Source organism: Oncorhynchus mykiss, chromosome 25 (assembly GCF_013265735.2).
Source record: "Oncorhynchus mykiss isolate Arlee chromosome 25, USDA_OmykA_1.1, whole genome shotgun sequence".
NCBI classification, from domain to species: domain Eukaryota; kingdom Metazoa; phylum Chordata; class Actinopteri; order Salmoniformes; family Salmonidae; genus Oncorhynchus; species Oncorhynchus mykiss.
In genome coordinates this window covers 42,657,370-42,729,458 of record NC_048589.1, presented here as the reverse complement: position 1 = coordinate 42,729,458, position 72,089 = coordinate 42,657,370, and the positions used below count along the sequence as shown (strand labels likewise).

General features: G+C 43.4%; 3 protein-coding genes and 1 long non-coding RNA gene across 6 annotated transcripts; 1 reads left to right on the top strand and 3 right to left on the bottom strand.

Annotated features, from left to right (window-relative positions):
* Positions 1-1,003: 1,003 nt before the first annotated feature.
* LOC110505989 lies at positions 1,004-6,759 on the bottom strand. Of its 2 annotated transcripts, XR_005039541.1 has the most exons (4): positions 6,745-6,759; positions 6,348-6,589; positions 3,755-3,815; positions 1,004-2,311 (listed from the first exon to the last, which is right to left on the bottom strand). It is a non-coding gene; the product is annotated as an uncharacterized LOC110505989 (long non-coding RNA). The 2 variants fall into 2 exon arrangements; XR_002470920.2 differs by lacking the exon at positions 6,745-6,759 and having other exon boundaries at positions 6,348-6,701.
* Positions 6,760-13,725: 6,966 nt separating this feature from the next.
* On the bottom strand, positions 13,726-21,795 carry LOC110505988 (calcineurin B homologous protein 1). Its single transcript, XM_021585458.2, has 7 exons — positions 21,482-21,795; positions 20,689-20,761; positions 18,829-18,909; positions 17,695-17,822; positions 17,387-17,448; positions 15,390-15,512; positions 13,726-14,219 (listed from the first exon to the last, which is right to left on the bottom strand). The coding sequence occupies exons 1-7, from the start codon at positions 21,546-21,548 to the stop codon at positions 14,166-14,168; spliced, it is 588 nt and encodes a 195-aa protein (XP_021441133.1). The 5' UTR covers positions 21,549-21,795; the 3' UTR covers positions 13,726-14,165.
* A 5,708-nt stretch (positions 21,796-27,503) lies between these two features.
* LOC110505985 (legumain) lies at positions 27,504-44,427 on the bottom strand. 2 transcript variants are annotated; one of them, XM_036962427.1, is made up of 14 exons: positions 44,272-44,427; positions 43,773-43,924; positions 40,203-40,300; positions 38,334-38,415; positions 37,966-38,048; positions 37,621-37,696; positions 37,075-37,137; positions 36,827-36,893; positions 34,120-34,238; positions 33,798-33,887; positions 32,363-32,566; positions 31,910-32,080; positions 30,823-30,890; positions 27,504-30,224 (listed from the first exon to the last, which is right to left on the bottom strand). In XM_036962427.1, exons 2-14 carry the CDS (start codon positions 43,911-43,913, stop codon positions 30,185-30,187), a joined length of 1,302 nt encoding a protein of 433 aa, XP_036818322.1. In that variant the 5' UTR covers positions 43,914-43,924; positions 44,272-44,427; the 3' UTR covers positions 27,504-30,184. The 2 variants fall into 2 exon arrangements, with proteins under 2 accessions (XP_036818322.1, XP_036818321.1); XM_036962426.1 differs by having other exon boundaries at positions 44,266-44,393.
* An 18,272-nt stretch (positions 44,428-62,699) lies between these two features.
* LOC110505983 (tetratricopeptide repeat protein 9A) lies at positions 62,700-68,560 on the top strand. Its single transcript, XM_021585456.2, has 3 exons — positions 62,700-63,727; positions 67,438-67,620; positions 68,018-68,560. The coding sequence occupies exons 1-3, from the start codon at positions 63,250-63,252 to the stop codon at positions 68,098-68,100; spliced, it is 744 nt and encodes a 247-aa protein (XP_021441131.2). The 5' UTR covers positions 62,700-63,249; the 3' UTR covers positions 68,101-68,560.
* The last annotated feature ends 3,529 nt before the right edge of the window (positions 68,561-72,089 follow it).

Here is a 72,089-nt window from a genome sequence, read left to right as displayed (position 1 = left end):
ATAATTGTTATTGCTTCTAAAAAAAATGTCTAATCAAATACATTTTATGGCTTGCTTTTTTTATTTTATTTTTTTACTAAATATATTCTGACCAAAAACAGTTTGCATTCCAAACTGAGGTATCATTCTACGGGTATATTACAGTATACTGATATTACCCATTTATTTTATTGGCCACTGACTAACACGCCTGATTCTTTAAGTGTTCATTCTATAGAAAACAGTTTAGAATAGATGTTTATACATTTTCAATTCAAATCTCCCACTTAGTAGCCGAACTTGTCCCGTCTGTTTTTTTTAGAAATCGATTTCTCTACAATTCTCTTTTAGTAAGCAAGCATCACTAGCTACTTTTCATGCGTGGCTGGTTATAATATCGGGCACCACAATCCCTCTTTTATATAAAGCTAATGCATATGAAGAGTACAATATTTATTTAATGGAAGACGTTGGTGATTTTGTTGTTTTCAAAACAACTTGTCACTTGTTCATACAATATTAGATAAAAACAAGACAGGTTATGAGATAGCATATTGCACAGATCCCGGAAGGAAGGTGGATCACACGTGTTACAACCAAAACAGGTCAGAAATGTTTTTTTAAAGGATATCTGGGGCACAGCACAAAGTGACTGGCCCTAACTAACTACATCTACCCTCATTTGGTTCATACCATTCCATACCATTCATACAACCTGTTGATAAGGTTATCGAAATCATTCTGGGAAAATGGGGGGCGGCGGCGAAGTATGAATTGTGTCCTGCGAATTTTGGTACAGTAGGTTTTATGACGCGTAGTCTAAAGGAAGGCATGTAATTCATTAACCTCCCTCTGTAGGACCCGGGACTAGTGTTATGTTGGCCTCTACAGCGTTTTCATCGTGTCGAAAAGCACCAACTGTCATGGTGCCAAACATGTCAATGAGGTAGAGAGATATTTCCAGCTTTTTCAGCCAATCACGTGGCTGCTAATCTAATCTCACAGAGCCAGATGAGTGTCTCAGAATATTGCATAATACTTGAAAGATCAAACTTTACTGCGTGGCTGTAATGTCTGGCCTGCGAGATTACAGGGGTCTACACCAGATCCTTGCTACAATGTCTACTGAAAGTTGAACTACATCTGTAAAAGGTTGGGGATAAGGGCATTCAGGAAAAACAACAAACCACTGATCCCAGTACATCTAGATCTATACCTAGATAAATTGATTATAAAAATAAAAAAAAGGTGAATTGCCTCAGTTCAGACAACAGAAGAGTAGAGGTCAAATTGGGCGGTAAGACTACACAATTCCTGTTTGACCCCCAAGTTATGAAAGAAATGGGTTCCAACTACAAGGAGTGGTGGAGAGTAAGAATGCTGATCTAGGACCTGTCTATACAATCTGATTCAATCTGATCTAGGATCTGTCTATACATTGATTCATTATGATCAAACTGAAAAGTCAAACTGATGCTAGATCAGCCCTCCTACTTTGAGACACTTTGTAGATACGGGCCCTGATCTACAGTTATCATCATTATTGGCTATAAGGAGAGGAGACGGACAGCTAGGTGAGGAGAGAGGAGACGGACAGCTAGGTGAGGAGAGAGGAGACGGACAGCTAGGTGAGGAGAGAGGAGACGGACAGCTAGGTGAGGAGAGAGGAGACGGACAGCTAGGTGAGGAGAGAGGAGACGGACAGCTAGGTGAGGAGAGAGGAGACGGACAGCTAGGTGAGGAGAGAGGAGACGGACAGCTAGGTGAGGAGAGAGGAGACGGACAGCTAGGTGAGGAGAGAGGAGACGGACAGCTAGGTGAGGAGAGAGGAGACGGACCCGGCCTGGGGCTGTATGTGTGGTAGCCAGTCTCTCCTGTAACCCACACATCCCCGGAGCGGTCCTTTCTTTAGTGAAGAGTGGCAGAGGTTGATATCTTGATCCATTGATGATGACAGACTTTGATCCATCTCCGGTTTCAACAGCTGTGGAGCTTGACAGTTGGGTGATGGTGGCCTAAATCCAGACTTGTCTCACACGGACAGTTCCCCGACACCTGGCAGTCTGGCATGGGAGACCTGTTGTCCGCAGGACAGTTCCCCGACACCTGGCAGTCTGGCATGGGAGACCTGTTGTCCGCAGGACAGTGCCCCCACACCTGGCAGTCTGGCATGGGAGGCCTGTGGTCCACAGGACAGTTCCCCCACACCTGGCAGTCTGGCATGGGAGGCCTGTGGTCCACAGGACAGTTCCCCCACGTCTGGCATGGGAGGCCTGTGGTCCACAGGACAGTTCCCCCACACCTGGCAGTCTGGCACTCATTTAGTTTGCATCTGTTTTGGGAATTGAGAAATGTGAAAATAGTGCAATGAAAAAGCACAAAGCTAGCTACATATTATGACGGCTAGCTACATATCATTATGATGGCTAGCTACATATCATTATGATGGCTAGCCACATACCATTATGATGGCTAGCCACATACCATTATGATGGCTAGCCACATACCATTATGATGGCTAGCCACATACCATTATGATGGCTAGCCACATACCATTATGATGGCTAGCCACATACCATTATGATGGCTAGCCACATACCATTATGATGGCTAGCCACATACCATTATGATGGCTAGCCACATACCATTATGATGGCTAGCCACATACCATTATGATGGCTGGCCACATACCATTATGATGGCTGGCCACATACCATTATGATGGCTGGCCACATACCATTATGATGGCTGGCCACATACCATTATGATGGCTGGCCACATACCATTATGATGGCTGGCCACATACCATTATGATGGCTGGCCACATACCATTATGATGGCTGGCCACATACCATTATGATGGCTGGCCACATACCATTATGATGGCTGGCCACATACCATTATGATGGCTGGCCACATACCATTATGATGGCTGGCCACATACCATTATGATGGCTGGCCACATACCATTATGATGGCTGGCCACATACCATTATGATGGCTGGCCACATACCATTATGATGGCTGGCCACATACCATTATGATGGCTGGCCACATACCATTATGATGGCTGGCCACATACCATTATGATGGCTGGCCACATACCATTATGATGGCTGGCCACATACCATTGTGATGGCTGGCCACATACCATTGTGATGGCTGGCCACATACCATTATGATGGCTAGCCACATACCATTATGATGGCTAGCCACATATCATGATGATGGCTGATGGCTAGCTACATATCATGATGATGGCTGATGGCTAGCTACATATCATGATGATGGCTGATGGCTAGCTACATATCATTATGATGACTAGCTACATATCATTATGATGACTAGCTACATATCATTATGATGGCTAGCTACATATCATTATGATGGCTAGCTACATATCATTATGATGGCTAGCTACATATCATTATGATGGCTAGCTACATATCATTATGATGGCTAGCTACATATCATTATGATGGCTAACTACATATCATTATGATGGCTAACTACATAGCATTATGACTAGCTACATATCATGATGGCTAACTACATATCATTATGACTAGCTACATATCATTATGACTAGCTACATATCATTATGATGGCTAACTACATATCATTATGATGGCTAACTACATATCATTATGATGGCTAACTACATATCATTATGATGGCTAACAACATATCATTATGACTAGCTACATATCATTATGATGGCTAACTACATATCATTATGACTAGCTACATATCATTATGGTTTAAAAGGACTGACCTTGATGTAAATGATGTACACGTTCAGATGTTGCACTGTCAGAGAAGATCTTGTCTAGAAGCTGGAGAGAAAGACTGGATGAACAAACAATACCCAATTTAAAAAAATATAGCTAGGAAATTAGCTAGCTATATAATTGCATAAACAACCTTTCACAAATGTCATCCAAATGATCTATTATGAAACATAAATATAGAAACCCGTGACATGCCCATAGTAAAGCAGGGATACAACGGAAACCAATAGTTATTGCTACAGATGTTGAGTTGCTAGCTAGTAGCGAACTAAACTCCACGGTGAAGGTAGTTTGATGGACTTCACCAACGGAGTGGCACCGAGACGAGTCTTGTGAGGAATTTAGCTCTGACTAAATCGTTTCGCCCAAGGTCAATAATTATGAAAAACGCCCACCGTGTACCTTGGTTTGTCCTCTGTAGTTGCATGCATTTGTTTGCAGATATCCATACCTTTTCAATACATGTTAATCAAATACAACCACTGACTGTTTGCTCAATGCAGTTGCTCTAAAATGTGAGAGGTCAAAGATGGCGGCCGTCAGGCACTTACCACAAATTCCTCATTCTGTACATGACTCTCCTTTACTGGTTTTTTTGTACGGTCATTAGCAGAGCATACGTGATCCCAATTCTAGCTTCAAGGACGCTGGCAATTTGAAAAACAAAAAGTATACTGAACAAAAATATAAAAACGCAACATGTAAAGTGTTTCATGAACTGAAATAAAAGATCACAGAAATTGTACATAGACACAGATTTGTTTACATCCCTGTTAGTGAGCATTTATCCTTTGCCTGACAGGTGTGGCATATCAAGAAGCCGGTTAAAAAGCATGATCAGTTACACAGGTGCACCATGTGCTGGGGACAATAAAAGGCCTGTTTAAACTTGAGACATGATCATTTTGAGATAGCGTGCAATTGTCATGCTGACTACAGGAATGTCCACCAGAGCTGTTGCCAGAGAATTTAATGTTCATTTCTCAACCATAAGCCGCTCCACAAACGTTGTTTTAGACAATTTGGCAGTACGTCCAACCGGCCTCACAACCGCAGACCACGTGTAACCACGCCAGCCCAGGACCTCCACATCCAGCTTCTTCACCTGCGGGATCGTCTGAGACCAGCCACCCGGACAGCTGATGAAACTGTGGGTTTGCACAACCGAAGAATGTCTACAGAAACAGTCTGTGTGATCATTGACCTGACTGCAGTTCGGCGTCATAACCGACTTCAGTGGGCAAATCTTCACCTTCGACGGCCATTGGAATGCTGGAGAAGTGTGGGCTTCACGGATGAATCCCGTTTCAACTGTACCAGACAGATGGCAGACCGTGTATGGAGTCATGTGGGCCAGCAGTTTGCTGATGTCAATGTTGTGAACAGAGTGCCCCATAGTGGTGGTGGGGTTATGGTATGGGCAGGCCTAAGTCACGGAAAACAAACACAATTCCATTTTATCAATGTCAATTTGAATGCACAGAGATACCGTGAAGAGATCCTGAGGCCCATTATCGTGCCATTCATCCACCGCCATCACCTCATGTTTCAGCATGATAATGCAAGGCCCCATGTCACAAGGATCTGTAGGCAATCCCTGGAAGCTGAAAATGTCCCAGTTCTTCCAGGGCCTGCATACTCACCAGACATGTCACCCATTGAGCATGTTTGGGATGCTCTGGATTGACATGTATAACAGTGTGTTCCAGTTCCCACCAATATCCAGCAACTTCACACAGCCATTGAAGAGGAGTGGGACAACATTCCACAGGCCACAATCAACAGCCTGATCAACTCTATGCGAAGGAGATGTGTTGTGCTGCATGAGGCAAATGGTGTTCACACCAGATACTGACTGGTTTTCTCATCCACGCCCCTACCTTTTTTTAAGGCATCTGTGATTAACAGATGCATATCTGTATTCCCAGTCATGTGAAATCCATAGATTAGGGCCTAATAAATCAATTTCAATTGACTGATTTCCAAATATATGAACTGAAACTCAGTAAAAAAATATTTTAAATTGTTGTGTTTGGATTGTTTGGTAAGTGTAAATCGTGCTGATTTATTTGCACTTTGAAAAATGTAAACGTACCATAGTTACATTGTATAGACGCGTCTATTCAGCTTCCAGGAATTGAGTCAGTGGAGAGCCCTAAAACAATGACGTCATATGAATTCTGCCATCTTTATGCACGTAGGTCAGTCGGTGGTTATGATAAGGTATTTCATTACCGTTTATTGGGCGGTGGATTTCAGCCAACAAAAGGCACGCAACTACAGAGGACAAACAGGTACAAGTTCATACGGTAATTTACATTTTAAAAAAAAATAAAATAAAGTATTGACCTTGGACGAATCGATGTAGTCGGCGCTGAATTGCACAAAGCCGTCTGGTGAAGTTAATCAGAAACAGTCCTTCATTTCAATTGAATAGAGTTTAGTTCGCTGCTAGATATGCCGCGTCTATACAGTTCACAGTTAAACAAAGGGCTGAGTGCCCATCTCGCAAACACCGATCATCCAACCACCTATAGCTACGTTTAAAATACTACATTAGTCATTAAAAGTACTCACTGAAAGACATCCAAGCCGCCACAAATCATCAGTAAACGCTAATGTCCCGGGTGTTGTCCGTCGGTCGTTGTACGAGTCCCGTGGATTTTTTTGCAAGCACAACGGTCTCCACCGTTCGACGCCATTTTTTAAAAAACTCTCCCATCGTCAGAGATAATTTTGAGGAGATGGGAAACTCCACTGAACTGCGCGGTGCATTCTGGGACAGAGGAGCTGTCTCCTTCAAGGACTATTCTTCAAAGCTCAAAAACATAACATTAACAGAAATTTAGTCAACAAGAAGTACATCACAAAATATTTTCCAAGATGTGAGATAATTAGTCTTGCTGTTTGTAATATTGTATAGCTCTGGAATGGTGACATTACGAGGAAAATAGGCACGTTTTTCGACTAATACCTTGACTTTGAGAAGGGATTTGCGTGACGAGTAGTTTAACAACCGCGGGGCAGCGGGATAACGTGAACGCGATTGGTCGACAGTCTGCCCGTTATATTTCAATCATTCATTGCCCAATGGACTTCCTATAAATTCAATTCAAAGGCTTTTATTGGCGTGGAAAACATGTCTACGTTGCACAACGCAAGTGAAATAGATCGTTAACAATCTCCTCCAATGCTCTAATATCTCTGGCATAGCTTTCTACGAAGATGCCGGGAAAAAACTGACACTCAAATCCTAAACCCCGCCCCTCAGTTTTCCTCCCATTACAAATCATGTAAAAAGGAGAAATACACGGAATAAAAATCTAAATGCAACAATTTAAGTTACAGTTCATATAAGTACATTTGTCAATTTGAAATTAATTAATTAAGCCCAAATCTGTGGATTTCACATGACTGGGAATACAGATATGCATCTATTGGTCACAGATACCTTAAAACAAAAAGGTAGTGGCGTGGATCAGAAGTGACCACCGTTTTCCTCATACAGCGCGACACATCTCCTTCTCTTAGAGTTGATCAGGCTGTTGATTGTGGCCTGTGGAATGTTGTCCCACTCCTCTTCAATGGCTGTGTGAAGTTGCTGGATATTGGCAGGAACTGGAACACACTGTTATACACGTCAATCCAGAGCATCCCAAACATGCTCAATGGGTGACATGTCTGGTGAGTATGCAGGCCAGGGAAGAACTGGGCCATTTTCATCTTCCAGGAATTGTGTACAGATCCTTGCGACATGGGGCCGTGCATTATCATGCTGAAACATGAGGTGATGGCGGTGGATGAATGGCACGATAATGGGCCTCAGGATCTCATCACTGTATCTCTGTGCATTCAAATTGCCATCGATAAAATGCAATTGTGTTCGTTGTCCGTGACTTATTCCTGCCCCATACCGTAACCCCACCGCCACCATGGGGCACTCTGTTCACAACATCATCAGCAAACCGCTCGCCCACACAAGCTGTCAGCCATCTGCCCGGTACAGTTGAAACTGGGATTCATCCGTGAAGAACACACTTCTTCAGCATGCCAGTGGCCATTGAAGGTGAGCATATGCCCACTGTCGTCAGTTACGACACTGAACTGCGTTGAGGTGAGGACGACGAGGACACAGATGAGCTTCTCTGAGTTTATGCAGAGCCACAGTTCCACCACCTGTTCGGTTGGCTGGTCTCAGACGAGCCCGCAAGTGAAGAAGCCCGGATGTGGAGGTTCTGGGCTGGCGTGGTTACACGTGGTCTGCGGTTGTGAGGTCAAATTCCCTAAAATGGTAGAGAAATAAACATTCAATTTCCTGCAGTCAGCAAGCTAATTGCGTGCACCTGTGCACTGATCATGCTGTTTAATCAGCTTTTTGCTATGCAACACCTGTCAGGTGGATGGATTATCTTGGTAAAGGAGAAATACTAACAGGGATGTCAACAGATTCGTACACAAAATGAGAGAAAAAAGCTTTTTTTGTGCTTAACGAACATTTCTGGGATCATTTATTTTTTTAGTTCATGAAACATGGGATGTTTTTGTGACGTTAATGCCGTCTTTTTGTAGACATTAACTCCGCCGTGGTTTGCTGGACAAAGCCCATGAGGAAAATGAATGGCGTGTTTTTTTGTATAAACACCGACAATAATATCTGTGGTAAACACAGATCAGAACGCGTCAGATGTCTTAAGCCTATGAGAATATTTATCAGCTAACGTCACTTTGTGAATTTTGAAGAACGTAATAAAACAAAGCACATTTAAAGGCTTCATAATTCATAAATGTCATGTTAACTGACTGCTGCCATCTCAGAACAAAACGTACAAGATCGCCTAAGCCCGTGTTAACCTCTGACCTTATTTCCGGGCATTAATTCTAAAAACCTATTATTTTACCTCTAGGGATGGCTGAACAAACCTGAGGTAACTTAATTCTGGGTTTTAGGACTACAAGCTGGCAATCTATATAGCTAGTCTTGGACATCCCAGACCTTGCTCGGAGCAACGTAAACTAAAAAGACGAACAGCGTACATGGATAAATATTATTAGGCCGTCTAAGTGTATGTGACCATTAAAATACAATTGGATTTGTAACAAAGACAAAAAAATGTAACTTTGAACAAGCATGGCACCTGTTTTATTTCAATCAAATAATTTTTTACAAGTCTAACATTTCACAAGATAACTTATTTTATAAATATATCGTACATTTGAGTTATGCTTGATTGGTCACGTTGATTAATATAACTAATTGATGATAAATAATCTCTACGTCCAGCATCCAAGGATCTGGTGAACCTAAAAAGTGCTACACAGGAATTTAGTATTTTCAGAAAATGTTCATAATATAGCTGGCGCTAATAGGAGCGTTTCACCAGTGTTACTTATCACAGCCAATCACAACAATGGTGGATATTGGCCTATTGATTTCTCCCGCCGGAGCGGCATCCGTTGTTCTGTTCAGACTCCGGCTGTCATCTAATAGAAATCCTTCTCTTTTCCTGGTTGCTAATATTCTATACTGTTCGCTCAACTTTAGTTTTGTGCAAAAACAAGCACTGAATAGCGTAGGGAATCATTATACCGTCTAGAAATCGCTGAGAAATATCTCTTAAATAACAAAACAATATAGTTTTTTGAAGCTGGTGTACCAAAACTTTTTTATTTTTTTTTAAAAGGCTCAACACTGTCATTCCACTATTACGCCAGGTATATTATAAACATGCTCAAACTTGACCAAACATCCCGTGTACACAATCACAAATGAACGCTGGTACTGTCATACATTTGGCATTTCTGGTTCAAATACATAAATTAGAATGCTTTTTCACTTCCCCCATCAAAAAGTACCCGTCTAACCTGATGATAAATCAACAATAAAAACATGGAACAGTTTGGATCTTAAATATATTACAATGTCACTCTTGGTTGATTCACAATGACTGAAATCTTCTTTTGATCATGGAGGTTTGTGTTACACTAGACTAGAGTCATTAGACCGGCTAGGATCAGTACTGTCTGAGGCAGGTCATTAGACCGGCTAGGATCAGGACTGTCTGAGGCAGGTCATGAGACCCAGCTAGGATCAGGACTGTCTGAGGCAGGTCATGAGACCCAGCTAGGATCAGGACTGTCTGAGGCAGGTCATGAGACCCAGCTAGGATCAGGACTGTCTGAGGCAGGTCATGAGACCAGCTAGGGTCAGGACTGTCTGAGGCAGGTCATGAGACCCAGCTAGGATCAGGACTGTCTGAGGCAGGTCATGAGACCCAGCTAGGATCAGGACTGTCTGAGGCAGGTCATGAGACCCAGCTAGGATCAGGACTGTCTGAGGCAGGTCATGAGACCCAGCTAGGATCAGGACTGTCTGAGGCAGGTCATTAGACCAGCTAGGGTCAGGACTGTCTGAGGCAGGTCATGAGACCCAGCTAGGATTAGGACTGTCTGAGGCAGGTCATGAGACCCAGCTAGGATTAGGACTGTGAGGCAGGTCATTAGACCAGCTAGGATCAGGACTGTCTGAGGCAGGTCATGAGACCAGCTAGGATCAGGACTGTCTGAGGCAGGTCATGAGACCCAGCTAGGATCAGGACTGTCTGAGGCAGGTCATTAGACCAGCTAGGGTCAGGACTGTCTGAGGCAGGTCATGAGACCCAGCTAGGATCAGGACTGTCTGAGGCAGGTCATGAGACCCAGCTAGGATTAGGACTGTGAGGCAGGTCATTAGACCAGCTAGGATCAGGACTGTCTGAGGCAGGTCATGAGACCAGCTAGGATCAGGACTGTCTGAGGCAGGTCATTAGACCAGCTAGGGTCAGGACTGTCTGAGGCAGGTCATTAGACCAGCTAGGATCAGGACTGTCTGAGGCAGGTCATGAGACCAGCTAGGATCAGGACTGTCTGAGGCAGGTCATTAGACCAGCTAGGATCAGGACTGTGAGGCAGGTCATTAGACCAGCTAGGATCAGGACTGTCTGAGGCAGGTCATGAGACCAGCTAGGATCAGGACTGTCTGAGGCAGGTCATTAGACCAGCTAGGATCAGGACTGTCTGAGGCAGGTCATTAGACCAGCTAGGGTCAGGACTGTCTGAGGCAGGTCATTAGACCAGCTAGGGTCAGGACTGTCTGAGGCAGGTCATTAGACCAGCTAGGATCAGGACTGTCTGAGGCAGGTCATGAGACCAGCTAGGATCAGGACTGTCTGAGGCAGGTCATTAGACCAGCTAGGATCAGGACTGTGAGGCAGGTCATTAGACCAGCTAGGATCAGGACTGTCTGAGGCAGGTCATGAGACCAGCTAGGATCAGGACTGTCTGAGGCAGGTCATGAGACCAGCTAGGATCAGGACTGTCTGAGGCAGGTCATTAGACCAGCTAGGATCAGGACTGTCTGAGGCAGGTCATTAGACCAGCTAGGATCAGGACTGTCTGAGGCAGGTCATTAGACCAGCTAGGATCAGGACTGTCTGAGGCAGGTCATGAGACCAGCTAGGATCAGGACTGTCTGAGGCAGGTCATGAGACCAGCTAGGATCAGGACTGTCTGAGGCAGGTCATTAGGATCAGGACTGTCTGAGGCAGGTCATTAGACCAGCTAGGGTCAGGACTGTCTGAGGCAGGTCATTAGACCCAGCTAGGGTCAGGACTGTCTGAGGCAGGTCATTAGGATCAGGACTGTCTGAGGCAGGTCATTAGACCCAGCTAGGATCAGTACTGTCTGAGGCAGGTCATTAGACCCAGCTAGGGTCAGTACTGTCTGAGGCAGGTCATTAGACCCAGCTAGGGTCAGGACTGTCTGAGGCAGGTCATTAGGATCAGGACTGTCTGAGGCAGGTCATTAGACCAGCTAGGATCAGTACTCTCACAAGGGCTGCCTCTCAAATGGCACTCGATTCTCTGTAGCGCAATACTTTTGACCAGGGCCAATACATAAGGCTTTTTTTTTCATTATAAAGGGCCTACACAGGGCACTAGTTTTAATCAAGGGCCATAGAGCTCTGGTTCAAAGTAAGTGCACTATATAGGACACAGTGCGTCAGTCGGGACTCATACGAGAAATGGGCATTAACGGTTGACTGGCTGTAGCTAGGCAGGTGGACCCGTAAGACAAACAAAATCACATGATAACTTAGTTCCCATTTGACCCTGATGATATTGAAGGATGGGAGACCAACACCATGGCACTAAAGTGGGTAAATATATATATATATATATATATTTTTAAATGATGAATTCTCAAAAAAAAAAAATGGTTGTTGCAAAATGGCCTCTTTAACAAACACTGAGGAAGCTTAGACCGAGTCCCAAATGGCCAAGATTCACTCAATAGGGCTCTGGTCAAAAGGAGGGCACTATGACAGGAATAGGGCTCTGGTCAAAAGGAGGGCACTATGAAGGGAATAGGGCTCTGGTCAAAAGGAGGGCACTATGAAGGGAATAGGGCTCTGGTCTATAGTAGTGCACTTTGAAGGGAATAGGGCTCTGGTCAAAAGGAGGGCACTATGAAGGGAATAGGGCTCTGGTCAAAAGGAGGGCACTATGAAGGGAATAGGGCTCTGGTCAAAAGGAGGGCACTATGAAGGGAATAGGGCTCTGGTCTATAGTAGTGCACTATGAAGGGAATAGGGTGGCATTTGGAGCACATACTTGATCTCGAGCTTGGGTTCCCCAAAGTCAGATCCTGCCCTTCCCCCCGGATGCACATTTTGTTTGTCATCCTAGCTGCACTACACCGCTGATTCAAGTAATCAAAGCCTGATAAGGAGTTGGATATTTGAAATCAGCTGTGTAGAGCAGCTAGGGCAAAAACCCAAAACATGCACCAAAGAGGGGGGAGAGGGGGGGGGGGGGGGGGGGGACTGAGTTTGGGAAACAAGTCGTTGCTCAGTGAGAAACGAAGGCACATCATTCCTCGTTAGCAAGAACACATCGCACCTTAGAGAGAAACGTAGAGAGAAATGGACATATCTTTTACATCTGCATGTTCACACTAACAAAGCAAGCAGAAACACTTTTATATATAAAACGTTAGCTTAAATAAAGAGGATAGATTTGGCCTTTTCTGCCCTGGCTAACATCACAATAAAGCTATACTTTACATGGAACGACACCAAACATGTCTTTTACACGTCTTTAAACATGTTTTAAACATGTTTTATATGTCTTATGTCATGAAGGTGTTATAACACAGAGAGCATAGTACTGGAGGAGGAGTCAGAGAGAGAGAGCGTAGTACTGGAGGAGGAGTCAGAGAGAGAGCGTAGTACTGGAGGAGGAGTCAGAGAGAGAGCATAGTACTAGAGGAGGAGTCAGAGAGAGAGCGTAGTCCTGGAGGAGGGGTCAGAGAGAGAGCATAGTACTGGAGGAGGGGTCAGAGAGAGAGCATAGTCCTGAAGGAGGGGTCAGAGAGAGAGAGAGCATAGTACTGGAGGAGGGGTCAGAGAGCCTCGGTAATAAACATTGAGATCTAGTTCAACCTTGACCGGTCTAAACAATAAATAAGGTTCCATCTCTCAGAGACGTGGTAAGAGTCAACATAAAACATCCCAAGGCACGCATGTATTCCCTTTAGTTTACAGAGCAGAAATAATTTTAAAAAACTACAACGTTATCTGTTCTACCAAATCCTTGGTCAGAGAGACAATAGTACTGGAGGAGGGGACACACACACACAGAGACAGAGAGGCAGAGAGAGACAGAGAGAGATAATAGTACTGGAGGAGGGGTCAGAGAGAGAATAGTACTGGAGGAGGGGTCAGAGAGAGAGCATAGTCCTGGAGGAGGAGTCAGAGAGAGAGCATAGTCCTGGAGGAGGAGTCAGAGAGAGCGCATAGTCCTGGAGGAGGAGTCAGAGAGAGCGCATAGTCCTGGAGGAGGAGTCAGAGAGAGAGCATAGTCCTGGAGGAGGAGTCAGAGAGAGAGCATAGTCCTGGAGGAGGAGTCAGAGAGAGAATAGTACTGGAGGAGGGGTCAGAGAGAGAGCATAGTCCTGGAGGAGGAGTCAGAGAGAGCATAGTCCTGGAGGAGGGGTCAGAGAGAGAGCATAGTCCTGGAGGAGGGGTCAGAGAGAGAATAGTACTGGAGGAGGGGTCAGAGAGAGCGAGTGCATAGTGTTGAGATGGGTGTGAGGCTACGTCCAAAACGGCATCCTATTTGCCATGTAGTGCACTACTTTTGACTTGGGACCTAAACAAAATGAGTGCACTACATAACAGAGCCCTGTGGGCACTGGTCAAAAGTAGTGCACTACATAGGGAATAGGGTGCCATTTGGGACATAGCTTGGGTCTTGGTCCAACGGGCATTGTGAAGGTGGAGGGTCCAGCCAATCGGAGACAGTCCTGTCAGAATGGGGTCCAATCAGAGACAGTCCTGTCAGGAAGCCCATTAGTGTCTCAGTGCAGGAAGCGGATGCTCATCTTCTGTTCCACGTCCACCTTCTCCAGTACCTGAGGACGACAACAACACGGGCCATTAAGCACAACATGAGACATTACCTCGGTCTAACAAGACCATCAACACCTGCAGTGATTAACATTATACTACATTACCTCAGGTTAACTCACAAACATTAACATTATACTACATTACCTCAGGTTAACTCACAAACACACCTTCTCTAAATACCAACAGGGGACTCAACGCAACACAGTCAGTACTGTAGAACTGACAACATAATGTACATTTCAGGCAGACTGCGAATTAGAGGGGGCCCGGGGTCTCCCCTGAATGAGACATGGGTCCCACTAAATGCAACAAAGTCAAACTTGGATTAAAACGCAATTTGTACTGCTAGTGGTAAATATAAAAACATATTCCTAATTAAACAAACATCCCCAGCCCTCGATCATGGATAAATAATCTGTGTGGCTACACTAGTCATCCCTGGAGAGTCCCGTATCGAAGCCCCTTTTCAGGTTTCCCTGGCGGCTTTTGGTAGAGAAATGAACATTACATTGTCTGGCAACAGCTCTTGGTGAACATTCCTGCAGTCAGCATGCAAATTGCACACTCCCTCAAAACGTGAGACGTCAGTGGCATTTGTGTTGTGACAAATTTGCACAAAAGGGGCCTTTCAGTCCCCAGCACAAGGTGCACCTGTGTAATGATCATGCCGTTTAAATCAGCTTCTTGATATGCCACACCTGTCAGGGTGGATGGATTTTCTTGGCAAAGGAGAAATACTCACAAACAGGGATGTAAACACACTGGTGAACAACATTTGAGATAAAAGCTTTTTTGTGCGTCTGGAAAAAGTCAGTCTCTCCCCCCCCCCCCCCCAGCTCATGAAACATGGCACCAACACTGTGTATTCTTTTGTATAGGGAAAGACCCCATGGCAATCTCTGAATGTCATTACACTCGGTTGGTTTGTAACAGATGTCCCTTTCCATTCATCAAGTGACGTGTTCGTTCGGTGGCTGGAATTATTTTGAGGTGGACAAACGTGTGCAGGTAGCCTACTTTAAAAAATAAATAAAAAAGATTTGATTTTGATTTGTTTGACAAAAACAAAGATGAAAGCATCCTGACTAGGTGTGTTCATGTCAAATAAATTATACACCGCGTATATATATATATAGATTATTTCAAATATACAAAATATAAAAGTTTCCAACCTTGATGAACTCATTAAAGGAAATGGAGTTGTCTCCATTCTGGTCGGCCTCCTGGATGGTCCTATCAGCGATGCTGCCCAGCTGCTCGTCAGAGATGTTCACACCAACCATCATTCTAAGAACCTGGAATAAACATGTTCACAGCAACCATCATTCTAAGAACCTGGAATAAACATGTTCACAGCAACCATCATTCTAAGAACCTGGAATAAACATGTTCACAGCAACCATCATTCTAAGAACCTGGAATAAACATGTTCACAGCAACCATCATTCTAAGAACCTGGAATAAACATGTTCACAGCAACCATCATTCTAAGAACCTGGAATAAACATGTTCACAGCAACCATCATTCTAAGAACCTGGAATAAACATGTTCACAGCAACCATCATTCTAAGAACCTGGAATAAACATGTTCACACCAACCATCATTCTAAGAACCTGGAATAAACATGTTCACAGCAACCATCATTCTAAGAACCTGGAATAAACATGTTCACAGCAACCATCATTCTAAGAACCTGGAATAAACATGTTCACAGCAACCATCATTCTAAGAACCTGAAATATGTTGACAAAGTTCCCTAGGGTCTGAAATGTACAGTTCTCTAAGTCTTAACACCAGAGATGTTAAGTACAAGATGACCTAAATGTAGTATACATAAATACTGAATATAAGTGAAAAAAAACAATACAAACAAAAAAACGCTTACTTTTCTGGTAACAAAGGGTGCAAAAAATAATTCAGGCTTGAAATTCCAGTGTTCATGTGGGGGGGGTGTAAGCACTCAAGGCAGGTGCATGATATAAAGAATGTTAGGCAGCCATTTTGTTTTCAAAACAAGAAATCAGCTTCTCCGGAGTCACTGAACCTCGAAATTACAGTGATTGTAGTCCGACAAACAGGTTTAATTGGGCACGGCCCACCTAGACACACAGGTCGTACATCATTGGGCACGGCCCACCTAGACACACAGGTCGTACATCATTGGGCACGGCCCACCTAGACACACAGGTCGTACATCATTGGGCACGGCCCACCTAGACACACAGGTCGTACATCATTGGGCACGGCCCACCTAGACACACAGGTCGTACATCATTGGGCACGGCCCACCTAGACACACAGGTCGTACATCATTGGGCACTACCTACCTAGACACACAGGTCATACATCATCGGGCACTACCTACCTAGACACACAGGTCGTACATCATTGGGCACGGCCCACCTAGACACACAGGTCGTACATCATCGGGCACTACCTACCTAGACACACAGGTCGTACATCATTGGGCACTACCTACCTAGACACACAGGTCATACATCATTGGGCACGGCCCACCTAGACACACAGGTCGTACATCATTGGGCACTACCTACCTAGACACACAGGTCGTACATCATTGGGCACGGCCCACCTAGACACACAGGTCGTACATCATTGGGTACTACCTACCTAGACACACAGGTCGTACATCAGTGGGCACTGCCCAGCCAATACAAGGAGAGATTGCAGAAGAGGAAGGTTGCACAAAAAGTATTTAGTTGGGGTTGGAACGTTACACAGTTGTCTCAGTACATGGCAACTTCCCCTTCCTTTGAAGTGAAATGTTCTACAAGTTCAGTAATAAAATATTCTGATCACTAAAAGAGCCCTTTCTTCCTTGGCAGTGTCTATATTTACTCCAGTAGGCTCAGATTACAACATGACTTGCATAACAAATCTAAGACAAAGGTCTCTCTGTTTTCAGCAAAGGCAGAAAAAGGGAGTATCTCTCCCTTGGAGCTTGTTCTTCAGCTCTAGTGTAGATCTATGCATTTATTCTCCTGATACATACTCCACAACAGTAACGCCCCGATTCTCCGATGACAATACGCTGTTGAAGTCTTGAGACTTACCGCCTAAAAACCATCAGACTTTAAAAAAAATTGAAATAAAAATGTTGGGCAGCCCCCAAGAGTGTGTAATTTGAACCCTGACCCCATCCTGACCTGTAGCAGCTCGTCACGGGAGATCTTATCATCTCTGTCCAGGTCGTACAGCCTGAAAGCAACTGGAGAAGAGATGGAAGAATTTAAATGTTAAGTCATCCTTTCAAAAAGCATTTTAACGTCCATCATCAAAATAAAGTCAAGCTCTTTTTAAATAAAGAATAGTGGAAGAAGGTGATAGAGAAATAGTCAAGTGTTCTGGGATCCAAGCTAGATGTGCCCAGACTGTTTGTGCCGTCTTGTTGACAAGTTGACAAGACAGTACAAAACACACCTGTGACCAGGCTAGGGCCTAGCCTCTGACTCACAGAGCAGTTTATTGCTCCTGCTGTTGAGCGGCTCGGAGGCAGTGGGGTCCTTGTTCTTCTCGTTGTCTTCTATGGGACGGAAGTGAGCAAGAGTCCTCATGAAGCCCCTGAAGTTCACCTGGTCTTCCCTGTCCGACCAAGTGGGGTGAAAGTAACAGTTACTTACGCCCATCAATAAATAATCCTGCATCACAGTCAATTAACAATTACTCCAGTCAACCACCACTCAAATCGGTAGGCTATAACCGAGGCCTACATAAAAGACTGAGCATCATTTCTAGGGTACGGTAGTGAAAGCTTAAACTGTATAATTTGCTTCCTAGCCATACAGTAAAACAGTCCTTCACTAAGTTAAGACTCGAGGTCACTACACCTCAGACCAATGCGACTCTCTTCTACCAGGCCGTTCATTCTGGCACGCATGTCTCAGTCTAACCTGACAGACAGACGTGGGTCATTCGTTGAGAAGTGCCTTGAACAAACACACAAAATCTTGTCGGTTTGATGCCACTGACAGCTAAGTCAATTACAGTGTAATGGTACACGTCCACACTGCAGACAACAGACCCCTGTCCCGATTGGACAGTTGTTCTCCAGTCATGCTCTAGCCTGGTTCAAGATCCGTTTGTGCCTTCTTACTAAATTCTATGGTGAAAATAACCATACAAGTGGTCAAGACAGCACAAAATAGATCTAGGACCAGGCTATAATGCTACAATCTGCAGTGGAACTGCTGTGAACCAGACTAGCTCTAGACTCCAGGATCAGTAACCACTGTAAGCCACAGCTAAATTGAAGTCGCCTACACACTGGTCGTGTTGGGAATGTAATGATAGAAGCCGATCTAAGTGATGTTGTCAATAAAAACACAGAACTTTCATGTCCATTTCAAAGATCCAGAACCACCATGTGAACACAGAAACTAGCTTTAAAATGTGCCGTTTTCTCTTAAACTTTTAAATAGTTGTCAAATACACACAAACTATTCATTTGTAACCCTGTTCCAACAAAATAAATGTTTAACATATGTTTAATGTATTACTAAAAATGGTTGTTGTTGGTGTTGTTGTAATGAGTGACTCCCGGCTATGTGCAACCTTGAGGAAAACAGTGAAGGGCACAGAGACGACTCACCCCTCAGGAAAGAAGGCATTGATGATTCTGTCTCCCAGAGGATTGATGGCCAACTCTGGTATCCGTTGGAAATCCTCCCGACTACACAAACCAGACAGACGGTGTGAGGACAGTTAAGATGAACACCGTGACAACAAAATGGAATGTTGATCTATAAAAGGTCTCGGAGGCGAAGAATTAGTCCCCACATCAACACTACCTGATAAACAGGCAGATATCCCTGACAGGACACGGAATAGTGTGATGATTTAACAATGATCGAAATGTTCATTTGGCCGTATGCTTTGATTCCAAATGTTGACTCGCTGCGTCTTGAACAGTCAAATCAACATTGAGAGTCTGCTTGGGTGAGCGGACGTGGCCAAGGTGGTGTGTGTGTCTGCGGGTGAGGTATTCAGCTCAGGGGAGCGGACGTGGCCAAGGTGGTGTGTGTGTGTCTGCGGGTGAGGTATTCAGCTCAGGGGAGCGGACGTGGCCAAGGTGGTGTGTGTGTCTGCGGGTGAGGTATTCAGCTCAGGGGAGCGGACGTGGCCAAGGTGGTGTGTGTGTGTCTGCGGGTGAGGTATTCAGCTCAGGGGAGCGGACGTGGCCAAGGTGGTGTGTGTGTGTCTGCGGGTGAGGTATTCAGCTCAGGGGAGCGGACGTGGCCAAGGTGGTGTGTGTGTGTCTGCGGGTGAGGTATTCAGCTCAGGGGAGCGGACGTGGCCAAGGTGGTGTGTGTGTGTCTGCGGGTGAGGTATTCAGCTCAGGGGAGCGGACGTGGCCAAGGTGGTGTGTGTGTGTCTGCGGGTGAGGTATTCAGCTCAGGGGAGCGGACGTGGCTGTAGTGTTGTGTCAACTGATGAATGATTAAGACCCAAGTCACCTTGGATTCACCACACTGGCTTTAGCCAGGCCCACTGTATACCATAATGCAGACTGGATGCGTCGGTGAGAGAGGACACAGAACTGGCTATGTGTAAACAGGCAGTAGTGTGCCTACATTCAAGTGTTTACAGTCATGTAGTGACCTGAAACGGACCCACACCCCAGCTTAATAGTCAGTAACATTTCAAAGACACAGGTTAAAATGGGAGTAAAATGTGTGGCTGAGAGAGAGAGAGAAGTGCTGTGATTTAAAAGGTGACCATTTTTCCTCTGAAGGTTCGAGAGGGAGGGAACATTGAGAAACAGTCAATACGGTCCATCTAGTCTAACGCTTGCTGTCAGGCGTGCACTAGATCTGACGGGAGGAGATGTCTACGCAGTGAGGGCCAGTCACACAGACTCAAGCAACTGCTGCTGTTGATATTGCAAACAGTGTTGTCAGACTAGACCGACACCCAGGACAGAAAAATATATATATGGTTCTAGACTTCTTACCCAGTGGTAAAATACACCACTGTAGGTTATGCTCGACACGGAACCCAAACCATTGTGCATGAATGTATTTTGGAATGCTCGCGCACGTGATGCGGGCGGTGTCGTCAGGATATGAGCCAAGAGCCCTTTGTCCAACGGAATTGTGTGCGCACAGAACGGAGTCTACAAACTTCAAAAATGTGCACGCAATTTTCAAAACCACACGGGCTCAGAATATACTTGCATTGCCACTTTCAAGTAGGGGAAATGGTCACTTGCCTCTCAGCGATATTCACTGGTATGCAGACAGTTGCCTTGCATATTACCCAGTTGGCTCTGATGATGTTACAGGGGAAGCGAATGTTGGCAGGAAGGGTAATCATGAACCAATGTCTTGCAGACATCTCATATCCACCTTCTGGTTATTTCAGTAGTTACTGAGTGTTTCACAAAGCATTTCACACACACGTACGTAAGTATATGTGTATATACCAGTGTTGCTGTTGGATGGTACTGTACCTGAGCGTGCCGTTCTCTCCTTTGTCCAAGCTGGTAAAGCGACTGTAGAGCCGGGTGATCTGGCTGTGGGAAACTGCAAAGAAACACAAAGTGACAAGATTGTTGGCACTATGTTTCTAAATGCCTCACGTCTCAACATACTACAACCTTTTAAAACACAAAGGAGTACAATAATGTAGCGTACTAATAGGACCGAGTTTACTAAGCGCTACTTTTGAGGAAAAAAACGTCCTTACTACGTGTGGTTGTCTCACCTAGATGGGTGCACGAACTAAGTCACACTGGATAAAAGCGCCTGCTAAAGTACAACAACAACTAAAATAATGTAACCGAGAAGGAAATGTATAGTGTGTCTCTTTTTTAAAAATTTTATCAACCAAATGTTCATAATTTAAAGCAGCTAACGTTAGTTTGTTTCTTCGCTGTGATCTCCTGGAATAACGCATATGTATGGGGTTTAGTACAGACCAGGCACCAGATAGAGAACAGTGTTAAGTCACACTATAATAACGACATGTCTCTGTTCAGTCCACAGATCAGCTCATTTCAAGGGACAAGAGAAACACATAACACCTCACCACAACACACTAACTAGTACTGGTGTAATGTACAAACACTAATCCAACTAGCTAAAAAAAATATACAATTAACCAGGTTACTCTGGAGTGCGAGTTTGTCATCTAACTGCTAGTTGACTACAGACTACAGTAGAGACAATAATGCTATCTAGCGAGTTAGTTAGCACTGCGTTGACCAGCTAGTTAACTTGGTAAAAGTGGCCCATTTGACTTACAGCCGGTCTCTTTTTTAATTTCTTCAATCTCCTCCTCTCTCAGTAACGTTGACGCTCTGGATCCCATTGTAATGAGCTTGCTGATTCGTGCTAACTAACTAAAAGCTGGGTACAAGAAGGTAGCAATTTGTGTAACGTGTCTATCTGTGGTTTACGTTGAATCCTACTGTTGTTGATGATAATATCCTTGTGATCTTTTTTTTTAAATGATTCCGAGTTTGACTCTCAAAACAGCTGACCGGATAGATGTCCACTTGGTGTTGTGTTTTCAACACTGAAAACCACTAGTCGGGACACTCTGTAGACAGCGTTTCTCCCGGTGGGCGGTGGTATAGCTCACCGGTGGGCGGTGGTATATGACACGGTGGGGGGCGGTACAGCTCACCGGTGGGCGGTGGTATATGACACGGTGGGGGGCGGTACAGCTCACCGGTGGGCGGTGGTATATGACACGGTGGGGGGCGGTACAGCTTACCGGTGGGCGGTGGTACATGACACGGTGGGGGGCGGTACATCTCACCGGTGGGCGGTGGTACATGACACGGTGGGGGGCGGTACAGCTCACCGGTGGGCGGTGGTACATGACACGGTGGGGGGTATATCTCAAGCTCACACCCAGCAGAGAGGTGACGTTGGCCCATGTAACGGATGTGAAATAGCTAGCTAGTTAGCGGTGGTGCGCGCTAAATAGCGTTTCAATCGGTGACGTCACTTGCTCTGAGACCTTGAAGTAGTGGTTCCCCTTGCTCTGCAAGGGCCGCAGTGGTCCCTGGTTCGCGCCCGCGAGGGGACGGTCTAAAGTTAAACTGTTACACCCACACAGTGAAATGACAGATTTGAGAACAATGACAATTTATGTCAAACCAACTTCTAAGTGTTCTCCTGTGTGTCTTGTTGCATTTCAATAGAACACAGAATAAACCAAATATGTTCACATCTATATTTGAACACTATCCTCCTTGTACTGTTTTCTAAATCAATATAATGCTTTTTATATTTTCTTATATTATATAAATAAATAAATAAAAAACTGCGTCGAGAACAAGCAGAGTACTAGTGATGGGAAGTTCGGCTTGTCCAGTCGACTCGTTCAGTCGTCCAGTCGACTCGTCCAGTCGTCCAGTCGACTCGTCCAGTCGACTCGTCCAGTCGTCCAGTCGACTCGTCCAGTCGTCCAGTCGACTCGTCCAGTCGACTCGTCCAGTCGTCCAGTCGTCCAGTCGACTCGTCCAGTCGTCCAGTCGACTCGTCCAGTCGTCCAGTCGACTCGTCCAGTCGTCCAGTCGTCCAGTCGACTCGTCCAGTCGTCCAGTCGACTCGTCCAGTCGTCCAGTCGACTCGTTCAGTCGTCCAGTTGACTCGTTCAGTCGTCCAGTCGACTCGTTCAGTCGTCCAGTCGACTCGTTCAGTCGACTTCGTTCAGTCAAAAAAGTTAATCCTCCGACTCATTTCGTTCATTTGATTCAAACCAAGGATATCCAAAATCCATCAACTCAACAGTTTTTAATGAAGTCAGCAACTCTGATACCAAAGTCATTTTTTAAAAGATTTTCTTTTGAATCACATTGGGAGAGAGAGAGAGCGGATCACACACATACAGTTTATGGTAGCAAATTATACTGTAAAACTCACACCATGTCATACACATATTGGCTTCAGATGGGTACGCTTGTGGTAGTTGAAGAAGTCTACATATTGTGAAGTATTGGGAGAGACAGAAATGCTCTCACACGTACAGCTTGCAGAGGTCTACTACTGTACAACTCTCACACATAGCATGCATATCAAAATATTTAGGCACGATCATTGATGATCATACTGACCTGGAAGTATTGGTTAGCATTTATTTTGTAGTTCACATCACAGTCACTGAAAATGGAGAGGGAAAGGGCAGGCAAGGCTCAGTTAATCTGATTTTGTTCATGTAAACACAAATAATTTATTTAAGTGATTGACAGTATACAAGATATGTTGCATGTTGACTAACCAATCGCAGTGAAAGTAGATTAAATCGAGTCATGATCCATTTCATATTTCAGGTAAAATGACTAATTAGTAGATTGGCTTTGACGTTGTTGGTTGGTTAGCAAGCGAAACTTGACGCCTCACACATCGTTCACTTTTGGGTTAAAACTGGCCCAGCCACTTGGTAGCTAGCTGTCTTTAGTTCACATAAAGCAACATTATGTATTGATATGAAAGGGCAATTGTAAACTATAAAATATAAACCCATAGTGATATCGGTAAGAATGAGGTACAATGACGTGTATATATATCATTGATTAGCGTTTTGCCCGGGGGTAGTCCGTCATTGGAAATATACATTTGTTCTTAACTGATTTGCCTAGTTAAATAAAGGTCAAATTAAAATAAAATGGATGAGGTCCCAGGTTGAAGGTTCTCGGTTGAACGTGGACGCGCATCGGATTATCCCGTGCACTTTGAAACCCCCGCTCATAGTGACGTACAGCACCACCCACCGGGCGACGTGGCGTGAAGAGTCCTGTGACCGAATTTGTGTCTTCCTGCTGTCAGAGGGGCAGCAAATATTATAGATATACTGACAAGATTTACATGTCTCTCCGCCCTGACAATGGGAGTCGTTGTCCACAAAGCGGCACGGCGGGCTAGCTCCCCCGTTTTATATCTTTGGGTTCTTGAAGTCAAACAACTGTATTCAATGGAGAGAGATGTTATGCTTTCAGCAAGACAACTCCAATATAAAGTGTTTTTCGTCTCAAAGTTGCCGGGGTGTCGCGTGTCCTACTTATATCAGTACACTCGTGACAATTTATGCATTACAAAACTTCTAGTTGATCAAATAAACCTCACGTAGCAAATAAGCCATAATGTTTTCTGGTTTATTAAATTCGACACTCATTGACCTTCATACAAACACTCCTTGCTTGATGGTTGAAACAACGAAAATACGCCACCTGCTGGAGAGAGAGAGAGAGATTTTCCGCCGAGTTGTTTCTCTCTTCCAGCAAGATAACGCAATGGAAACGCCTAAACTCAGAATGCAACACTGCTTATTGCCACACGATGGCAGTATAGTTACCATACAAAAGAGGATGACAATACACTGAACAAAGATATAAACGCAACATGTAAAGTGTTGGTCCCATGTTTCATGAGCTAAAATAAAATATCCCAGAATATTCCCACTCACAAGAAGCTTTTTTCTCTCAAATGTTTGTGCACAAATTTGTTTACATCCCAGTTAGTGAGCATTTATCCTGTGCCAAGATGATCCATCCACCTGACAGGTGATGGTGAAGCTGATTAAACAGCACAATCATTACACAGGTGCACCTTGTGCTGGGGACAATAAAAGGCCACTCTAAAATGTGCAGTTTTCTCACACAACACAATGCCACAGATGTCTCAAGTTTTGAGGGAGTGTGCAATTGGCTTGCTGACTACAGGAATGTACACCAGAGCTGTTGCCAGAGAATTGAATATTCATTTCTCTACCATAAGCCACCTCCAACGTCGTTTTAGAGAATTTAGCGGTACGCCCGTCCAACCGACCTCATGTGTAACCACACCAGCCCAGGACCTCCATATCCGGCTTCTTCACCTGCGGGATCGCCACCTGGACAGCTGATGAAACGGAGGACTATTTCTGTCTGTAATAAAGCCCTTTTGCGGGGAAATTCTCATTCTGATTGACTGGGCCTGGCTCCCAATTGGGTGGGCCCTATGCCCACCTATGGCTGCACCACTGCTCAGTCATGTGAAATCCATAGATTAGGGCCAAATTATTTATTTAAATTGGACTGATTTCCTCAGAAGAACTAACTCAGTAAAATCTTTGAAATTGTTGCGTTTATATTTTTTGTTTATATTCAGCAGCGGGATGATTTTTGTCGGAGCAAATAGTCATGGGGTCGGGAACATAATTATAATTATTTGTACACTGCAAATTGACCCCAAAAATACATTGTATTTGGAAAATAACAATAATTTCATACCTTGATACATTGAAACGCGATCACATACAGTAGCTTTTTATTTTTTATTTTTGGGAATAATTGAGAATAGATTTCCTGAATAAAATTTATTTTTAGCTGAATTTGATTAAAACCTTTTTTTTTACTAAAAACGTTGAGGGGCCATAGAAAATCACTCGAGGGCCAGTGTGTTGCCGACTCCTGCCATACACCATTTTCATTAGGAGAGGAAAGGGGAAACAGAATGGTCTCCCATTCACTATACCGTTTCTTTCTTGGATCTTTGAATCTACCTGATGACCAACAAACTGTAGATTATGACATTTATTTGTAAAAATGTAACAAAACTTCAGAAAACTATTTAGCTGAGCCCTAATACAAACAAAAAAAATAAAACCACAAACAATGTTTTTTTATTAAGAGGTGGTTGATGGGTAACTAAACAATAGCACACATCTGGTCTGTGTGTGTAGACGGAGAGCCTTCAGAACACACATCTGGGTTTGTTTTGACAGAGAGCCTTCAGAACACACATCTGGGTCTGTGTATATATACTGGGCCTTCAGAACACACATCTGGGTCTGTGTTGACAGAGAGCCTTCAGAACACACATCTGGGTCTGTGTATATATACTGGGCCTTCAGAACACACATCTGGGTCTGTGTTGACAGAGAGCCTTCAGAACACACATCTGGGTCTGTGTATATATAATGGGCCTTAATTGTATGGATTTAATTGTATTTTTTTTTGGTCAACGATCCACACAAAATACTCTGTCAAAGTGGAAGAAACATGATCAAATTTGTAAAAAAAACAAACAAATAAAAACATTAATACATATTAACTCTGCCACTCAGGAACGTTGCATGTCTTCTTGGTGAGCAACTCCAGTGTAGATTTGACGTTTTAGGTTATTGTCTTGCTGAAAGGTGAATTCCTCTCCCCGTGTCTGTTGGAAAGCAGACTAAACCAGGTTTTCCTCTACGATTGCAAACAGGATGCATGTTTTGGAACATTTTGATATGAGCGGTTTCCTTCCTCTCCAGTAACTGAGTTAGGAAGGACGCCTGTATCTTTGTTGTGACTGGGTGTATTGATACACCATCCAAAGTGTAATTAATAACATTCAATGTCTGCTTTAAAAAAATATATATATTTACCCATCTACCAATAGGTGCCCTCCCTCAGCGAGGCATTGGAAAACCTCGCTGGTCTTCGTGGTTGAAATTTACTGATTGACTGACGGACCTTACAGATTGAGGTAGTCATTCAAAAATCATGTTAAACACTATTATTGCACACAGTGAGTCCATGCGGATTGTGAGTTAAGCACATTTCTTTGCCATTTTTAAAATGTATTTTACCTTTATTTAACTAGGCAAGTCAGTTAAGAACAAATTCTTATTTTCAATGACGGCCTACCGGGGAACAGAGGGTTAACTGCCTGTTCAGGGGCAGAACGACAGATTTGTACCTTGTCAGTTCGGGGATTTGAACTTGCAACCTTCCGGTTACTGGCCCAACGCTCTAACCACTAGGCTACCCATAACATAAGGGTTAAATACTTATTGAGTCAAGACATTTCAGCTCCCCCTCAATTCATCAGGGCATGGAGTCGTTCCACAGGGATGCGGGCCCATGTTGACTCCAATGCTTCCCACAATTGTGTCAAATTAGCTGGATGTCCTTCGAGTGGTGGATCATTCTTGGAGACACACAGGAAACTGTTGAGTGTCAAAAAAACTCAAAACTAAAATAAAAAAGCTGTATTGCAGTTCTTGACACAAACCGGTTCCTGGCATCTACTACCACACCCCGTTCAAAGGCACTTAAATCTGTTATCTTGCCCATCCACCCTCTGAACGGCACACTTACACAAGCCATGTCTGAAGGCTTATAATTATAGATTTCGTTAAAAAAAAAAAAAATCCTTGTTTAACTGGTCTCCTCCCCTTCATCAATAAGGGATCCGCGCTTTCACCTGGTCAGTCTGTCATGGAAAGAGTAGGTGTTATTAATGTTTCATACACACACGTGTTTGTAAAGTCAGTAATTTGAGGACAATCTAAGAGTCGAACATAAACATGGTCAGTTTTATTTTTCAATTTCCAAAGAGTGAACATTTCATACATTCTAGTTTGCTGTTACTCCTGCAGTCCACTCCTCAAAACCTTAGTCCTCCACTGCACGGCCACCTCGCCCTTCTACACTCCTAAAAACTGTGTTCTGCCCCATTTGGCATCTTATTACAGACAGTCATGCAGAAACTTCAGCAACTTAAATTTTTGTTGAAGATAATCACTATTGCTTTTGATAATATACGGTGGCTAGAAAACATAAATAGAATCTAGTCTATGGCCTCTACCTTTCTTCAGCAAAACCAGGTACACCATTTAACTCTTAAAAAAAATATAATAATGTAATCCTAATATGACAAAATACTCCCAACAGAAGAGGAACCATTATTTGACTCTGTCAATATCTTGATTAAACCTTAACTAGTTATGACACAGGAGGGGTAGACTAGATGGAAAGAGCCACTATGGTAATTCCTATTATACAACCATTGGTTTAGACATCCCTATTGTGAAGAGAGTCTAGCCTGCCCATGATAGACAACATACACATGCAGCTAGTTTGAAGTATTTTCAGCCTGTAGTGATTGAGCATCCATAGCAACCATTGTTTGCCATAGTTCTAGAACTTTGCAGGTTGCTTAAATTCCAATCAATGAGAATAGAACTAAACAACCAAACACCTAAAATTGCAATTGACAACGAGTGTTAGTGAATCTAGCATCACGGTTTGTTAAATTAAAATGGTTTGGGAAAGAATCTTGCTTTAAGGCTGGTAACCAGTTGTATAAAAGCAATAATAAATCTGGAGTCCATGCGTTATCATATATATATTTTTTAAATCATGGCTGTGGTGGGCTACACTCCTCAGCGTCACCTTGTGGCTCGCTTTAGTGAACACAAGTCCTATACAGTTTGTTCTGACTATCAAGGTTTTAGTTTAACATCCCTGTGACAACACAGTATCCTGAGCCTTTACAGGAGTCTGCATGGAGGTTAACGTGAGAGTATTATGACGCTGTAGGATTCAACCTCCAAGCACCAACTCTGTTACAGGCCAGTGGGGTGAACTCTTCCCTAGGTTCAGATCTAGGATCAGCTCCCCTTTTCCCAATCCTAAACATTAGTGTGTGTGAGGGGGGGGGGGGGGGGGGGGGGGGGGGGGGGGGAGAAATGCAAAACTGACCCATGATCAGCATCTAGGGGCAACGTCACAATACTCCGTCATTCACAGTTCTGAGAACGGGCTCATGTTGGCGTACAGCAGCGCCAACACCCAAGCAGTAGTGGAGGGTATACGCAGGTCCAAACCGTAAACCCATTTTTATTTTTTGTGGGCATTGCCTATACTCACTTCTTAAAATCGCCACGATGCTTATCAAAGTAGTGGAGGGTATACGCCGTATCAATTAATAAGGCTGATCGATCAGAATGTGTCGATTCATTTTATTATTTCGTCACATTGTCGGTGCGTCAACATGCACAACGCCTACATGCGAAGGTTTAAAAAAAATCACCAATCTAAAAATGCGCACCGCACATGCACACGTTTTCAGGGACAGAAATATGTAAAAAAAAAATATATATATTTTTTTTAAATGTATCATGGGTTGCTAATATAACTTGTCTGCTGGACAAACAAAGCAAATCCAATAGAACCCAATTATTTCCTCCATGTTTCTATGAGATTGTGGCTCGTTTGAGTCAAGGTAAGACATGCCTCATAATATGAAGTAAAATGTCCAGGTATCAAACAATTAATGAAGAGGGGGGGAAAAAAACTATATCGATGCTGATGACAGGCCCCCAACAGTCTCCTGGTAGATGGAAAGACATGGTTCACAAAAACCGTCTCAATTTAAAAACGTTAAGCTAGCTATGCCTCCCTGGCAGACGGAGATCAATCCAGTGGCTACAGAAACATCACTAACCAAACAGTGCTAGGTGCCTGAGCACTTTCATTAAAGATGTTAGCTACACTCAAAATCTACATTTCTTAGATTCCTCCTCCCCCCCCCCCCCCAAAAGTAGTATTTGATGTGGTTTAAGCATTGTTATGGACTTGGAAAAACTAAAGAAATTGTTCTATTAAAAAGTGCATTTTTAATGCATTTTTACTGTCTATGACAGGCTAATTTATCGGTTTCAATAGTGGGCCTACTATTAGCCTACTTCTACAGTAACGCTTAGGTTAGCCTGACTGAAAGACCAATATGGGTTTCATCATCATTTTAGGTAATTCAGAGTGCAGGTCACCGTTTCTCATAGAATCTCACACAGGGTGCCTTTCCTTCACTAGGAGGGCAGTTTTGCAAAATTACAGAATACCCACGAAATTTCAGACACCTGAAATTTCAGAAAACTGAATCCAAAAATCAAAATCTTCATAAAAAAATCAGTCGTAAAACAAACAAAATGCTCAGTGATCATACAATTCATCATAAAAAATTAAAAAACATTTTTAAAATGTCTCAATAAATCCAGGGAATAAAAGTTTAAAATCAAACATGTAAAAAAAAAAAAAAGTGGTATAGCAGTGTGAAAAAACAAAACAAAGTTTTGTCAAACTTGATTCCTTGTCAGTGCAAAGAGAAGACTCGTCGTCTCAGACCCTCCCGTGTGGAGGCACAGCAACCTGATCCGAAAGGGGGTGTTCATTCAGAAAGAGCCGTCTAGTTGAAGTGACACACGCTCTCCATTGCCATCAGGATACTGAGCAGGGTGACAAACATTGACATGATTAGTCTATGGAAGTAGCTCCCTTGGAAATTAAAAACTCAATATATTAATACACTGCTCAAAAAAATAAAGGGAACACTGTTTAAACAACTCGTCTTGACGTCGATAGTGTTAAAGTAGAAGTCGTCATCATTCACCATTCAGCCTACAAGTATCCACACTTCACCAATTATACCCCAAATATATATTTCCTTTAAAAACATAAATGCACTGTAATTTAAGCTTTAAAACTGCAGTGTTCCTTCTTCCTCATGGAAAAGTGTGTATAAATCGCAGCATTTTCTCTGATGCTAAGAGATGGGCCTGTAAAAATGTTCCTTCCCTGGGCCAGAGGCTTGGTTCGTCTGGCAACACACAGCCAAAGTCATAGACTGCCTTAACTCCTTGTATATACATTTATAAAAACAATTAAAAAAACAATAAAAAAAAAAACATTTATATTCTGATCATTGGGTCCCTGATTAATTTTTAGTCACAGAAAAAGGGTTCCCCAGGTCCACAGAAAAGTTTGAGAACCCCTTCCCTATATTAGGGAGACATTTCAGACTCAGCATTGGGACTGGTACAGTACCTGTCTGTTGGGTATCCTCCCTCACACAGGTTGACCAGGGCATACAGGTGTCGCAGCGCATATTCATACTGCAACACAAGGACAAACATCACAACTTCTATATACACCGTTCTGAGCCGTACTGGGGGGGGGGGGGGGGGGGGGAGAGACTTACAGTACACCGTTCTCTGAGCCATACTGGGGGGGGGGGGGGAAGACTTACAGTACACCGTTCTGAGCTGTACTGGGGGGGGGGGGGGGGGGGAGACTTACAGTACACCGTTCTGAGCCGTACTGGGGGGGGGGGGGGGGAAGACTTACAGTACACCGTTCTGAGCCGTACTGGGGGGGGGGGGGGGGGAGACTTACAGTACACCGTTCTGAGCCGTACTGGGGGGGGGGGGAGACTTACAGTACACCGTTTCAAAATGGAAAGTACATACAAGTCATAATGTTTCTACTTCCTCCACATGTCCCGTACAGAAGTCATTGTTATGTCTGTCATTCTGTGTAAAGTTTTTTTTAAAAGCCTGTGGTCATGTGAGGGGGACAGGGGGGGACAGGGGGGGGGGGGGTCTGAGTTTAACAGTAAACACTAAAAATCGGTCTGTAAAAAAAAAAAAAAAAAAAAAAAAAAAAAAAATGCTTTTGACGGTTGTGAGTTTCTTACTCAGCGCCGTATTTATGGTATCCTGTCTCTGTAGTACAGGGTAACAGTCTGGGGAAGAGAAGTAGAGCGACAGAGACAGGAACCGACAGTATTTATGGTACCCAGTCTCTGTAGTACAGGGTAACAGTCTGGGGAAGAGAAGTAGATCGACGCAACAGAGACAGGAACCGACAGTACCACAAACCAACTGGGGGACAAACCCTGAAATAAATGAAGGCTTAAATAGTGTGTCGGACTTGTGTATGCAAATGACGTCAATAGTGCCATTGTATCTGTCCCTTTTCAAATAAATGATTAAAAAAATGTTAAAGAGAGTTCTGTGCTGGGGCCGTGTCATAGATGGTACCATGGACCGCTCTAGGTTGAGTTCCTGTGAAGTGATTAAATTAATTATAATTAAACTGGTCTTTTAAATACATTTGGCAGACAGGACTGTACCTCAGTGATATGCCAGTTGAAGCATCGTATCTTGTAGTGGTTAACAGCAGCCTGGTAGCATTGATGCTGGGTCAGATCCAGCTTGGCACTCAGGATCCTCTGGGTCATGATCTCCTCTCCTGTCACCGTCTCTACCACCCTGCGCATGGTCTCTGCCAGCAGCTCACGCACCTAGTGGGGAAAAATACATTAAAAATATATATATATATATATTTTTTAAATCACCAAAGTTCTCCAAGTCCTTATGAACTAACAGAAGCACCTGATGATAAAGTCTGGGTCATGTTCATTAGACACGACCAGAGCGAAACCGTCTGAAGTTCATTGAGGAACACTTGTTTTCAGTTTGTTACGGTGTTCCCAATTTAATACATCCCAAGTTCATTTGAAAAACAAAAAAGCACATATTACAAGAAAAAAAGTTAAAAAGTATACGCATTTCCTGTCCGTTACCTTGAGGTCTGACGTAATCTGGCTGAAGTATTTCTTGGTTGCAGAGAGGTCATTGGTCCTCATCAGTTTCCTCTTTAGGATGGCCAGGGGTACATCAGGGCTGGGGGTCAGGTCTGGGTCCTCTACGGGCTGCAGGGTCATTGGGGGGGCAGGCTTGGCATTGACATTACCTTGGAAGGCTATCACCTTCATATGGGCCAGAGTCTGGAGAACAGAGAACTACAGTTAGCTAACCTCCGTCATACGGGTCAGAGTCTAGACAGAGAACTACAGTTAGCTAACCTCCATACGGGCCAGAGTCTGGAGAACAGAGAACTACAGTTAGCTAACCTCCGTCATACGGGTCAGAGTCTAGAGAACAGAGAACTACAGTTAGCTAACCTCCATACGGGCCAGAGTCTGGAGAACAGAGAACTACAATTAGCTAACCTCCGTCATACGGGTCAGAGTCTGGAGAACAGAGAACTACAGTTAGCTAACCTCCATACGGGCCAGAGTCTGGAGAACAGAGAACTACAATTAGCTAACCTCCGTCATACGGGTCAGAGTCTGGAGAACAGAGAACTACAGTTAGCTAACCTCCGTCATACGGGTCAGAGTCTAGAGAACAGAGAACTACAGTTAGCTAACCTCCATACGGGCCAGAGTCTGGAGAACAGAGAACTACAATTAGCTAACCTCCGTCATACGGGTCAGAGTCTGGAGAACAGAGAACTACAGTTAGCTAACCTCCGTCATACGGGTCAGAGTCTAGAGAACAGAGAACTACAGTTAGCTAACCTCCATACGGGCCAGAGTCTGGAGAACAGAGAACTACAATTAGCTAACCTCCGTCATACGGGTCAGAGTCTGGAGAACAGAGAACTACAGTTAGCTAACCTCCGTCATACGGGTCAGAGACTAGAGAACAGAGAACTAGTTAGCTAACCTCCATACGGGCCAGAGTCTGGAGAACAGAGAACTACAGTTAGCTAACCTCCGTCATACGGGTCAGAGACTAGAGAACAGAGAACTACAGTTAGCTAACCTCCGTCATACGGGTCAGAGACTAGAGAACAGAGAACTACAGTTAGCTAACCTCCTTCATACGGGTCAGAGTCTAGAGAACTACAGTTAGCTAACCTCCTTCATACGGGTCAGAGTCCAGAGAACTACAGTCAGCTAACCTCCTTCATACGGGTCAGAGTCCAGAGAACTACAGTCAGCTAACCTCCTTCATAAGGGTCAGAGTCTAGAGAACACGTTACCGTCTCGTTCATTAAAATCATCTATTGGAACAAACATTAGCCATCTGAACAGAAGTGAGGAAGTAGAGGTTTGTTAACCCTCTTTTACATCTAAATCTTAGATAAACCCATTTCACTGTAACGTCATGTGACTCCTCGACTGAACGTTGCAACAGGAATTCGCTAGGTCTTCCCTCTGAATCCCTCACCTTGTTCCCAAACTGCATCACGTGGCTGGTGTTGGTGTGGCTCCTGACGATCTTGAACTGTTTAATCAGGGTCTCTTTGCTCAGGTCCTCCTGGGAACAACAGTCGGGGAAAGACACATTTTACAAAGAGAAAGTGAGTGTGTGTGGCTAAAATATGTTCTGCTCCTTTTAATTTGAGACAAAAACATTGGCGTAACGGCTATATCCAACATGTCAACAGCAGTCGTTTCCTCGACAGAAACACAAAATCTGGTAAAGACTTGTGGTTAAATCGAGGTCATCGTTTACGTTTTGTGTCCAGTTAACACTGTACCAGACTCACCACATCAGAGTCCTCCAGCCAGTTGACGCTGTACCAGTCCCCCAGGTATGTCTCCCGCTTATCGTCATAGTAACAGGCATAGGACGACTCATGAGAGTTGGCTGCTGTGGTGGCATACACTGAAGGAGAGAGAGATGCAGACATGGTGAGAGGGTTAAAACGAGGTCTATGGATCCAGGACACTACTTATACACCATCACAATTGGAAATCTATAGCTTGATTGATTATACACAACAAAATATACATGTTTTAATGTCGTACGGTAGACAATGAAGACTTCGGCCTGTGGGTAACAATACAACATTATGGGATGTCGGTCACTCAAGGCCAGTGATGTAAAGTCAAAATACTACTTAAGTTGTTTTTGGGGGGAGGGGGAGGGGGGTAAAAAATTTTTAAAAAATCCTTCCCCTGACACCAAGTACTTGTTACAGTTTGAATGCTTAGCAAGAGAGGAAAATGGTCTAGTATGAAACAAGTAATCAAGAGAACGTCGCTGGTCATGCTGCCTCTGATCTGGCAGAATCACTAAACACATGCTTCGTTTGTAAGTGATGTCTGAGGGTTGCAGCATGCCCCTGGCTATTTGTAAAACCAAATTTAAAAACATTTAAAGAACAGTGCCGTCTGGTTTGCTTAATATAAAGGAATTTTGCATACTTAAATATATTTAAGTATTTACATTTGATACTTAAGTACATTTAAAACCAAATACTTTTACTCAAGTAGGATTTTACTGGAGTCATTTTCTATTAAGGCATATTTACCTTTACTTAAGTATGAGACTAGGATCTAGTCCAGACAGCAGACTAGGATCTAGTCCAGACAGCAGACTAGGATCTAGTCCAGACAGCAGACTAGGATCTAGTCCAGACAGCAGACTAGGATCTAGTCCAGACAGGAGACTAGGATCTAGTCCAGACAGGAGACTAGGATCTAGTCCAGACAGGAGACTAGGATCTAGTCCAGACAGGAGACTAGGATCTAGTCTAGACAGGAGACTAGGATCTAGTCCAGACAGGAGACTAGGGAGACAAGGATCTACATGGCCCGTGGCGCAGAGCATGACAATAACCAAGGGTCTGACACAGACCATCTCTCCTTAAGGTCTTTTCACACAGTGACAATAAACAACTCCAACACAATGTTGCTGTCATCTGCTTGTATGAAGACTTATGTACACGTGACCCGTTTCTACTTAATTGGCCGTCTGAACAGACCATTACCAAGGGCTGATTTTGGGAAGTAGGTTGAAATTGCCCCTAGACGCTGATCTTGGGTCAGTTTTGCATTTCCCCCACTAATGGTTAAAGTTAAGATTGGGAGAGCTGATCCTAGATATGTACCTAGGGGAAAGTTCAGAGCATGATTTAGTGAGCAGTCAAAAACAGCCCTGTTCAGAAAGACATTAACCTGTATGGGAGTTGTCAGACTTACTGGATCAGCTTTAAATTTTTGAAGATAAATTGATGGAAGCGCCAATGTAATTGTTAGCATCATTTACAGTCTCACATCAGAATTAGAGATTTATCCATGTTTCTCAAACATCAAAATTTGTGCTTAAGATTGAGCTTAGGCATTAACGCCAAATGTTTTAAGGTTAGGTATTAACTTTCAAATGTTTATGGGTTAAAAAAAAATATATTTTAAAAACAACTTTCCATCATTGGAGTGATACATGCAACCTTTGGCACCAGATGCTCACTGAAACCTACTTGAAGATAACAGCGCTCAATGCTGCCCCTAGTGGCCGGTTTCCACATCATCACCCGACACGGACGTCAAATATTGACTTGTACCACTGGTGACCTGGCTGATCAAAGAGCGGTCAAGAGTATCTTGAACAAACCCCCCCCGATACCGTTAATCATTAACCCATTCTTTACCATCAGCGTTTCGGGATAGTTCCCTGTGATGTTGAACCCGTTCTTTACCATCAGCGTTTCGGGATAGTTCCCTGTGATGTTGAACCCGTTCTTTACCATCAGCGTTTCGGGATAGTTCCCTGTGATGTTGAACCCGTTCTTTACCATCAGCGTTTCGGGATAGTTCCCTGTGATGTTGAACCCGTTCTTTACCATCAGCGTTTCGGGATAGTTCCCTGTGATGTTGAACCCGTTCTTTACCATCAGCGTGTCGGGATAGTTCCCTGTGATGTTGAACCCGTTCTTTACCATCAGCGTGTCGGGATAGTTCCCTGTGATGTTGAACCCGTTCTTTACCATCAGCGTGTCGGGATAGTTCCCTGTGATGTTGAACCCGTTCTTTACCATCAGCGTGTCGGGATAGTTCCCTGTGATGTTGAACCCGTTCTTTACCATCAGCGTTTCGGGATAGTTCCCTGTGATGTTGAACCCGTTCTTTACCATCAGCGTTTCGGGATAGTTCCCTGTGATGTTGAACCCGTTCTTTACCATCAGCGTGTCGGGATAGTTCCCTGTGATGTTGAACCCGTTCTTTACCATCAGCGTGTCGGGATAGTTCCCTGTGATGTTGAACCCGTTCTTTACCATCAGCGTTTCGGGATAGTTCCCTGTGATGTTGAACCCGTTCTTTACCATCAGCGTGTCGGGATAGTTCCCTGTGATGTTGAACCCGTTCTTTACCATCAGCGTGTCGGGATAGTTCCCTGTGATGTTGAACCCGTTCTTTACCATCAGCGTTTCGGGATAGTTCCCTGTGATGTTGAAGCGCAGCGTAACTCACCATCGATGTCAGCAGGCAGCTTGGTCATCATTGATCCTGACTCACAGGCCTCGATATAGAACACTAACTGCGAGAGCAGAGAAGATCAATGAAAACAACAAGTCCAGTCAGTCAGGGGAAACTATCATCCGGACTATCAACTCTAAATAACTTGTCTTTAAATAAATATATATTTTTTTAACTATTATTAAATCAACATGTTATTGGCACTCCACATCCACAAACAATAACAGGTTTAACTTCCACACCTTCCCGTATTTCTTGTTCTCATGCATGTAGTTGACGGCATCCATGAGGTCGGCAACATGAAGCTATAGAAAAACAAATATAGTTTCATTTCTGTTTTTCTTCCAGTACATTCACTGTAAAACAAAAGAAGCACTAGACCCCATGAGGTAGAGCCACAAGAGTCAGTCACAAGATCCTAGGTTGCCCAAGGCATTGTGGGAGGAGTACTCCTTGTCTTGTTCAGTGACTCAGTCTCTGCCACAACTTTTCTGCTGAGTGACAGAACATAAGGTCTATTCAACCAGGCTTAAAATATGTTTATTTTTTATTTGTATCATAACCCTAACTCAAACTGTTCTGAATGTTAGTTGAAACACATGGCAGCTTTCTATTTCACAGAGAGCAGACCTAGGTCATTCATCCAGTCGTCCATGGACAGAAAAGGAAGGCGCTGTCTGAAATCACATCCTTTTACAGTAGCACTACTTTTGGCCAGAACGAGCAAGGTGTTCAGAAAAAAATTAAATAACCCCTGGTAGACGAGCAGGACATGTAAAAATGCTTACGTCGTCATTGGGGAAGGCCAGCAGCCCAGGAGCTCCATGATCAGTGAAGTACACAAACACATGATCGTTGGGACCGCTGCCAACAGGAAGTAAAACAATATATTAAGTTGATAAGCCAGGTGTTTTTCATTTGAACTGAAAGATATGACACAATCCCCATTTTCAAGCTGTGAGTCTGTTTTTCCAGGGAAGGTTCTCAATGGAACTTTATAACAACGTTGTTGTAACAATGATTTTCATTTCATTTTAGAAGACTACCTTAAAAGTTCTGGAATAACTTTCACCCTACTGTGGTAATCCCATGATATATTACAACCTGCCCCCCCCCCCCTCCCAATCACTTGCCTCTTCAGCACTTTCCCAGAACCCCCCTTAGTATTGGCTGAGTCACCCTTCAGCACAGCCAGGAAGTTGTCAGAGGTAACAGCCTGTAAGGTACACAGTCAGAGAACAGGCACTGAGGACAGTTTCCTGACTTGAGATCCTTGTTCACAACTTGAAACAGTACTGTATAAAGCATTGATTGTTGTGTGATGATATTAGCACTGACACATTTTAAAAGTAATTAATATATATATATATATATATATATATATATATATATATATATATATATATATATATATATATATATATATATATATATATATATATATATATATATATATATATATATATAAGCATTTGAAATGTTCAATTTTCCTTCCACTCACGTCTCCAGTGTAGTCTTTGGGGACTCCCTTGTAGACGTCTGTCCCATTGGGTCGGTTGATCACCACCCCTGGGGTGGGGTTTCTGAAAAACAAAGAGGGTAGATAACCTGAATCAGATACGTGCCCTGGAGGAAACAGGCCATTCGATTTATTATATGACCAAAAAAAACCTACAGGGGACACACCCCCCCCCACCACCAAGGCATTTTACGCCACCCAACAGCTAGTAATGTGCCTACCCTGTGCTTGTGTGTTTGAGAACTGATCAGAAGACATTTCTGATATAACAGTAAGACAAATGCAAAATGTTGTGGTCTATAGTCTCGGCAAGACATGCATTCTATCACAATACACATTAGCACTGTAAGAGAATGGCATTGTGGGTGACAGTTTGGAATTATCACCATAGAGCAATGACAAAAAGGGTTCTTTATTAAAACCCCAGTATCACTTCCTCTAAATCAAATCAAATTTATTTATACAGCCCTTCGTACATCAGCTGATATCTCAAAGTGCTGTACAGAAACCCAGCCTAAAACCCCCAAACAGCAAGCAATGCAGGTGTAGAAGCACTACCCTCCAATGACAGGAATCACATAATCATCATTTCCTACAGTAGTCAAATTCAAAACACATTCAGATACTGAAAAAACTGTTTCACACAAAAACCTAAGCGTCACATGATTCTGTTTGTTTTTTCGATTCAGACTTTAAGTGTAACTTGGAAGAGTACATCCCAGCAGCAACTCGATGCAGGAAAATATTACAGGACCAATGACACAAAAACAGCATTGTTGTACAGTAAAACAAAATATATATATGAGAACATTAGATTTTTACCTAGATTAAGACACAGTCTGCGTCAAAGTAGGTCAATATGACCATCTAGTGATTACAGTAAGACAAGCACAATTTCAAATGTGTGTCAGTCATTGACATGAGCGGTTCCAATACCTGCGTATGAATTAACCAATGGCTGATGTTGCTACTAGCTACTGGACAAGAGAGAACATTCTTTTCGTTAAGAGAATTGTCTTCCATCTTAAACCCTGAACCTCATGGCCTATCCCGGGCACCATAATTCCCAGCTAAATTAGATCCTTGTGACCGAAGAGTCAACGGTGTCTCAGTGAGCCTCTAAAAACGGCCCACCTTCCAAATACTACACTACTCTATTTTATTGTGAATAACCTTTGACCAGAGTCCGTAGGGCTCTGGTTAAAACTAGTGCACTTGTATAGGGAATAGGGCACCTATTGAGAAACACTCAAAACAGTTTACTGGATGGTGTGTCTGACAGCAAGTGAATTTAGAATTGTTTATAAAAAATACAAATTTTACCTTTATTTAACTAGGCAAGTCAGTTAAGAAAATAAATTATTATTTAGAATGATGGTCTACCCCGGCCAAACCCGGACCAATTGTGCGCCGCCCTACGGGACTCCCAATCACAGCCGGATGTGATTCAGCCTGGACTCGAACCAGGGACTGTAGCGACACTTCTTGCAGAGAGATGCAGTGCCTTAGACCGCTGCGAGAGCCCGAGTGGAGCATAGAACCACAGAGCCTGGCTGCCGCCTGTTCGCCACAGCACTATGAGGAGATGTTTTAGGCCCATCGTGCACCCAACACAAGGATAACATATGCTCTGCTCTCATCTCAGGAATGCAAATATTGCAGAGCCAACCCATAATAAAAACAGACTGAAGCTGGCTAAATCTGAAGAGTAGATCGGATCGTCGTCATTTATAATCCTGGAACGGACCATGTGTAGTCCGTCATGACAATATATAATGGATTACAGCAACCCTTGTTAAAAAAGGTGAACACCTAAGCAGACAAGGTGGACAACAGAACTAGAATACTCACTGCTCATTGGTCGCCAGGTCATCATACATCATCACGACAATTTGCTCGTCAGGAATGCCATTCTTGTGGACGATCTGGTACGCATGGCAGGCGTCGGCCTAGGGAGGGGGAGGACACGAAATAAACTAATCGTGTAATGTAAGGCAGCAAGTCACCCCCACTAATCACACGGTCAGATTAATTGAGGGGGAGGAGTTAGAATGTATTATGTCACTTTACAGAGCAGCAGCTAGGAACACAGTCATTCAGTTAACTGCTAAATACAGAGCAGTAGCTGGGAACAGTCATTCAGTCAACTGCTAAATACAGAGCAGTAGCTGGGAACAGTCATTCAACTGCTAAAAACAGAGCAGTAGCTGGAAACAGCCAGTCAACTGCTAAATACAGAGCAGTAGCTGGGAACAGCCAGTCAACTGCTAAATACAGAGCAGTAGCTGGGAACAGTCAGTCAACTGCTAAACACAGAGCAGTAGCTGGGAACAATCAGTCAACTGCTAAATACAGAGCAGTAGCTGGGAACAGTCAGTCTACTGCTAAATACAGAGCAGTAGCTGGGAACAGTCAGTCAACTGCTAAACACAGAGCAGTAGCTGGGAACAGCCAGTCAACTGCTAAATACAGAGCAGTAGCTGGGAACAGTCAGTCAACTGCTAAATACAGAGCAGTAGCTGGGAACAATCAGTCAACTGCTAAATACAGAGCAGTAGCTGGGAACACAGCCAGCCAGTCAGTCTACTGCTAAATACAGAGCAGTAGCTGGGAACAGTCAGTCAACTGCTAAATACAGAGCAGTAGCTGGGAACAGTCAGTCAACTGCTAAATACAGAGCAGTAGCTGGGAACAGTCAGTCTACTGATAAATACAGAGCAGTAGCTGGGAACACAGCCAGCCAGTCAGTCTACTGCTAAATACAGAGCAGTAGCTGGGAACAGTCAGTCAACTGCTAAATACAGAGCAGTAGCTGGGAACAGTCAGTCAACTGCTAAATACAGAGCAGTAGCTGGGAACAGTCAGTCAACTGCTAAATACAGAGCAGTAGCTGGGAACAGTCAGTCAACTGCTAAATACAGAGCAGTAGCTGGGAACAGTCAGTCAACTGCTAAATACAGAGCAGTAGCTGGGAACACAGCCAGTCAGTCAACTGCTAAATACAGAGCAGTAGCTGGGAACACAGCCAGTCAGTCAACTGCTAAATACAGATCAGTAGCTGGGAACACAGCCAGTCAGTCAGTCTACTGCTAAATACAGAGCAGTAGCTAGGAACACAGCCAGTCAGTCTACTGCTAAATACAGAGCAGTAGCTGGGAACAGTCAGTCAGTCAACTGCTAAATACAAAGCAGTAGCTGGGAACAGTCAGTCAGTCAACTGCTAAATACAAAGCAGTAGCTGGGAACAGTCAGTCAGTCAACTGCTAAATACAGAGCAGTAGCTGGGAACACAGTCAGTCAGTCTACTGCTAAATACAGAGCAGTACCTGGGAACACAGCCAGTCAGTCAACTGCTAAATACAGAAGTAGCTGGGAACACAGCCAGTCAGTCTACTGCTAAATACAGAGCAGTACCTGGGAACACAGCCAGCCAGTCAGTCTACTGATAAGTACAGAGCAGTAGCTGGGAACAGTCAGTCTACTGATAAATACAGAGCAGTAGCTGGGAACACAGCTAGTCAGTCAACTGCTAAATACAGAAGTAGCTGGGAACACAGCCAGTCAGTCTACTGCTAAATACAGAGCAGTACCTGGGAACACAGCCAGCCAGTCAGTCTACTGATAAATACAGAGCAGTAGCTGGGAACAGTCAGTCTACTGCTAAATACAGAGCAGTAGCTGGGAACAGTCAGTCAACTGCTAAATACAGAAGTAGCTGGGAACACAGCCAGTCAGTCAACTGCTAAATACAGAGCAGTAGCTGGGAACACAGCCAGCCAGTCAGTCTACTGCTAAATACAGAGCAGTAGCTGGGAACACAGCCAGCCAGTCAGTCTACTGCTAAATACAGAGCAGTAGCTGGGAACACAGCCAGCCAGTCAGTCTACTGATAAATACAGAGCAGTAGCTGGGAACACAGCCAGCCAGTCAGTCTACTGCTAAATACAGAGCAGTAGCTGGGAACACAGCCAGTCAGTCAACTGCTAAATACAGAGCAGTAGCTGGGAGCACAGTCAGTCTACTGATAAATACAGAGCAGTAGCTGGGAACACAGCCAGCCAGTCAGTCTACTGCTAAATACAGAGCAGTAGCTGGGAACACAGCCAGCCAGTCAGTCTACTGATAAATACAGAGCAGTAGCTGGGAACACAGCCAGCCAGTCAGTCTACTGCTAAATACAGAGCAGTAGCTGGGAACACAGCCAGTCAGTCAACTGCTAAATACAGAGCAGTAGCTGGGAGCACAGTCAGTCTACTGATAAATACAGAGCAGTAGCTGGGAACACAGCCAGTCAGTCAGTCTACTGCTAAATACAGAGCAGTAGCTGGGAACAGTCAGTCAACTGCTAAATACAGAGCAGTAGCTGGGAACAGTCAGTCAACTGCTAAATACAGAGCAGTAGCTGGGAACAGTCAGTCAACTGCTAAATACAGAGCAGTAGCTGGGAACACAGCCAGTCAGTCAACTGCTAAATACAGAGCAGTAGCTGGGAACACAGCCAGTCAGTCAGTCTACTGCTAAATACAGAGCAGTAGCTAGGAACACAGCCAGTCAGTCTACTGCTAAATACAGAGCAGTAGCTGGGAACAGTCAGTCAGTCAACTGCTAAATACAGAGCAGTAGCTGGGAACACAGCCAGCCAGTCAGTCAGTCAACTGATAAATACAGAGCAGTAGCTGGGAACAGTCAGTCTACTGATAAATACAGAGCAGTAGCTGGGAACACAGCCAGTCAGTCAACAAAAATCAGGTAAAACTCAAATAATCCATCACAGCATCTATCCATTTGATGATCTGGATGTGATTGAGAATGAGGGGTTATTGATTGAGAGGCACATGAGTAGGTTTACAAATTATTATGTAACTTTATTTGCCACATGCTCCCAAATACAACAGGTTTAGTTAGACCTTACTGTGAAATGCTTGCTTATACAAGCCCTTAACAGTGCAGCTCAAGAAAGAGTTCATTAAGAATATTTAACAAAAAAAACATTAAAAATAAATAAAAATAGCAAGGCTATATACCGGTACGAGTCAATGCTAGGTAATTTGTAAATGCAGGTGGGAGTGAGACACTGCTTCATAAAATGATAAAAAGCACTGGCTACATTAGTAATATAGTGGCCAATTACAGCTATATACACGTCTAGTCCCTCTTATCAATAAAATGGAATGTGACCTTTAAGTCTAGGCAGATAAAGTTAAATTGGAAAAATACTGATATGTCCCAAATAGCCCCATTTCCCCCCCCTTCATAGTGTAATACATGTGCCCTTGTCAAAAGTACTGCACTATACAGGGAATAGGGAGCCGTTTGGGATGTAATCATGGTAAACGATTGCAACAAATGACTCACTCAACTGATAAAGTCAAGTGTACATTAACAGATTTCCAAAATGTACCCGGTTAACTTCACTCTTACCTGGTGTCGGTAGTTGTACCAGCCATTGGAGCCAGCGACAATCACCACCCAGTTCTTCCCGTTTTCAGACTGTTGTGTGGGGAAAGCATTAGCCACAAGTCCCAGACTGAGGCCCAGAAGGGCTAGGGTCGATGTAAACATGATCCTCTGTCCTGGGGGGAAAAGGCATCATCATCATCATCACTGCATAGCAAGTTACTAGCTAGATGTTTATGTTTTTCTGCCCACGCGGTCTTGAAAATGTTAAAGATTATATTAAACACTTTTGTATAAAAAAAAAGAAGCTGCGACTGTTTACAGTTGAGCCAAGTAGCAAAACCAATACAAACGTGCCGTTGTCGATCCTATGTCTGCCAACATTGGCTAGGTAAGCTAAGCTGTTAGTTACACCATCCATTTACAGAAAATTAACTGAAGCAAATCTACAGTAACCCATTACAACACTGAACATAACAACAAGGTATCATCGAAAAGTAAAACGTAGTTTGATTACCTTTACCTTCTTTCGTTAGTTATTAGTTGTTGTCAGGAAGCCTCCGGTAACGTTTGTTACCGTTGCGTCAGGGAGAGGATTTTTATGCAAATCACAGTGTTGGAAAAAAAAAAAACTGTCAGGATTTGCTGGACAGCCAATCAGATGGCCCCAAAGCGGGGAAGGCGGGGCATGATTTGATAAATGAGTCTACGTTTTAAACACATGATACAAAGTCATGTGCTGTCTCGTATTCTCTGATAAAAACATGACTTATTCCTGTTTTTGATGATACGGTCTTTTTTTCAGTGGTGGAAAAAGTACCCAATTGTCATACTTGACTAAAAGTATAGATTTCTTAATAGGAAATGACTAGGAAGTCACCCATTAAAATACCACTTAGAAAGTCTAAAACGTATTTGGTACTTAATTATCAAAAGTAAAAGTACAAATAATAAAAAAATGCTTATATTAAGCAAACCAGACGTTTTGTTTTTGTTATTTACAGATAGCCGGGAGCACACTCCCAACAGGCAGACATCATTTACAAACGATGCATTTGTTTAGTGAGTCAACCAGATCAGGATGACCAGGGAAGTTCTCTTGAGAAGTGCGTGAATTGTACCATTTTCCTGTCCTGCTAAGCATTCAAAATGTGAGTACTTTGGGTGTCAGCGAAAATGTATGGAGTAAAAAGTACATTATTTTCATTAGAAACGTAGTGAGATAAAAGTAAAAGTTGTCAAAAATATAAATAGTAAAGTACAGGTACTCCCCCCAAAAGTACGTACTACTAATAAGTACTACTTAAATACTTTCCACCACTGTCTTTTTCCCCCCACACATAGTGACTCATCTATTGTGTTAAATGTAGATTTTCTGAATTAGTTTATTCTACAGTAACAATTTTGATAAAGCTTGCTATTCATTTCACGAGGAAGACTTATGCATTGAGCAATATGGATGCATTTTTAAAAAACAGTACTGTTTACATGTTTGGATAACTGCAAAGGGAGTTTCATTTAGTCACTAATGTTTTATAAGTCACCCAAATAACACTGAAGTGCACAATATATAGAAATATGATTCCAGGTGTAATTCTCTCGGTCTCTCATTAACTTCCTTTATTGACACGGTCTTGTGACCCATTTCTGAATGTTCAGCAGAAATGGTACAGTGAGGCGCACCATAAACCACAGATCTTCCTTGTGACATGTTCGAAACATAATGAACCACAGATCTTGTGACATAAAAATATAATTAAAAGCATTATTTGTATCATGACACAAGGTGAGACCCAGATGCAGACACAGGAGTCAACTGGTTGGAGTCTTAAATGTTTAGTAAATCCAAAAAGGGAGTCGGCAAGAGAATGGTCGTGGACAGGAAAAAGGTCAAAACCTGTTCAGAATTCAGGAGATACCGAAGGGCAGGCAGGCTCGAGGTCAGGACAGGCAGAATGGTCAGGCAGGAGTCCAGAAACAAGCAAGGGTCAGAACCGGGAGGACTAGCAAAAGGAGACAAAAAGGAAAAGCAGGAAACCGGGAAAACCACTGGTAGGCTTGGAAACACGAGACAAACAGGCACAGAGAGACAGGAAACACGAGACAAACAGGCACAGAGAGACAGGAAACACGAGACAAACAGGCACAGAGAGACAGGAAACACAGGGATAAATACACTGGTACAGAGAGACAGGAAACACGAGACAAACAGGCACAGAGAGACAGGAAACACAGGGATGAATACACTGGTACAGAGAGACAGGAAACACGAGACAAACAGGCACAGAGAGACAGGAAACACAGGGATAAATACACTGGTACAGAGAGACAGGAAATACGAGACAAACAGGCACAGAGAGACAGGAAACACAGGGATAAATACACTGGTACAGAGAGACAGGAAACACAGGGATAAATACACTGGTACAGAGAGACAGGAAACACAGGGATAAATACACTGGTACAGAGAGACAGGAAACACCGGGATAAATACACTGGTACAGAGATACAGGAAACACAGGGATAAATACACTGGTACAGAGATACAGGAAACACAGGGATAAATACACTGGTACAGAGAGACAGGGATAAATACACTGGCACAGAGAGACAGGAAACACAGGGATAAATACACTGGTACAGAGAGACAGGAAACACAGGGATACATACACTGGTACAGAGAGACAGGGATAAATACACTGGCACAGAGAGACAGGAAACACAGGGATAAATACACTGGTACAGAGAGACAGGAAACACAGGGATAAATACACTGGTACAGAGAGACAGGAAACACAGGGATAAATACACTGGTACAGAGAGACAGGAAACACAGGGATAAATACACTGGTACAGAGAGACAGGAAACACAGGGATAAATACACTGGTACAGAGATACAGGAAACACAGGGATACATACACTGGTACAGAGAGACAGGGATAAATACACTGGCACAGAGAGACAGGAAACACAGGGATAAATACACTGGTACAGAGAGACAGGAAACACAGGGATGAATACACTGGTACAGAGAGACAGGAAACACAGGGATAAATACACTGGTACAGAGAGACAGGAAACACAGGGATAAATACACTGGTACAGAGAGACAGGAAACACCGGGATAAATACACTGGTACAGAGATACAGGAAACACAGGGATAAATACACTGGTACAGAGATACAGGAAACACAGGGATAAATACACTGGTACAGAGAGACAGGGATAAATACACTGGCACAGAGAGACAGGAAACACAGGGATAAATACACTGGTACAGAGAGACAGGAAACACAGGGATACATACACTGGGACAGAGAGACAGGGATAAATACACTGGCACAGAGAGACAGGAAACACAGGGATAAATACACTGGTACAGAGAGACAGGAAACACAGGGATAAATACACTGGTACAGAGAGACAGGAAACACAGGGATAAATACACTGGTACAGAGAGACAGGAAACACAGGGATAAATACACTGGTACAGAGAGACAGGAAACACAGGGATAAATACACTGGTACAGAGATACAGGAAACACAGGGATACATACACTGGTACAGAGAGACAGGGATAAATACACTGGCACAGAGAGACAGGAAACACAGGGATAAATACACTGGTACAGAGAGACAGGAAACACAGGGATAAATACACTGGCACAGAGAGACAGGAAACACAGGGATAAATACACTGGTACAGAGAGACAGGAAACACAGGGATAAATACACTGGTACAGAGAGACAGGGATAAATACACTGGTACAGAGAGACAGGAAACACAGGGATAAATACACTGGTACAGAGAGACAGGAAACACAGGGATAAATACACTGGTACAGAGATACAGGAAACACAGGGATACATACATTGGTACAGAGAGACAGGGATAAATACACTGGTACAGAGAGACAGGAAACACAGGGATAAATACACTGGTACAGAGAGACAGGAAACACAGGGATAAATACACTGGTACAGAGAGACAGGAAACACAGGGATAAATACACTGGTACAGAGAGACAGGAAACACAGGGATAAATACACTGGTACAGAGAGACAGGGATAAATACACTGGTACAGAGAGACAGGAAACACAGGGATAAATACACTGGTACAGAGAGACAGGAAACACAGGGATAAATACACTGGTACAGAGATACAGGAAACACAGGGATACATACATTGGTACAGAGAGACAGGGATAAATACACTGGTACAGAGAGACAGGAAACACAGGGATAAATACACTGGTACAGAGAGACAGGAAACACAGGGATAAATACACTGGTACAGAGAGACAGGAAACACAGGGATAAATACACTGGTACAGAGATACAGGAAACACAGGGATACATACATTGGTACAGAGAGACAGGGATAAATACACTGGCACAGAGAGACAGGAAACACAAGGATAAATACACTGGTACAGAGAGACAGGAAACACAGGGATAAATACACTGGGGAAAACAAGCAACACCTGGGGGGGGGGGGGGGGGGGGGGATAATAACGAGGACACAGGTGAAACAGATCAGGGTGTGATTATTTGAGCGGTCAACCCACTTAGCACCTGCCCTGTTAAGGCTGGTTTACAGTTGGTCAAGTTACCGACTGTTTTTAGACACTTGTCACATTCTAAATGGTCTGCAGACGGGTCGTTAGACGATGTATAAACCTGCCTTTACTGAGGTGAAATGTTCCTGTGCTTGACCTTGTGATACTGCAAATAGCCCTAGTCTAGTAGCCATACATCTTTCAGAGAGTGTGTTCTAGTAGCCATACACCTTTCAGAGAGTGTGTTCTAGTAGCCATACACCTTTCAGAGAGTGTGTTCTAGTAGCCATACACCTTTCAGAGAGTGTGTTCTAGTAGCCATACATCTTTCAGAGAGTGTGTTCTAGTAGCCATACATCTTTCAGAGAGTGTGTTCTAGTAGCCATACACCTTTCAGAGAGTGTGTTCTAGTAGCCATACACCTTTCAGAGAGTGTGTTCTAGTAGCCATACACCTTTCAGAGAGTGTGTTCTAGTAGCCATACACCTTTCAGAGAGTGTGTTATAGTAGCCATACACCTGTCAGAGAGTATGTTCTAGTAGCCATACACCTGTCAGAGAGTATGTTCTAGTAGCCATACACCTGTCAGAGAGTATGTTCTAGTAGCCATACACCTGTCAGAGAGTATGTTCTAGTAGCCATACACCTGTCAGAGAGTATGTTCTAGTAGCCATACACCTGTCAGAGAGTATAGTCTGAAGTGGACACTGGGGCTGTAGGACAATACAAAGCTTTCAGTATGGAAGACTTTCAAATCAAGTGTTACAAAGGGCCCTTGTTTTACTTGAGCATCTAACACTCAGTTTAGCACCTGCACTGCATTGTGGGACGGGAAGTGAAATGTTCCCGAAATGTATTTGTGGGCTTTATCACGTGTGGCTAACGGCCCTCGTCTAGCAGACGTGCAAGAGCCTTCAGAAAGTATTCAGACCCCTTGACTTATTCCACAGTTGGTTGTGTTGTGCTAATTTATGGAAAATGAAAATACATACATATCTAATTTACAGAAGAATTCATACCTGTCAATACATGTTAGAATCACCTTTGGCAGTGATTACAGCTGTGAATCTTTCTAGGTTAGTCTCTAAGAGCTTTCCACACCTGGATTGCGCAACATTTGCATGTTATAATTTAGAAAATTCTTCAAGCTCTGTCAAGTCGGTTGTTGATCATTACTAGACAACCATTTTCAAGTCTTGCCATAGATTTTCTAGGCGTCTCACAAACATTGAAAACAGGGCCTCCCGGGTGGCGCAGTGGTTAAGGGCGCTGTACTGCAGCGCCAGCTGTGCCATCAGACGCACAATTGGCCTAGCGTCGTCCGGGTTAGGGAGGGATTGGTCGGTAGGGATCTCCTTGTCTCATCGCGCACCAGCGACTCCTGTGGCGGGCTGGGCGCAGTGCACGCTAGCCAAGGTTGCCAGGTGCACGGTGTAGCCTCTGACACATTGGTGCGGCTGGCTTCCGGGTTGGATGCGCGCTGTGTTAAGAAGCAGTACGGCTGGTTGGGTTGTGTATCGGAGGACGCATGACATTCAGCCTTCGTCTCTCCCGAGCCCGTACGGGAGTTGTAGCAATGAGACAAGATAGTAGCTACTACAATTGGATACCACGAAATTGGGGAGAAAAAGGGGTAAAAAAAACAAACAAACAAAAAACATTGAAAACCTTCATTCAACAACTCCAGTGTAGATTTGACATTGTGTTTAAGGTTATTGTCTTTGCTGATGCATTCGTCTCCCAGTGTCTGTTGGAAAGCAGACTGAACCAGGTTTTCCTCTAGGATTTTGCCTGTGCTTAGCTCTAGTCCGTTTCTTTTTATCCTAAAAACAACTGCCTTGACGATGACAAGCATACCCATAGCATGATGCAGCCACCACCATGCTTGAAAATATGAAGTGGTACTCAGTGGTGTGTTGGATTTGCCCCAAACACAAGGCTTATACACATTCCCAGTATAAAGGTTAGAGGTCCTCCAATCAGGGGTGAGAATGGGGATGTGATGTATGTTTTGTGTTTAGTTATGTGTGTTTTGGTTTCAGACTGTGAGAGGTGAGAGTGTTGGTGCTGGTGGTTTCACACTGTGAGTGTTGGCCCTGGTAGTTTCACACAGAGTGGTGGTTTCACACTGAGAGTGTTGGTCTGGTGGTTTCACACTGTGAGTGTTGGTCCTGGTGGTTTCACACTGAGTGTTGGTCCTGGTGATTTCACACTGAGAGTGTTGGTCCACACTGAGAGTGTTGTCTCAGTGGTTTCACACTGAGAGTGTTGGTCCTGGTGGTTTCACACTGAGAGTGTTGGTCTTGGTGGTTTCACACAGAGCGGTGGGCCTGGTGGTTTCACACTGAGAGTGGTGGTTTCACACTGAGAGTGGTGGTTTCACACTGAGAGTGGTGGTTTCACACTGAGAGTGCTGGGCCTGGTGGTTTCACACTGAGAGTGCTGGGCCTGGTGGTTTTACACTGAGAGTGGTGGTTTCACACTGAGAGTGTTGGTCCTGGTTGTTTCACACTGAGAGTGTTGGTCCTGGTGGTTTCACACTGAGAGTGTTGGTCCACACTGAGAGTGTTGTCCCGGTGGTTTCACACTGAGAGTGTTGGTCCTGGTGGTTTCACACTGAGAGTGCTGGTCTTGGTGGTTTCACACTGATAGTTGTGGGCCTGGTGGTTTCACACTGAGAGTGGTGGTTTCACACAGAGTGGTGGTTTCACACTGAGAGTGCTGGGCCTGGTGGTTTCACACTGAGAGTGCTGGGCCTGGTGGTTTCACACTGACAGTGATGGTTTCACACTGAGAGTGTTGGTCCTGGTTGTTTCACACTGAGAGTGCTGGGCCTGGTGGTTTCACACGGAGAGTGCTGGTCTTGGTGGTTTCACACTGAGAGTGGTGGTTTCACACTGAGTGTTGGTCCTGGTGGTTTCACACTGAGAGTGTTGGTCCTGGTGGTTTCACACTGTGAGTGGTGGTTTCACACTGTGAGTGGTGGTTTCACACTGAGAGTGGTGGTTTCACACAGAGTGTTGGTCCTGGTTGTTTCACACTGAGAGTGTTGGTCCTGGTTGTTTCACACTGAGAGTGTTGGTCCTGGTGGTTATGGGTGCGCTCACTTCCATGCCAGCTCGGGCGTCGGACTGGGCTTTGTGCTTCCCGCCTTTGAAAAATCCCTTTGGGCTTCCAGAGCACCCACTGACCAGAGCACCCACTGGCCAGAGCACCCTCTGACCAGAGCACCCACTGACCAGAGCACCCACTGACCAAAGCACCCACTGACCAGAGCACCCACTGGCCAGAGCACCCTCTGACCAGAGCACCCTCTGACCAGAGCACCCACTGACCAGAGCACCCTCTGACCAGAGCACCCACTGACCAGAGCACCCTCTGAGTCCAAGCAACTTAAGCACAGTTTTACTCCTGAACTTATCTAGGCTCACCATAACAAAAGGGGTTAAACATGTATTGACTCAAGATATTTCAGCTTTAAATTTATTTTTTGTAAACATTTCTAAAAACATAGTTCCAATTTGACATTATGGGGTATTGTGTGTGGGCCAGTGACACAAAATATGGGGGGAAAATGTCAAGAGGAGAGAATACTTTCTGAAGGCTCGGTACTGGTTCAGTATCAGGGTTGGGCTCAATTCCATTTCAATTCCAGTCTATTCAGGAAGAACACTTCAATCATTTTTTTTATTTTTTTTTTATTGGAATTTGGTTTTCCTTCTGAATTGACTGGAATGGAAATGAAATTGACCCCAACCCTGATCATTACTCTGATAATGACCCTGATCATTACTCTGATCATGACCCTGACCATTACTCTAAACATGACCCTGACCATTACTCTGATCATGACCCTGATCATTACTCTGATCATTACTCTGATCATGACCCTGATCATTACTCTGATCATGACCCTGACCATTACTCTAAACATGACCCTGACCATTACTCTGATCATGACCCTGATCATTACTCTGATCATTACTCTGATCATGACCCTGATCATGACCCTGATCATTACTCTGATCATGACCCTGACCATTACTCTGATCATTACCCTGATCATTACTCTGATCATGACGCTGATCATTACTCTGATCATGACCCTGATCATTACTCTGATCATGACCCTGACCATTACTCTGATCATGACCCTGACCATTACTCTGATCATGACCCTGATCATACAGCACATTCCGTATGGAAATCCACGTCAGGTTTTACAACAAACCGCTGGCTTTTGAGACTCGTCATAACATTTAAACCGGCTGTAAATCAAACACATTCTTATTTATATAACCTTTGTCGCATAAATGGAAAAGAAATACCATGTTCACAGTAATAAATATTATAAACCAAAATTGATATTTTGTACATTGACATAATATATAATCATATATATATAATTATATACTGTAAACACTTTTTTAAGTTTATCAAATTATCAAATGCAAAAAAACTAAATAGCTGAATAAACAGAATGATTATTATTTTTATTTTTTATTCCCAAGGCATCGGTAACCATGGCCACTAAGAGTCTTAACAAATACAATAATGTGATATGACCACAGATGGTAGTGTATCACTGTCAATTCATAAAGAGCATCATAGTGTCCGTTATTTACCACCACAGATGGTAGTGTATCACTGTCACTGGGCTTTTGGGGGTACTGGAGGACTGGAGTTGGGCTGTTGGGGGTACTGGAGGACTGAAGTTGGGCTGTTGGGGGTACTGGAGGACTGGAGTTGGGCTGTTGGGGGTACTGGAGGACTGGAGTTGGGCTGTTGGGGGTACTGGAGGACTGGAGTTGGGCTGTTGGGGGTACTGGAGGACTGGAATTGGACTGTTGGGGGTAGTGGAGGACTGGAGTTGGGCTGTTGGGGGTACTGGAGGACTGAAGTTGGGCTGCTGGGGGTAGTGGAGGACTGGAGTTGGGCTGTTGGGGGTACTGGAGGACTGGAGTTGGGCTGTTGGGGGTACTGGAGGACTGGAGTTGGGCTATTGGGGGTACTGGAGGACTGGAGTTGGGCTGTTGGGGGTACTGGAGGACTGGAATTGGGCTGTTGGGGGTACTGGAGGACTGGAGTTGGGCTGTTGGGGGTACTGGAGGACTAGAGTTGGGCTTTTGGGGGTACTGGAGGACTGGAGTTGGGCTGTTGGGGTACTGGAGGATTGGAGTTGGGAATTGTTGTTGTTTTAACAATTCATCGTTCCTATAATGGCCGAAGATGTTACAAGTGAGTCGTTTGAGGCATGTGTCGATATAGCCCAATAATGTACTCAGAAGGAGTGTAGGCAAGCCTACCAATCCAAAGACTTTATGTTATTTTCAGAGGGAGACTGGCAGCCATGGAGACTGGCTCTGGCAGCCATGGAGACTGGCTCTGGCAGCCATGGAGACGGGCTCTGGCAGCCATGGAGACTGGCTCTGGCAGCCAAATACTCCATCTTAATGTGAATCGATTCTCAATTGCGATACGGTTCTAGAAAATGTTTTACTTTCATATCACATCAAAATCATTTCACAAATACAAATTATACATTTATTGTTTTAACCAGCTGTCACAGTTGCAGCCGACAGTATTTTTAAGTGACAACTCATTTCTGACGGCCTTTGGTTACTACACACAGGTGTTCAGAGCATGCTAGATAGCTAATTAGCACAGGTGTTCGGGGCATGCTAGATAGCTAATTAGCACAGGTGTTCGGGGCATGCTAGATAGCTAATTAGCACAGAAGTTCGGAGCATGCTAGATAGCTAATTAGCACAGGTGTTCGGAGCATGCTAGATAGTTAATTAGCACAGGTGTTCGGAGCATGCTAGATAGCTAATTAGCACAGGTGTTCGGAGCATGCTAGATAGCTAATTAGCACAGGTGTTCTGAGCATGCTAGATAGCTAATTAGAACAGGTGTTCAGAGCATGCTACATAGCTAATTAGCACAGGTGTTCTGAGCATGCTAGATAGATAATTAGAACAGGTGTTCAGAGCATGCTAGATTGCTAATTAGCACAGGTGTTCAGAGCATGCTAGATAGCTAATTAGCACAGGTGTTCGGAGCATGCTAGATAGCTAGTTAGCACAGGTGTTCAACGCATGCTAGATAGCTACTTAGCACAGGTGTTCGGAGCATGCTAGATAGCTAATTAGCACAGGTGTTCGGAGCATGCTAGATAGCTAATTAGCACAGGTGTTCAGCGCATGCTAGATAGCTAATTAGCACAGGTGTTCGGAGCATGCTAGATAGCTAATTAGCACAGGTGTTCGGAGCATGCTAGATAGCTAATTAGCACAGGTGTTCGGAGCATGCTAGATAGCTACTTAGCACAGGTGTTCGGAGCATGCTAGATAGCTAATTAGCACAGGTAGAAGCCTCGGTCTTCCGTCTATCTCCCATACACGCACTTTAACATGGAGATATATGAGGGAACACTAACCCCGAACCCTAATAAGGTGTGTAGCAATTTCTCGCTGATATGAAAGGACACGCCGCAAGCATAAAAAATAACAAAAATAAATCTCCCGTGAAGATGATACCTTCATCAATAGACGCTAAAGGTAACTGACAGGATCGAAAGAAATGCAGCGCTCTTCAGCTTTCTCTGATCCTTCATTATAATCTTACCTTAACCGAAGATGATCAACTTCTAGAGAGATGTCACCTACGGCTGCAAATATTGAGGCCTTCTTTTCTAATCGCCTACCCTATAATCACCCTATAAAAATGCCCATCATTGCGCAAGTTGTTACTACGATTGTCAAAAAAGATTAACATAATTAATCACCATTAATCGCATGCTTTTCTGTAGTTAATCGTGATTAATCACAATTTTTGAATATGCTCAAATTTGATCCCAAAAGAAATATTTTTAAATTTATAAAGCAGTGCATTGTGTTACAGGCATACTTTGATTGTGAGGGACGGAAACACAAAATTCAAAAGGCGCGTGCACATCTGAGCTATATTTTTTGCAGGTGCACACACACACACACACACACACACACACACACACACACACACACACACACACACACACACACGACTTACTATTCCTGTGAGGACTTTTTGTGTGCTGTGTGCCCTAATGAATAGGTCTCAGATGTCAGGGTAAGATTCTTGGTCACCTCGCTGAAGACGATGGACTTGAGGAAGAGGTCCAGCAGCATGGTCTCCGAGAGGCTGCAGTCGTCGAAGGTGAGGAAGAGGACGGTGAAGAGAGTACTGTGATGTACTGGTATGTGGGGCTTACTGTAGGAGGAACGAAGAAGCTTCAGACCTGACACTGTTATCATCAACGCACCAAACCTGGGGAGGAGAGAGGGGGGGATTGGAAATCACAATTGGAATCATTTGACTCCTTCTAGAATAGGCCTGGCCACTTTGTGGAAGACGGAATTCACCTGGGTGAAAATGGCTCCCGGCTGTCGTCATCAAACATTGGAAAGGTTCTTGGTTCTTCTCCTTAAATTGATGTGAGAACAATATTAGCATTTAGCATTACATGTAAGTCCGTTTTTACCATGTCCTCTTTGGTTACTATGAGAGTTCCACATGTTGTATCTGAAAGTGGTGACATGGCAAATGGTGCTAACCGGAGAAATGTCATTGATATTCCTACTTTGTTTACTTTTCCTAATTGGTATAATCTCATCTTTGAGTCTCCTGTTGTTCTGAAATCTCAAAGTATTAGGTAGACACAGATATTTTTTATTTTATCTGAAACCTGGTTAACTGATAAAACCCTGGACTCTGACGTTTCTATGGATGGTTACAATGTGTTTAGGGCTGGTAGGAAAGGTAACGGTGGTGGTGTTACTATGGATGGTTACAATGTGTTTAGGGCTGGTAGGAAAGGCAACGGTGGTGGTGTTTCTATGGATGGTTACAATGTGTTTAGGGCTGGTAGGAAAGGTAACGGTGGTGGTGTTACTATGGATGGTTACATTGTGTTTAGGGCTGGTAGGAAAGGCAACGGTGGTGGTGTTTCTATGGATGGTTACAATGTGTTTTTAGGGCTGGTAGGAAAGGCAAAGGTGGTGGTGTTGCTATTTACACAAGGAATCTTCTTTCTGTGTCTCTGTTAAAGGCCACCTCCAGTCTTAAACTATTTGAATTGTTGCCTTTAAGTCTTCATTTGGGTTCAAACTCCAAAAATAACAGTTATATAAATATATCGTCTACCCTCCGCCAAGAATTGTGTACTGAACGAACTCATTGATTTAATTGCCATTTTTATTACCTCAGAGGTGTTGATCGCTGGAGATTTTCATTTTGCATGGGGAACGCAGGATGCTTGTCTGTTTAAATGATTTTTGTACTAATCTAAATTTGACCCAGCTGATTACAAAGCCCGCTCGTCCAAACTTAAAAAGGACCCTACGAAATCGACTTTGACTGACCTCATATTTACAAATACTCCAGAGAAATATGCTGAGGGTGGGGTATTTGCTTTAGATATTAGTGACCACTGTCCCATTGTATGTGTCAAGGATATACAGATGCCTAGGTCCAAACCTCCTTTTATCAACAAGAGTAATTGTAAGCATTTCATTGAACAGGCCTTTTTTTGGTGACCTTTATATTGGTGACTTTGATTGCATTGCATTTATACCTGACCCAGAGTTGGTCCTGAACCACGTCTCAAATGTTTTCAATTGTATTGTAGATAAACATGCTCCTTAAAATTTAAAAAAAAAAACCTGATAATTAAAAATAGGTCTTGCCGTTGGTTCAGTCCAGAGCAATCTGAAATCATACACAACAGAGATGCTGCCTGGGCCAAAGCTAGATTCATAGACTCGGGCACAGACTGGCAGTCTTTTAGGCAATTGAGCATTCTGCATGTAAAACTAGCTAAAAAAGCTAAATCAGATTATTATGTTAATTCACTATCTGAATGTACAGGGAAACCAGCTAAATTCTGGAAAGCTGTTAAATCACTGAAGGGTTGTGGCTCCTCTTCTCTCCCCAATATATTAATGCAGATTCTGGCCCTATTACTGACAAAGTGTATATAATTAATGCATTTAATCACCATTTTATCTCTGCAGGCTTTATATTTGAAGGTATTTCAAAGCCAGCTCTTGAAATGAGTCGTTTGGATGTCGCCGGTGAAAATGATAATGATACTGAAAAGAAGTCCTGGAGGCTTTGTTAACATTAGACAAAAACAAATCCACAGGGGCTGATCATTTGGATCCTGGTCTGCTTAAGCGTGCAGCACCCCGTATTGCTGGCTCAGTGGCCCACATGTTTTTATTTAACATTGTTATCAGGAAGTACTCCAAAAGCCTGGAAATCCTCATATGCGCTGCCACTCCCCAAGGGTGGGAATACAAATGATCTTGTCAACTATCGCCCCCGTTTAAAGACTCTCTTGTTTAGCTAAGATTTTAGAATCTTTGGTTAATGTACAACTTTGTTCCTTTTTATCTGATAATTATATTCTTAATATAAACCAATCAGGGTTTACAGCAACCACGCTAGTTGTTAATGATCTTGTCATTGCCTTGGATGCTAAAGAGATCTGTGCTGCCTTGTTCATTGACCTGTTGATCATTCTGTTTTGCTGAAGAAATGATCAAGAGTAGGCCTGGGATATTAAAAAAAATATATATATATATATTTCACATTTATTTAACCATGTAGGCTGGTTGAGAACAAGTTCTCATTTACAACTGTGACCTGGCCAGGATAAAGCATAGCAGTTCAACACAAACAACAACACAGAGTTACACATGGAGTAAAACAAACATACAGTCAATAATACAGTAGAAAAAAGTATATATACATTGTGTGCCAATGAGGTAAGATAAGGGAGTTAAGGCAATAAATAGGCCATGGTGGCGAAGTAATTACAATATAGCAATTAAACACTGGAATGGTAGATGTGCAGAAGATGAATGTGAAGTCAACAAATGAGAGCACCTGGGGAATAGGAGTGGAGCTAGGCACTGCAGGGCCTGGATTAACCTCTACATCACCAGAGGAACAGAGGAGGAGTAGGACAAGGGTACGTAGCCGAGTGATCATAGGAGTCCGGTGAGTAGTTAGGCTGGCTAGAGACACAGCGATTCAGACAGCTAGCAGGGGGTTTGGCTAAAGACTATAAGAACTGGTCGGACCAGAGAGTAAAAGGAGCAGGTTTCTGGGTGTGATAGAATAGATTCAAAGCATAATGTACAGACAAAGGTATGGTAGGATGTGGATACAGTGGAGGTAAACCTAGGCATTGAGTGATGATGAGAGATATATTGTCTCTAGAAACATCATTTAAATCAGGTGATGTCATCGTATGTGTGAGAGGTGGAACTAAAGGGTTCGATAAGGTATATTGAGCAGGGCTAGAGGCTCTGCAGTGAAATAAAACGATAATCACTGACCAGAACAGCAATGGACAAGGCATATTGACATTAAGGAGAGGTATGCTTAGTCGAGTGATCATAAGGGTCCAGTGAGTAGTGAGGCTGGTTGGAGACAAGGCGATTCAGACAGCTAGCGGGCCGGGGCTAGCAAGCTAGCAGAAGGGCCTCCGTCACAACGTCGCGATGGAGGAAGTCTGTTTATAGCCTCCTCATGCGTTTATGTCGCTAGACCAGTAATGATGGATTAGTTCTGTGGTTCCGTGTAGTAAAGGGGACCAGTCCAATTGGCAAAAATAGGTACAGTGGTATAGTTAGGTATAGTGGCCCAAGAAATTGTCCGATGGACCTATTCAGCTAACAGCCAATATGCTCTAGACAGCTAGCGGGCTGCGGCTAGCAAGCTAGCAGATGGGCATTCAGGGGACGTTGCGACGGAGGGGGTCAGTTGAATAACCCCCTCGGGCAGATTACATTGGTAGTCCAGTTGTGAAGGACCGGCGGGGCTCCGCACTGGCAGTAAAATGGGTCCAGGCCAATTGGCAAAATAGGTATTGTAGCCCAGGAGTGGCTGATGGAACTCTTCAGCGAGCCGGGAGATGGGCCTGGCATGGGCTAGCTCCAGGCTAGTTGGTGCTTGCTTCGAGACAGAGACGTTAGCCAGGAATAGACACTCGGATTGCAGCTAGCTAGCTGCGATGATCCAGGTGAAAAAGTTTAGAGCTTGCGGTGGGAATCCAGGGATATAGAGAGAAAATAGGTCCGGTATGCTCTTTTTGGAATCGCGTTGTGCAAACTGGCGAGTGTTTTCCGAGCTAAAGGTTAGCTGATGACCGCTAACAGTATATATAGATATAGATATATATAGATATAATTATCTTAGGAACAGAACTCAGGCCATCTTAATAGATGGGGTTAAATCTGAATACCTTGAGATACAAAAAGGTGTTCCTCAGGGTTCTATTTTGGGTCCATTATTGTTCACTTTGTATATTAATGACATAGGAAACACTGTTCATACTTGTAACATTCATCTCGATGCAGACGACACAGTGTTGTGTTCCTGTGCCACCTCAGTGCGGCAGGCCATTCATCTCGATGCAGACGACACAGTGTTGTGTTCCTGTGCCACCTCAGTGCAGCAGGCCATTTGTGTACTTCAGCATGACTTTGATTAAATTCAGAAATCACTTACAGATCTTAAATTAGTGTTAAATACAAGTAAAACCAAGCTCATGCTGTTCTCTAGGTCATGAAATGTTGACCCTGAGGATCTGCATATTTGCGCTATAAATGGAGCCCAAATTGAGATTGTTTCTCAATATAATCAAATTAAATCAAAGTTTATTTGTCACGTGCACCGAATACAACAGGTGTAGTAGACCTTACAGTGAAATGCTTACTTACAGGCTCTAACCAATAGTGCGAAAAAAAAGTATGTGTGTGTGTGTGTGTGTAGCTAAGTAAAGAAATAAAACAGTAAAAAGACATTTGAAAAAAGAGTAGTGAGGCTATATACAGACACCTGTTAGTCAGGCTTATTGAGGTAGTATGTACATGTAGGTATCATTAAAGTGACTATGCATATATGATGATCAAAGAGTAGCAGAAGCATAAAAAGAGGGGTTGGCGGGTGGTGGGACACAATGCAGATAGCCCGGTTAGCCACTGTGTGGGAGCACTGGTTGGTCGGCCCAAATTTAGGTAGTATGTACGTGAATGTATAGTTAAAGTGACTATGCATATTAGATAAACAGAGAGTTGCAGCAGCGTAAAAGAGGGGTTGGGGGGGGCACACAATGCAAATAGTCCGGGTAACCATTTGGTTACCTGTTCAGGTGTCACGGTCGTTGTCGGAAGGAGACCAAGGTGCAGCGTGGTACATTTTCCTTTTATTTTAGTAAATGTTGCGAGTTCAAATCCCCGAGCTGACGAGGTACAAATCTGTCGTTCTGCCCCTGAACAGGCAGTTAACCCACTGTTCCCCAGTAGGCTGTCATTGAAAATAAGAATTTGTTCTTAATTGACTTGCCTAGTTAAATAAACATAAAAAAAGTAAAAGAGATGTTTAATCTCAATGTGATTCCCTGTTTAAATAGGTGAAATAAAATAAATAAAGGTATTCTCTTTAGTTTAAAGATGTGGTTTGGAGTATTGCTTCTTTATACTATGTAAGATATTCTCTGTGAATCTGATGATGTTTTTCTCCCTTGTTCAGAGAAGTTAGTCATTGAAGTTTGCTTGCATATTTTACCGTAAAGTAGTGTGATAGTACCAAAGGATCAGAGAATTAATTTGGTATTGAAAGCTTAAGCTACAGCTAGCTAGCATTGCAGTGCATAAAATGTGGCGAGAAGTTCACTCAAAGAGAGAGAAAGAGAATAGTTGAACAGTTTTGAACAAATACATTTCTTCAACAATTAAGGGGAAGAGAGAGAGAGAGAGAGAGAGAGAGAGAGAGAGAGAGAGAGAGAGAGAGAGAGAGAGAGAGAGAGAGAGAGAGAGAGCTATATTTGTAATCAAACACCTGGCTCAAACAGAGATGGATGCTATGTTAACTAGCTGACTATGGCTATCCAACACGGGAACTCTTCCAAGTCAAGGTAAGCTTTTGGACTCTGACGTTTCTATGGATGGTTTCAATGTGTTTAGGGCTGGTAGGAAAGGTAACGGTGGTGGTATTTCTATGGATGGTTACAATGCGTTTAGGGCTGGTAGGAAAGGCAACGGTGGTGGTGTTTCTATGGATGGTTACAATGTGTTTAGGGCTGATAGGAAAGGTAACGGTGGTGGTGTTTCTAATCTACTTATAAATGTATTGCCACATAGTAGCTATGTTGACTATGACATTAGCTAATATGGTGACAACGATATAGTTTGTGGTTACGTGTTATGATCTGAAGGTTTGGCTTGGAAAGGTTTTTTTGCCTGGCCACAGGCAGCTGATGTGTTGTGCACTGAAGTCCACAAGCGAAGAGAAAAGGTGAGAAGAGGAGAGTGCATAGATGCCAGAAGGAATACAACGTGGCTGCTATGAAAGTGAACGCGTGATCAGGGGTGTATTCATTCAACCGATTCTGTTGAAAAATGTTTCTTAAACAGAAGCAAACAGAACAAAATAAGGATAAACATACCTGAATTTGCTCAATAGAAACTCTCGTTTGCAACTGTGGGACTAATGATTACATCCTAGATCAGCTAGATGCAGGCAAGGTTGTGCAAGGCGGTATTGAATGTGTGTCAATGTCTGTCACCTTGATTACTCAAATTTCTCTCGATCTGTGTGCACCTACGTTGTAAACTTTCATTCATAGGCTAGGTTGAAGCAACCTCATGATGGGTATAGAGACAATTTGACTATAATGTAGTAGCCTAAACCTGTCGATGTTACATTGAACCTGGTGAATGGAATATGAATGACAGTCATCCAATATAATGTAATAGAAATAAAGCCATGCTCATAAAAAAAAAATATATATATATGTATCGTCCTCCCTCATCTGAAATGGCACCGACCGTCACTGTTATAGGCTTATCCGAGTCGTGCAGTTAATGGGATATTGTTGAAAAGCCCTGGAATGAACGGGTGTGTCTGAACACCATGTGGCCTATAGCCTTTAATTACAAGGCAGACTGCGGACCTCAGGGGGTCAGTGACTGACTGACATTTACATCTCATCTGGGATTCATTTCCCGCCCAAGTGGCAGAACTTCTAGACGCACCCTAACAGCTGCACTTCAAGTGGTCAGTGTCTACGTAAGGGATATTTATTTTTGCACTGCAATGTCCACATGGGTGTGGTGTGCTGAATCTGAATAGTAGCCTAGACTAAATAATAATACAAAAGAAACCCGTATGACCATGTCCTGGATAGATATCTGCCTCTATCGCAGTAGATTGACCCATCAGCCTGCAATGATAGTAACACTGTTAACAACTGGGGGGGGGGGGGGGGGGGGGGGCTGCCCTAAGTGACTGTTCGGGATGACATCATGGTACCCATGGGACCACGGAGCGCGCACCACAAATCTACACTGCCTCTGCGCACATATGAGCGCAATATATCTGACTTTTTTTTAAATTAATTTTTATAGGGAACAGGTTGCTGAACACACAAAACGTGAGGCATAGCTTGTTATCGGCATTCATTATCTAGTTGCTGCGGTTCTTCTCTTTGAGGTAGGCTACAGGCTACAGAAGAAGCGAGATGCGCCACGCATCAGGCTTTTGTCGACAGAAATCCATGGCAGAGATTCTAGAATCATGATTATATAAGGAAAAGGAGAGTCGGATGCACGCACGGCCGATTCCACCGTCACCAGAAGACTGGAAAATAAAAGATACAGGCTGTAACGTGCGAGCGAGGTGTCACAGGCTGGCACCAGTGTTGCCTAGCGCCAGACCACTTTGCGCCACAAGTAGAAAACAGGGGATGCACGAAAACAGTGAAGACATCCGGGCACGATGCAGGACTGAATCTATATATTTCCCCTAGAATAAGACGTTGTGTCGACTTGGCTATCATTTGAGTGTAAAGCGCGTCGAATAAGTAGTCTAATTTATTATCGTGAAGATGAGTGTAAACCAGACTGGGTATGATGGCATCTCTAGAGTGGATGGTGTCACGGTAACGGGCGGCCTCAACATCAGTGGTACCCCGAAGCTGCAACAGTGTGCTCAGCCTCCCGGTAACCGACCCAGGGATGCCCGATACCAGCAACACGGCGGTCGGCAGCACCAGCACGCCAGCTCCGCTGTCAAACCGCCTAATTCTGAACGGTCCGAACCCGCGGACGTTGTGAAGCGCGCCATTGACTTCAAGACTCAAGGCACACAGTGTTACAAGGATAAGAAGTACCGGGAGGCGATTGGCAAGTACCACCGTGCTTTATTAGAGATGAAGGGGTTGTGCCGGGTGCTGGGAGACCCTGAAGCCAGCTCTAAGTCTCCTTCCTCTGTGCTGCCTACTATGACCAAATCAGACAGCCTGACGGACGAGCAGAAAGGTGCCATGGAGAACGCCGAGCTGGAGTGTTACAACAGTCTGGCAGGTATGTGATCATCGTTACGTAATTGTTCTATTGTCTTATGTAAGGACATGGGGGTTCGATATCGCCCCACATATTACAGACTGCAGATCTAATGGTTTATTATTGCCCAATATCATCACCATCATCATCATCATCTTCATCATGATAACCACCATCATTATGTCCATTGTCCATCCCGCCATGATTAATTGTAGGCTTATTCTAACGTTTAAACGTGGCTGAGAAAATAATCTCTGAATATGCACCTGATATTCACCAGTCAGTCACCTGCCAGCATTTCCAAATGCCTGTGCTTAGAATTGTACTAAACCTGCTGTCAAATTTAGGCATGAAGATTGACAGATTGACATTTACTTTTATACTGTCTGTAGACGTTCACATCTAATTTCTGTTTCGCCAAATTCTAATGAATTGTTTTAATAATTCTGTAGTGGTGGGTGGGTGAAAATCACCGGGGAAGTCAAGCCCGGGAAAAAAAATGCCATATTACAACCTGTGTGTTGTGATAATTGCGTTGTCTGCTCTATAACCTGTTAGTTCTGACTTCTTCCACATTTTGTTACCTTTACAGCCTTATTCTAAAATTGATTACTTTGATTTTTTCCGTCATCAATCTACACACAAAACCCCATAAAGATATTGCGAAAACAGGATTTTAGATTTTTTTGCTAATTTATAAAAAATAAAAATAAATTTTAAAAAACGGAGCGCTCTGGAGCAGGTTTTCATCAAGGATCTCTCTGCACTTTGCTCCGTTAATATTTTCCTCGATCCTGACTAGTCTCCCAGTCCCTGCCGCTGAAATACATTCCCACAGCATGTTGCTGCCACCACCATGCTTCACCATAGGGATGGTGACAGGTTTCCTCCAGACGTGACGCTTGGCATTCAGGCCAAAGAGTTCAATCTTGGTGTCATCAGACCAGAGAATCTTGTTTCTTATGGTCTGAGAGTCTTCAGGTGCCTTTTGGAAAAACTCCAGGCGGGCTGTCATGTACCTTTTTACTGAGAAGTGGTTTCCATTTGGCCACTCTACCATAAAGGCCTAATTGGTGGAGTGCTGCAGAGATGGTTGTCCTTCTGGAAGGTTCTCTCATCTCCACAGAGGAACTCTAAAGCTCTGTCAGAGTGGCAATCGGATTCTTTTTCACCTCCCTGACCAAGGCCTTTCTCCCCCGATTGCTCAGTTTGGACGGGCGGCCAGCTCTAGGAAGAGTCTTGGTGGTTCCAAACTTCTTCCATTTAAGAAGGATTGAGGCCACTGTATTCTTGGGGACCTTCAATGCTGCAGAAATGTTTTGGTACCTTTCCCAGATCTGTGCCTCAACACAATCCTGTCTCGGAGCTCTATGGACAATTCCTTCGACCTCATGACTTGGTTTTTGCTCTGACATGCACTGTCAACTGTGGGACCTTATATAGACAGGTGTGTGCCTTTCCAAATCATGTCCAATCAATTGAATTTACCACAGGTGGACTCCAATCATGTTGTAGAAACATCTCAAGGATGATCAATGGAAACAGGATGCATCTGAGCTCAATTTCTAGTCTCATAGCAAAGGGTCTGAATACTTATGTAAATAAGGTATTTCAGTTTTATATTTTTATATATATATATATTTGCAAAAAATTCTAAAAACCTGTTTTCACTTTGTCATTATGGGGTATTGTGTTTAGATTGCTGAGGATTTTTATTTATTTAATACATTCTGAGTACTTTCCCGAAGGCACTGTATAGGCCTAAGTCCGAGACAATAAGAAGACAGCAGAATAAATGAAACTACTTTTATTTCATCACAAAACCGGAGAGCAACATTTGTCTGGTGAAGCCCACCAAACATCTTGCATGACCTACAGCGTTGTCTAGGAAGTTAATGCTTTCGGAAATCACGAAACCAACTATTGATTTAGAACCATGGAGAGTTACAGGAAGTCACAAATAAAACAGGAACTGCCTCCGCTATTCCAGCACCATTTCAACATAATCTAATCACCTCTGATTAGTCTAATACAGTGACAACTAAAAGATACCAGAAAAACTATTTAGTCCAATCAACGTAAGCTAAATATGATGTGGCTGTCCATGTTACTCCTTTCTGTGTGTGTGTGTGTGTGTGTGTGTGTGTGTGTGTGTGTGTGTGTGTGTGTGTGTGTGTATGTGTGTGTGTGTGTGTGTGTATGTGTGTGTGTGTGTGTGTGTATGTGTGTGTGTGTGTGTGTGTGTGTGTGTGTGTGTGTGTTGGTGCAAGTAGAAAACACATGTTGACTCACCCTACTCGTAGAGAAACACCAATGCCAGCCTCTTCCTAAATGTTTCCTAAACGGTCGGTGACTCTGTCACCAGTACACCCTTTTAGTTATTGTTGTCCTAGGCTACCTGGCAAAAATGCTTGCACTCTAGCCTAATGATTTATTTATTTCACCATTATTTAACCAGGTAGGCTAGTTGAGAACAAGTTCTCATTTGCAACTACGACCTGGCCAAGATAAAGCAAAGCAGTTCGACACATACAACGACACAGAGTTACACATGGAATAAACAAACATACAATCAATAATACAGTAGAAATATCTATATACAGCATGTGCAAATGAGGTAGGATAAGAGAGGTAAGGCAATAAATAGGACATGGTGGCAAAGTAATTACAATATAGCAATTAAACACTGGAATGGTAGATGTGCAGAAGATGAATGTGCAAGTTGAGATACTTGGGTGCAAAGGAGCAAGATAAATAAATAAATAAATATAGTATGGGGATGTGGAAGATTGGATGGGCTGTATACAGATGAGCTATGTACAGGTGCAGTGATCTGTGAGCTGCTCTGACAGCTGGTGCTTGAAGCTAGTGGGGGAGGTAAGAGTCTCCAGCTTCAGAGATTTTTGCAGTTCGTTCCAGTCATTGGCAGCAGAGAACTGGAAGGAGAGGCAGCCAAAGGAAGAATTGGCTTTGGGGGTTACCAGTGAGTAATTTCCTTTCATGGGAAACAATGCACCAGGCTAGCTAGTTAGCATGTTGAACTTCCATCCTCTCAGGCCAGGGACACAACGTATTAATTTATGGTTGGATCAGAATCACTGTTATAATCATTGGCCAGTACAACAAATTAAGTAAAACCACAAGTCCAAATCCCTATCGCCATCCATGGCTGATTTAGGAAAGGGCCAATTTTAGCTAGCTCGCTATCCACCGGAGAGAAATTAAAATGTTTTCTGTAAATTGTGTTTGGCTTTTGATGTGATGTCATTGGTGTGAAGCCAAATCCATACTGGCTTCCCTTTATCCATTTTTTTTGGTGCTTCAGGACCATTGACAGCTGAGCTCACACGGTTTAGCTCAACGCTGATTGGCTATTTAAAAAAAAAAAAATTTATCGAGAGAGGCCATATGCTCGCTGGCTTCCCTTGCATTCAATGCTATGGGCGACAACAGTGTCATACTCTTTTTGACCAGACAGCATCAGACAGATGAACTACACATACTGATAAAGTAGGGACCCAGTTTTGTCCAGATGTTTTCTCCAGTGATACACATTTAGTCTGTTGCGAATTAATGGACATTTATGAAACACCGACAGATAAAAATGCATAATTCTGTATGTTTAAAGAAAAAACATGATTGGTCCAAAAACATTTTTTTTGGGGGGGGAGGAGCCTGGCTTCCTTTGGCATCCATGAATTACACGCCATTGTGCCTCTCTCTCCTCCCAGCGTGCCTGTTGCAGATGGAGCTGGTCAACTATGAGCGTGTGAAGGAGTATTGTCTGAAGGTACTGCGTAAGGAAGGGGACCACTTCAAGGCTTTGTACCGCTCTGGGGTGGCCTACTATCACCTAGGAGACTTCCACAAGGCCCTTCACTATCTCAAGGAGTCCCACAAACAACAGCCAGCAGGTGAGGGTTAGGCTGGCTAGTCTGCTAACCCTATGCTCATTTCACATATTATTCCATTTGATACACCATTTTGAAAAAAAAGCGTATTTATTTTACCAGGAGGTACAGTCGAGACAGGTACATTCTGTTGAGGCAATCAATAATTAAAATAGAATTGAGCATGGCATTCATTTGACAGTGACTTCAAGTCTAACTGGACGTCAGCAAAGCAATTGGATGGAAGACTGCCATTTTGGCTAACCCCCAACCAGATTGATAGATTTAAAAACCTATAACTCAACTGGCGAAAGTTCACCCTAACAACCCAGGGGTTTTAATCAACGTTAATAAATCAGATGATGTAATGTTTTATTTTTCCTAAAGCATCCTTTTTTTTTGTTATGTCTTTGTATTCCAGACACCAACGTTCTCCGTTACATCCAGCTGACTGAGATGAAGATCCGTCGTTCTGCCCAGAAGGAGAAGAAAGAGACCGCATAAACAACCAACACTCACTGTCTTAATTGATAACTGAGGCTTTACCCGAAATGGCACCCTATTCCCTATGCAGTGCACTAGGTCCCTATGTGCCCTGGTCAAAAGGAGTGCACTGCATAGGGAATAGGGTGCCATTTAGGATGTCACCCACCTAACCTTTTCACTCAACTGTCAATTTGTACTTTTCTTCATGCTCCACTCAGACCACGATACAGGGTCTCTGTGTTTTAAAGGATTTCTATATAGATATGCTTTACCTTTGCACAGCCACTTTATCCTTCTTCGTCTTCGCCGATTATGTGATTCATACCAACGTGTACTTTAGTACTTATGAGTAATATGTCAACTATTTTATACAGATATGCAGTACCAGTCAAAAGTTTGGACACACCTACTCATTAAAACGTGTTTCTTTATGTTTTCTATTTTCTCCATTGTAGAATAATGGTGAAGACCTCAACACTATGAAATAACACACGTGGAATCATGTAGTAACCAAAAAAAAGTGTTAAACAAATCAAAATATATTTTAGATTCTTTAAAGAAGCCACCCTTTGCCTTGATGACAGATTTGCACATTCTTGGCATTCTCTCAACCAGCTTCACCTGGAATGCTGTTCCAACACTCTTGAAGTAGTTCCAACATATGCTGGCTGAGCACTTGTTGGCTGCTTTTCCTTCACTCTGCTGTCCAACTCATCCCAAATCATCTTATTTGGGTTGAGGTCTGGTGATTGTGGAGGCCAGGTCATCTAATGCAGCACTCCATCACTCTCCTTCTTGGTCAAATAGCCTTTACACAGACCGAAGGTGTGTTTGAGTCATTGTCCTGTTGAAAAACAAATGATAGTCCCACTAAGCTCAAACCAGATGGGATGGCGTATCGCTGCAGAATGCTGTGGTAGCCATGCTGGTTAAGTGTGCCTTGAATTCTAAACAAATCACAGACAGTGTCACCAGCAAAGCACCCCCACAACATCACACCTCCTCTTCATGCTTCACGGTGGGAACTACACATACGGAGATCATTTGTTCACCTACTCTGCATCTCACAAAGACACTGGGAAGAGACCCAAAAATGTAAAAAAAAAAAGGACTCATCAGCCGAAAGGACAGATTTCCATGTTTCTCGGCCCAAGCAAGAGTGTGCAAAGCTGTCATCAAGGCAAAGGGTGGCTACTTTTGAAGAATCTCAAAAAATAAAATGTATTTAGATTTGTTTAACACTTTCTTTGGTTACTACATGATTCCATATGTGTTATTTCATAGTTTTGATGTCTTCACTATTATTCTACAATGTAGAAAATAGTAAAAAATTAAAGAAAAACCCTTGAATGAGTAGGTGTGTCCAAACTTTTGACAGGTACTGTACATACAACCGAAATGGTGCAGCGGTCAGTCTTTTTTCGGCGACCATCTTTAAAGTTTATGTGCAGACATCGCAATGTTGCTGAACGTTATATATAGTTGGCAATGCAGCACACTGCCAGGTCCAACGTGTAGACTAGGGCAACAACACATCTGATGGAGTCAAAGTAACAGATTTCACAGGATGAAACATGTGGCCTGTGACGTCTGCCTTCCCTCCCTCCTACTGACAACATGTGGTTTGTGTTCACCGCGGAGTCACTGTTTGACAAACCTCCCACTTTTAGCCCAGGATTCAACCCAATCGCGCTTTGTCCGCTTGTGCACGTGCGTTCACGGAGATCCCGTTCACCATAAACGTGGCATATGTCAGCTTAATCGAAAAATTATCTTTAAAATGACGCAAATCGGTGGTCGGATTGAATCCCGGCCTTAGACATTGAGCCAAAACAACACTTGTGTTTTTGTCTTTATAGATTATTGAGATTTGGCAAGATGTGTTGATAACTATAATAATATATATATATATAATAGATCTATAAATACTCTATTTAGGTTATAAGGGCACAAACACTGAATAAAAATATAAACACAACATGTAAAGTGTTGGTATGTTTCATAAGCTGAAATAAAAGATCCCCCAAAATTTTACATGTGCACAAAAAGCTTATTTCTCTAAATTTTAGTGCACAAATTTGTTTACAGCCCTGTTTAGTGAGCATTTTTCCTTTGCCAAGATAGTCCATCCACCAAAAGGCCACTCTAAAATGTGCAGTTTTGTCACACAACACAATGCCACGGATGTCTCAAGTTTTGAGGGAGCGTGCGATTGTCATGCTGACTGCAGGAATGTCCACCAGAGCTGTTGCCAGAGAATTGAATGTTCATTTCTCTACCATATGCCGCCTCCAACGTCGTTTTAGAGAATTTGGCAGTGCGTCCAACCAGCCTTACAACCACAGATAACATTTATGGCGTCGTGTGGGCGAGCGGTTTGCTGAACGTTGTGAACAGAGTGCCCAATGGAGGTGGTGGGGTTATGGTATGGGGCAGACATAAGCTATGGACAACGAACACAATTGCATTTTATAGATTTTTTTTAAAGGTATCTGTGACCAACAGATACATATGTGTATTCCCAGTCATGTGAAATCCATAGATTAGGGACCTAATGAATTTATTTAAATTGACTGATTTCCTCATATGAACTGTAACTCAGTAAAAATTTTGAAAATGTTGCATGTTGCGTTTATATTTTTTGGTCAGTGTATTTGCTAATTACAAGCTCATTGTCATGACACTTTATCAGAAAATATATTTAAAAAAAGAGTAGCTTACTTTATAAAAGAAAGTGCTATAAGTATGTTTTAATTATATAATAGCAAAGCTAATTGTATTTTGTTTGTAAATGTAAGCAGGGGCATTCCATACACAAGAGTATCTTTGAGAAACCCCCAATTTACTGTTTCGTGTCTAATAAAGGAGTTATAATTATATTTATTTATTACAGTAATTGTTTTGTTTTTTGCACGTACCTCACCATCAAATCTTAAACTATTAATAGCACATACCAACAAATCAAATTTTATTCTCAGAATAAATACATTTTTTTCCCCCCATGGCATGGGCTCTCTCTAAAGGTTTTCAATAAAATAATTCTCAAATCCTTCAAATACAAACATAATTCAATAGAACACACAACAAACACACTGGCTTTTATGGTTGCCTAATATCTCCCAGTCTATTAACTGAAGGAGGAAAGAGGAGCTGAGGGAGAGGATGACATCATACCTTCTCCTCTTGGTAGTTGTCATATTGAGATGGACTATAATGCGCCTGCCTGGTTGTTGAACTGCCTGGTTATTGAACTGCCTGGCTATTGAACTGCCTGGCTATTGAACTGCCTGGCTATTGAACTTCCTGTTTATTGAACAGCTGGTTATTGAACTGCCTGGTTATTGACCGGCCTGGTTATTGAACTGCCTGGTTATTGAACTGCCTGGCTATTGAACTGCCTGGCTATTGAACTGCCTGGCTATTGAACTTCCTGTTTATTGAACAGCTGGTTATTGAACAGCTGGTTATTGAACTGCCTGGTTATTGAAGGACTTGATTATTGAACAGCTGGTTATTGAACTGCCTGGTTATTGAACTGCCTGGTTATTGACCGGCCTGGTTATTGAACTGCCTGGTTATTGAACTACATGGCAGGGGACAGTTGTTGTGTCTGAAATGGCGTCCCCAGTCCCTATATAGTTCACTGTGTCTGAAATGGCGTCCCTAGTCTCTATATAGTTCACTGTGTCTGAAATGGCGTCCCTAGTCCCTATATAGTTCACTGTGTCTGAAATGGCGTCCCCAGTCCCTATATATAGTTCACTGTGTCTGAAATGGCGCCCCCAGTCCCTATATAGTTCACTGTGTCTGAAATGGTGCCCCTAGTCCCTATATAGTTCACAGTGTCTGAAATGGCGCCCTAGTCCCTATATAGTTCACTGTGTCTGAAATGGCGTCCCCAGTCTCTATATAGTTCACTGTGTCTGAAATGGCGTCCCTAGTCCCTATATATTTCACTGTGTCTGAAATGGCGTCCCTAGTCCCTATATAGTTCACAGTGTCTGAAA

What these genes read in the sequence shown, in the direction of transcription:
- LOC110505988 (XM_021585458.2), bottom strand. Translation starts at nt 21,548, where the DNA reads ATGGGATCCAGAGCGTCAACGTTACTGAGAGAGGAGGAGATTGAAGAA. An exon ending in CAGGAGCAATAAACTGCTCT is followed by an intron (nt 17,449 to 17,694) that starts GTGAGTCAGAGG and finishes TCTCTTCTCCAG; the next exon opens with TTGCTTTCAGGCTGTACGAC. An exon ending in CCTTTAATGAGTTCATCAAG is followed by an intron (nt 14,220 to 15,389) that starts GTTGGAAACTTT and finishes TGTCGTCCTCAG; the next exon opens with GTACTGGAGAAGGTGGACGT.
- LOC110505985 (XM_036962427.1), bottom strand. Translation starts at nt 43,913, where the DNA reads ATGTTTACATCGACCCTAGCCCTTCTGGGCCTCAGTCTGGGACTTGTG. An exon ending in GCTGCCTGCTGACATCGATG is followed by an intron (nt 34,239 to 36,826) that starts GTGAGTTACGCT and finishes TCTCTCCTTCAG; the next exon opens with TGTATGCCACCACAGCAGCC. An exon ending in TCAACTGGCATATCACTGAG is followed by an intron (nt 30,891 to 31,909) that starts GTACAGTCCTGT and finishes CTTGTGTTGCAG; the next exon opens with TATGAATATGCGCTGCGACA.
- LOC110505983 (XM_021585456.2), top strand. Translation starts at nt 63,250, where the DNA reads ATGAGTGTAAACCAGACTGGGTATGATGGCATCTCTAGAGTGGATGGT. An exon ending in GTGTTACAACAGTCTGGCAG is followed by an intron (nt 63,728 to 67,437) that starts GTATGTGATCAT and finishes CTCTCCTCCCAG; the next exon opens with CGTGCCTGTTGCAGATGGAG. An exon ending in CCACAAACAACAGCCAGCAG is followed by an intron (nt 67,621 to 68,017) that starts GTGAGGGTTAGG and finishes TTTGTATTCCAG; the next exon opens with ACACCAACGTTCTCCGTTAC.